Genomic DNA, 72,089 nt, shown 5'->3' with positions numbered 1-72,089 from the left:
TTATGTCCTCTGTCGCCCAGCCTCCAGTGCCTGCTCACTGTTCTTGCTGCCCTGTTTTCCCAGTATCGAGGGCCCTGCACTCTGGCCCAGATGGCTGGGGCTGGGTGTTCGGCAGTCCTGGGCTCCGTCTCCCTCCCGCTCTGCCTGCTCTTCTCCCGCCGGGAGCTGGGGGGAGGGGCGCTCGGCTCCCGCGGGCCCGGGGCTTGTATCTTACCCCCTTCGCGAGGCGCTGGGTTCTCTCAGGTGTGGATGTGGTCTGGATATTGTCCTGTGTCCTCTGGTCTTTATTCTAGGAAGGGTTGTCTTTGTTATATTTTCATAGATATATGTTGTTTTGGGAGGAGATTTCCGCTGCTCTACTCACGCCGCCATCTTCCGCCCCACCTGCACATATAATTTTATAGGAGAGGCTACAATGTGTGTTAGCATGCCCACAGGGCTTAAGGCTCCTTTTTGGGGCTTCTCATTCAAACACCGTAGCACTGTCCATAGGGAACTGACCAGCCCCATAGACTACTGGTGGCTGACTTCAGACCAGATTTAAACAAACCATTGTACCTCTCTATCATTCCTGCCCTGGTAGGGTTATATGGTACATGAAACTTCCACTTTATTCCTAATTGCTGCAGCCATGCTTTTAACATATGTCCAGTAAAGTGCATGCCTTGAACACTCTCAATCACCTGCAGACGGCCATAGTCTGCAAGGAGACTCTTTAGCCCCTTTTGGTGTTTTGCTGATCTGCGTAATTTACAGGAAAAGCAACTAACAGTCTAGTAGCTATGTTCACATAAGTCATGGCATACTGATATCTTTCTGATATGGGCAGAAGTCCAATATAGTCTATCTGCCATCTGACAAGGGCTATCAGCCCTTTATATTGTCCAATGTTGCTGCAGGACTCAGTTAAGTACCTCTTAGAGCACACAAGGCACTCCTTCTGGGATCTGCTGACTTCAAAGGTCAGTGGCAGGCCCCACCAATGGGCTACAGCCCACATTGTCTTTCGCCCCCATGTGCAACAAACACTGATATAACCATCGGAGTATATCAAAGGCAGGCTTTCCTTCTATAGCCAATGCACCGGGCCAATAAGTCTGCTTCATAATTTTCTTGGGATGCCAAATGCAAATGGCCAGTCATATGTTATACAGTAACTGTCATAGTTTGCCACAACTCTTGCTCCCAAAGGGGCCAGTAACCAGCCATCAGTTGTCATAGTACCATGTCGGTGGCTACAGGGTTAGGCCCAGAAAGATGGTCCAGTGATCAGTGCAGAAAACTATAGGGGAGGGCTCCTGGATGATATTGAGCCATACTGCCTGAAACTCAGCCCATTAGCTGCTCTTTCCCTCTCCATCCTCCATCCACATTGTCTCAGTCTTAGGAAGGAAAGCCACAGCCCTCCACTTCGGTGGCTGCCTTGGCAACAGATCAGCCCTTGGCCCCACCCCCTGATCATCTCCCAGCATCTCCTCTACCATCTCTGGTGCTGAAGGCAACGCTCTTTTCTCCCCTTCCCCCACGGCCTCCTGCAACGTAGATTCTCCTGATGTCTCCTCCCTCACTCCTGCTAACGTATCTTCCAGGAGTGGGACCTGTCTTCTCAGTAATTGTCTCTCTTTCTTAAGGACATCCTATAGGTCATCTCCCATCTCCTCCAAGAGACACTGAAGTGTTTCTTTCTCCTTGATAATCCTTTCCACTATCTTGACAAACAAATATTCCACAATCCTAGTCACCACTTGGCCACTCAGGGCCTCTAAGCTGTCTTCTGTCTCATGGAGGCATAATTCCACAGCTCCCGTGTCTCCACCCTTCCCCATTTCTGGGGAAGGGCCCACTCATCTAGGAGGTGCTTTACTCTAGACTAATTCCCCACTAGGGCCTTCCCAAGTTAAGCCACACCATCCGCTACTACTGGAGGGATGAGCGAATCATCACCCCACACTGCAGCAGCGGCCCAGATCTCCCCACCATCCACTGGTGGGTTTCCAGGTATCTCCCCACCATCTCTAGGGGCAGCCTGCTCAAACATCATACCCCTAAAGACAGATTTCAGGTTCAGAGGTCCTGCCAACTAATGCCAGATGTAACTCCACAGGGCAAATAAGAAATACAGTGGGAGAAACTCATTTATCATGTACAAGCAGTTGTCTACTCCTGCTCGCCCATGTCTCTTGTGACCCAGCTGCAAAGAAGCCAAATACCTTTCTGATCCAGGTGCCCACTCTCTCTCCATCCCGCTTGTAATCACCTGTTGATATGGGGAAGGACTCCTTCTCCCACCCCTTGGAAACACCTATTGATACGGAGATACACTAAGGCCAGGCGAGAGATTCTGGAAATATTGCAATTTTATCTGCACCAGGATAGGTAGAAAGAGATCACTTCCTCCTTCCACACACTTCCTGATAGGAGCTTCTTGGGTGTCCAGCCTCATCTCTTTGTGCTCTCCCTTTTCTGATCACACTGGAGATCAGGTATCATGCCTGGCTCTCACAGCCTCAATGATTCTGTCTTCCTGCCCCAACTCTCGCTTCATCCCCTTTAAATGGCATGGGTGATTTCTGTTCATTCTTTAGCTTTCATGTGTCATAAGACTCCAGAAAAGGGCTAATTCTTTTTTGCTATAAGCATCCATAATTATGTGTCACCTCTTCTTCAGACTCGTCATCACACCTCTAGCAAGTTGTTCAATGTGTTTTACTTCTCCAGCTTCATGCTCCATGAATGTATACTCCTCATTGTCTTTTTCATCACTTTCTCTGCATTGTACTAATAGGTGCTTCTTGACAAAATGTAATGTTCTTTATTTTGATAATGTTCTCGATCATGTGGCACAAATGACTAATTCAGAAATTTTATCTGGAAGAAAAGAAAAATGTAACACTTTTTCAAGTGTTACCAGAAAAAGATACTTTGGCAAATAAGACTTTCTTTAGAATCCTAAAGTAACATAAATTTGTGATGATTGGAGAGTAATCAGAAGAATATACAGTATTATCCTCCAAAATAGTTCTTGATAAAGATGTGTATATAACTTTTAGATTGATATTTATCAGTAAATTCATGTGCATTTAAATAGAGAAAATTATTGAATAAATCAGTAGAGAAGGCCAATTTACTTACAAGCTCAGTGTGTGCATGTGTGTGTATATATATATATATATATGTGTGTTATATATATATGTCTATATATATAAAATGATAATTTATGTCTAATGGCACAATTTAAAAATTAATAATAAAGTAATTAAATTTTGTCTTTTAGGTATTAAATAGAGGATAATGTATATATCAGTGGAATTTATAAAGCTATAATAATATCAATTTATAAAGCAGTGATAAGATCAATGCAGAATAAAGAAGAACAAAAAACAGCATTAATTTATATAGAAATATGGATTGAAAAAGAGGAAATATGATTTGGCCTATAAGGCAACATAGAAGTTTGGATGAAGGGTAAAACAGTATAGTCATGAGGCCAGTCTACAACTTTGTAAGATTCAAGATGCCTTTCCAGCTCACTGGCAATGCTGTGATTGTAGTATTGTTTAGAATTGAACTGTGTAGAACTGCTGTTAAAACTCATTCGGATACGTGTGCACACATACACTCAAACACAGAAATTAATTAACATTTTAACTCTTGTGTATTTGATTTGTTGCACATTTTATAGGATGAATTGTTCTTGAATAAAGTGATACATATCTAATGTATATAAATGACCAAATTTCATTTTGTTTTTTATAAAGTTCTTTTAATTTTGACACCCACTTGAAGTCTCAACAACTACCTTTCAAAAATACTTTAGGGAATTGAGTTTATTTAAATGGGGAAAATACTGCTAAGTAACTGTATGAAATGCTGTTGTTAATGGTCATTTATTTGTAAATATCAGGTTTCAAATCTATAATTAGCAAATGAACAAGATGTGGATTAAAAAGGCAAAATAGAAAGAGATTTATAGTCATGAAGGTCTCTGAAATTACATTATTTGGATCTGATAGAATTGATAAAGTGTAAGATTTTAAGTTACTTTTGTGTTCTACATATATTGTATCCCCAATAAAGAATTAATGTTTTATGAATACATCATCAATATTCTTATTGACACAGAATAAAAATGATCTCCAAGTCATAAATGAAGAATATTTATCACCCTATGTGGCTCACATGTTATTGACCATTGAGTGACGAACAACATACAAATAAAAAATAGTTAATTAAGATATTGTAGACAACAGAAAGTTTGGTGGTGTATTCTGTGAACCACTATATATATTCTATTTGGGATCCCATTTGGTACTAATACCACTAAGCAAATGGTTCAAGACACCCTATTCAATCAAACTGTAGAGACTGTTGCAACCAAATAGAAGATAGTTGCCAGCTAGGATATAGATACAGATCGGATGTTGGTATGGGTCCATAGAATATCAAAATGTAATTTTCAGAATAGCAAAATCATCACTCAGGCAAATATTAAATGAACATGTACTAAAGTTTTTGATGCATTTAACAAAGGAAACTCAGAAACTAGGTGTATTTATAGAAGAAGGAAAATATAGAAAAGTATATAATTGTTGAGTTAGATTACAAGGTGGATATAGTCCCACAGAATTGATATTGTTTCATTGAATGGAAATTATATGCTTCTTTACCAGGCTAAAAAAAAAACAGTTAGCAAGTGGTATTAACCAGGAGTGGGGGAAAGGAGAGGTTTGTAAAAGAGTTCGAATTTTCAGCTATAAGATGATTAAGGTCTGAGGATGTAACATAAAATGTGGAAACTCTAGTTGACAATACTGTATGGTATAATCGACATTTACACAGAGAATATAACTTAAATATTCTCACCGTTATATGTGTGTATATGTGGTGACGGATGACTCAATTTACTAGATGGGGGAATTCTTTCACAGTGTATTCATACTCAGATCACTGTGATGTACACTTTAAGTATCTTACAATTATATATGTCAATTATACATCAATAAAGCTGAAATTAAAAAAGAGTCCTAGATGCATGCACACACACACACACATACACACAAAACCAGAATCAAGTGGTATCACTAGGTCTTACCTTTAATTAATAGTAAACAAAGAGATGAACTAAATACATTTCCCGAGACAATACATAGGGAGGCAAAGCCCAGGTATGATAATGAAAGAATGCACTGACCATCTTTTTGTTTTATTTCTGAGTGTCAAACAATTTTTTCTGATAAACAAACTGACTATAGTTGAATTATGTTGTCTTTCCTGGAAAAAAAAATATTTATTCCCCAAAATAAAATGGTACACTATATTGTAGATGGTGTGAGAGAAGACATACACATATCTATCATGACGGATTGGTCTGAAGTGGAACTGAGAAGCTGAGCACGAAGCAATACACATAAGTCTCAGAGAATCATTTTGCAATTTGAAATCATGCAAATATGCATAGTCTTTGTGTTGTCCTATGATGGCACCAGCTACTCCTGTCCAAGTAGTGAAATCACTATTAATGGGGGGACAGAAAGATAAGTATTTGGGGAGCTTGGCCAAATGATTTTCTAATTTCTGGGTAAAAATCTCACATTCTGTGAATCTCTTTATCTCCATTTTGTCTAACTACAAAAGAAAAAAAGGAAGATTTAACTTGTATCTTTCTTAAGTAATTTAATATCTCAAATTGCTCTTTCTGCATTAGAATTGATGATTATAATTTTCTGATTACTTTTATTTCCTTGTTAAGATTCCATCCATTTGTTCTACACTTTGGTCCTTGTACTATTTTTTATGTTAAGTGAGTGTACTAATCATGATAATTTAGTGCCTGGGTAATTGTCCCAAAGCACACAGGATTATACTGTAAATGGTGTTTGAAAGATGATATGCTATCTGATTTTAAAAGAAACTCTATGGAAAGTAAATTTTATATAGAAAATGTCCTTAGAAGAGTACACTAGTTATATGTATTGTAGGGCTTATACTTTTTTAAAGGCCAAATATCCTGATTTTCATGGCTTTTAGTTGTAAAGGTGAGGGTAAAGTGGGAAGGCCTGAAATTCATAGGATAGTCAACAGTAAGCTGAGGAAACTACATCTGATTCGAAAGGTAATAAAACACTCAATGACTAATACAGATCACAGAATATCCTGGTGGTTCAACCTGCAGATATGATTGTAATTGCCTGATAAAATAAACAATTATACTGATGTAATATATATAGTGTGCAATTCTGTTAACTTGGCACACAGTCCCTAAAAACACTCTTTTGGTGTGTGAACTGACCATTGTGCCTTTAGCTGCTTTCATTTTTTACATATGTGACCTATAAAGAGACTGTAAAGTCATCATCATTTTTATCCTCTAGAGTATTTAGGACTTTGACTTATATGTTGAAAATGCTTATAAGTTCTATTGAACACCCTGGATATTCTGAGGAACTAAGGGTTGCTGCATTTTATATTTCAAATTAATCAGGATGTAAAGATTTGCAAGGCTTTTGGCCAAACATGGGTCAGCCACACTGAATGTTAATGAAACTTGTGTGAAAAGTATTCCCTAGCGGCTGATAATCAGGAATCTTTACCCTTTTGTGTAATTACATATCCTGTTTCTAATATCATAATTTGGCTCTGCCTGATTAGATATTTTCCATATAAGCCACTATTACTACATTTACTCACATGGAATATTTTGCTGGAGGATTTTGTTTGTTTTTAATTTCATTTATTGATTCTTCCTTCTTCCCTGAAACAAAATAACTTGGAAGACTTTTCATGGTGTATAATCCCCTCTGTGATCCACAACCTTGTCTTCTTGTTGCTTTTAATTAACTAACATGTCAATCAGATTTGCACTGCTTGTGTTTTTAGCCATTATCACTGTTTGTATAGATTTTTAGTTTAATCTGTATATATATTACATTTACTGAATTCTTTGATAAGCATGGTTTTTATGTCTATGTGAGGGTAAAGGAATGTTTAGAAAGCCTATGCTTTCCTCATGAAGCCTGTTTAAAAACATTTAAAAATCTTGAGAAGAACAATACTGCCATCTTAAGGCAAATTAACTTAACTTTTAGGAACACCACAAACTTTTGTTGTGTATTTTAGTTTTTATTCCATGTTTTTATTTTCTATCTATAATCTAACCTACTTTGAAAGAAATAACCTAATATATCACAGGTTTGGTGATGTTTGGATAATACTTGCACAACTTTTGTGAAAAATATTTTTAAAAATCAAAGTGTACGTTAACCATGTATTTATCTACAATACATGCTTTGATTTTAGAATTTCAGCTCTTCTCTCAAAATTGAAAATGATACTTTGAAGGTAAATTGGATAATATTCAAGAGGATTTTAAGCTCTGGAGTTACATTAATGATATTTGAAAATGCATGTAGCCATTCATGTGATACACAGTATTGAAACTAATATTCTGGCATCTAGAGTAGCAAATGGTAGGGATATCCACTGAAGGGTAGCAAGGATAGTCATGAGTAAGACACAATGGCTAGAAGACAGAAAACTGTTGCACTAAAAGCTAGAATGTAGAAGAAGGAAATGGGGGGGAGCATGCTACCTACCTGCTGCAGACCATTATGTGGGAGACATTTGATGTGTGATTCATGAAAAATGAGTGTACATTTGTGGTGCTCCTAAAGGCAGAATTAGGTTATTCTTAATTGGTATTCATCCTTGGCTATTACAGCCAGCTAACTTTCAGTTAAATGTTAATATTTCTTATAGTGCTTCTAACTGATCATTATTTTCAGGGAACTTTGACAATTTGAGGATATCTGATTGCTCACCCCAACTTCTGCCATTTCCTTAATATTCATATCTTCATTTGCTGTCTCCTAACTATGTGAGGACAATATAGATGTATATTCTCCTTTCTAAGTCTAATATCCATACTCCATAGTCTTAGGTCCATTCATGTTTCCTGTAATTCCTAGGAAATAAACAATTTTAACTTCTAAATCTTTCACATGCAAACATACCCACAAACATATTTTTGTTTCTCCCATGATAAATCTCTATTGTCTACACAATAAAAGTTATTGTCCTAATTCACATTTCTGATCATGTCCTGCATCGACAGAGAAACACTGGAAGGCTTCATCATTCCTGGATAACATACCCTGTGCTCTCTGTCTACCATGGCACTAAGCAGGCTGATGAGTATGTACCACTGAGTTTTACTGTCTTTATCTCAGTCCATATATAGTCTATGCTTTCTTCATAAGGCACACTCACTTTTCCCTGAACATATATTTTCCTGTTTCCCTTTTCCCTCCTCTATTTGTAATGTTACTTATACCTTAAATAACCTCTTTTCTCCTCACTAGTAGAGATCCTGGTAATCCTTCATAATTCAGCCTAATTGTCACTTCCTGTGTATAGTCATCTGACTGTGCAATAAAACCAGTTAAAATCAATTCCACTTGTTTTTTCCTCTTGCTTATTATACTTTGAATTTTCATTATATCATCTCATAATTGGTACTAGATAGTGTAACTAGCTTTAAGATAGGCAATAAGTCTTCTTCATTATACTCTACATTTTCTAATATTGAGCTCCACACACATTTTCACGGCTACAAACACTGAATTTGCAATGAAAATATATGAATTGAAACTTGGATTTTACCTCTTTATTGTCTTTGTGACTCTGTAGTTAAAAAATTACTTAATTTCTCCAATTTTTGTTTTCTCAGGTAAGGGACAAAGGCAATATTTTTCTCAATGATACTACAGGGTGGTGTTTGGAAACATGATTGATAAAATATTCACGTTATAAGTATAATATGATGTTATTAATGAACACTGACTATTTGTCTGCCTCACTCCTTCAGTACACATCTTCACTATTCCCCATTTTCACAATTACCTTCAGGAAACTGTATCGTGTACCCCTCTCCCTCTCGAGTCTTTTCCTTTCCACTAGATCTTCATCAGTCCATGTGTGTGTTGTCCCTATTCTAAATGACCTTCTCTAAGAACTCTTACCACTCTTATGAATATTGAAGAGATAAATTATTTTTCCTGAAGCACAGTTCTAATAATCCTGATTTTCTGTAAAAAAAAAATCAGTCATGCTTCCCAATTATTTATGTATTTCTCAATTAAGTATTTTTTCCATACATGCAATTATGTAATTATTTATGCAGTATAAAGACTTCAGTTTAACAGCCAAAAACTTCAAGTATGAATTAAAGTTGAATAACTATTTATGCATAACAATAATTTCCTATATTTTTACTTTATTCTTGCTATTTTCTTTCTGGAAATTTGTTTTCTGTATCTCACATATGTTCAATGCTTCATCAAAATAGATTTCCCTATATACTAATAATTCCTTTGGAAAGCAATTTTTCTCTTCTTTAAGTTTCTAGAATTCTTTATTTCTCATTACTATAAGACACTACCTGTAGTTTTATATTACAGCTGTTCATGCACACGGATAGTCTCCTTTACTAAACATACTTTTCACATCTCTACAGTGTCTAGTACCATGCTTTGTGTAAAGGAAGTACACAATCTGTTTCAAAGAATTGGAAAATGAAGTTAATTTAAAATGTGATAAACTGTATTGTGATAGAATGTATTTAGGAACTCGATATTTTCAAGTAAATGATGGAAAAATTATCTCGGAAGTATATTAAATATGAGTCCTATGTTAGATGAGAGTTTGCTCTATGTATCTAATCTATCTAAAATTAGGGACAAATAGTAACAGTTCTTGTTTGCAAAAGGATTTGAACACCTTCCCTCCCTCCCCTTCATCTCCCATCTCTTCCTCTTTCACTTTCTCCTCTTTCATCTACTTCCCTTGTTTTGTACCTTTTTCTCTTCTTCTTGTTCTGTGCTGTGTTGTTCACTGTTACATACCTAGACACCAAAACTATTCCAGGCACATGATACATAACAATAAATATTTGTTCAACGAACTCATCCCTGAAATCCATGGGTTCTTGAATGTCCCCCAAAATATAGAACTCTAAGAATGACATGATGAAATGACTGTTCTTAGAAAACTTTTCCACAAAAAGTAGATTAGACATGGGGAAACCCAGAAGCAGAAAGACATGTTTGGTAATTCTTTCAAAATCTTGGTGAAAATAATGAGGACCTGAATAAAAAGTGACTGGGCATGGGGATGAGCATTATTACAGGTAACAGACTGTAGAAACATCATTATGTGACTGATTACATGAATTAGCTGGGTGTAAAGATAAAGCCCAGGACATGTCTGTCAGGGCTCTGGCCTGAGCCACCCAGGAGATAACAGTGTTGATTCTTTTTTTTTTTACTTTGTTATCATTAATCTATAATTACATGAAGAACATTATGTTTACTAGGCTCCCCCCTTCACCAAATCGCCCTCACAAACCCCATTACAGTCACTGTCCATCAGCATAATAAGATGTGATAGAATCACTACTTGTCTTCTCTGTGTTGTACAGCCCTCCCCTTTCCCCCACCCCCCGCATTATGCATGCTAATCATAATACCCCCTTTATTCTTCCCCGCCCTTATCCCTCCCTACCCTCCCATTCTCCCCAGTCTCCCTTTCCCTTTGGTAACTATTAGTCCCTTCTTGGGTTCTGTGATTCTGCTGCTGTTTTGTTCCTTCAGTTTTTCTTTGTTCTTATACTCCACATATAAGTGAAATCATTTGGTATTTGTCTTTCTCCGCTTGGCTTATTTCACTGAGCATAATACCCTCTACCTCCATCCATGTTGTTGCAAATGGTAGGATTTGTTTTCTTCTTATGGCTGAATAATATTGTGTATATGTACCACATCTTCTATATCCATTCATCTACTGATGGACAGTTAGGTTGCTTCTATTTCTTGGCTATTGTAAATAGTGTTGCGATAAACATAGGGGTGCATCTGTCTTTTTCAAACTGGGCTGCTTCATTCTTAGGGTAAATTCCTAGAAGTGGAATTCCTGGGTCAAATGGTAAGTTTATTTTGAGCATTTTGAGGAACCTCCACCACTTTACACAATGGTTGAACTAATTTACATTCCCACCAGCAGTGTAGGAGGGTTCCCCTTTCTCCACAACCTCGCCAACATTTGTTGTTGTTTGTCTTTTGGATGGTGGCTATCCTTACTGGTGTGAGGTTGTCCCAACCCGCAGGACAGTCAACGGGGGTCGACGACCCGGAGGAGAGAATGAAGGGGCAAGGGACACAAAGAATGGACAGCAAGACAGGATGTCTGATCAAGCTGGCACAGTTTATTGTTTGCAGGCTCAATTTATACAGGTACCAAGGAAGGGGTGGGTCAGAAGGTGATTGGGCCTTAGGGGGCACCGGTGGGAAGGTGTAGAGGGGTGATTGGGCCTTGGCTGGTGCCGGCGGGAGCAGAGGACCCGGAAGAGAAGCAGGGAGTTCGCCATCTTGTGGGTGGGGGCCCTTGGGAGGGAGGTTTTAAGGGTGGGGCTTTCCCCTGGGGCAGAGGGTGTTTCTTGATTAACAAGATGTTGGCAATATTAATAGGCCAGTGGAAAGAACAGAAAAGCACATGTTGCTAGGTAACTTAACCACTAGTTCCGGCTTAGGAGTTTGCTAAATGCATTTCTTGGTAATAGGGGAAAACTTGTTTCTAACGTGTGGATGGATTCATTGTTTCCAACTTTACAGGAGAGACTTTACTCAAAGGTTGCTGTTGTCTTAAGGCTTTCGTAACTGAGCCTGCCTAAAAGCCCACGGGTTTGCTCCCAACATCTCCCCCATTTTTCTTACATTGGAACAGCCAGCCTAGCTCTGGCTGGGTCAAGGCCTGTGCCTGTCTTAGGTTGTGTGGCTGAAGGAAATCCTTACCCGTCTTGGGGCCATAGTCCTCTAATGACTATACCCTGTCTTAGGTTGGTATCCCCAATACAATCATATCTTACCCGTCATTGGCTACGAGTCTTGACTTGATTTGTTGTCAGAATTAATATTTTTCAGTGAGGATTCTGTAAAGCTGAGTACTCCAAGGGGGGGGTACAGGGGTCTGATCCTCGGTGAGTACCTGGCGTATGCGTACCTGGCATGCGAGGAGAACTCCTTTAGTCTTACAGACTGTGCTGAAGAGAAGGGAGTTGCTTGATTATGCACGAAATGTCCTTATTTTCTGAGGAGAGGAAGACACTGGACACAAACTTCTATGCAATCAGACATGTCCCTCAAGGTAGGTTTTTCGCTGCCATTACCCTTGGTACTCAGCCAGCTTACTCAAGGACTCTTAGAAGAGTCATACTGACATTTATATCTGCTGGAGGAGGGAGCTTCCTCATCATCACTATCGTGGGCAAGTTTGTGATAGTGGACTTGAATAGGCTTGCTGCCAACAAGGGTGTCTATTTGCTTCTTTACAAGGCTCGTCAAATGTTTAAGAGTCCAAGGGCCAAAAGACAAGAGCAATATTAATCCTATGAGGGGGCGTAAGAGAGAGGGTAAAAGAGTAGTAAGCCATGGAGAGGTGGAGAACCAATTTTTATACCAACTTTCACTCTGCTCTCTTTCTATTCTCCTTTTTTCTAACCCTTCTCTAACTCTTCTCATACTATCTCTAACTACTCCTGTTTTTTCAGCATAGAAACAACACTCCTCTTTCAGGGTGGCACAAAGCCCGCCCTGCTGCAGAAAGAGCAGATCTAGCCCTCTGCGATTTTGGAGAACTACTTCAGTGAGGGATGAGATCGAATCTGTCAGGTCAGAGATTCCTTTCTGCAATTCTTGGATATCTTGATCTATAGTGGCACTGAGCTCTTGATAGCGGGATTTAGAAAGAAGCAGAGAAGATATGCCTGTGCCTGCACCTACAGTCCCTAGGCCAAGCAAAACAGCGATAGTAACAGCAGTAATGGGTTCTCGGCGGGAGCGTTTAGGAAGAGAAGGGTCTGAAGATTGTTACCATATATGGAAGAACTCATCAGGCCGGTAGTAAATGAGCCTGGGTATAACTTTTATGAGAACACAAAATCCATGCTCTTGTAAAATGGGATTGTAGGCTCAGGGGGTGAGTCCATCTAAGCAGGCCCACCAGGTGTCATTGGGGGGAACTATAAATTGGGGTCCCTGTTCAATGGAGAAGATTTCCCGACAGAGGTGAGTGTACTCATGAGGGATCTTTTGAGGAGTGTTAGTTATACAAGTCCTGTTACCGACTACTTGGGCTAAGGTTAGGCCCTCCCAACTAGCGTATTCCCAACAGCAGTTGTACGTATCATTGGAGGTGGAGAAGTTGCCAGGGATTGCGGCACCTTCATAAAAAGGGGGGAAGAGTGGTAACATAACCAACATTCGGAGGTAAGCTCAGGAGTGGTGGAATTAAGACTAAGGAAGGTTTGATTTATAAGGGTGAGGACAAGGTCTTTAGAGCTCGCTAGGGCAGGCACCGGCAGTGTAGGGGAGGGTTTAAGACTGCTAGTTGTGAAGCTATGGTCAAGAGAGAGGGCAGAAGGCTTTGATGGAGGAGGGTGCTTCCCACCTAGGACTGTATTTGGGCCTATGGCGGTGGAAGGGGTGGCAGGGAACTCTTTAAGGAGTTTAATAGTAAAGGTGACGCCTTCATCATAATGTTCTTTATATAAGCGAAGACCCCAAGTATATCCTTGTGTCCAGCTTGAGGCCTTTTTCCCTGTTTCGGTGAATGTGGCTGAAAGAGGGTTGAACCAACCTCTAGTAGCACTGTATGTGTGCTCGCATTCTGGGAGGGCCTCAGGGTACTGAGGATTCTTGAATGAACACCTGTTTGCAAACGGACTGTGGGAGTAATTGGCTTTGGCTATAATGTAATCCCAGGAAGAGGATGGCTTCCAATAGGTATCTCCCGTGGTCTCACACCCCCATGAAGCACAATAAAAATCTGTTTTGCCTCCGCATTTATGTAGGAGTTCATGGGGTCGGTGTTGCCCGGGGCAGACATAAAAAGAGTATGACCTAAGAACTGACTGGCGCTCAGAATCTGAACAACCTGGCATGGCTACATGATCTTTCCAGAAGATATTGGGCGCGGAACTCTGGTCTAGAAGGTGCTCTATTCTCCAGGTGTCCCCTACTCCCAGGGCTAACTTACAAAGATCAGGTTGTAAAACACTTGGCCACCAGATGTCTGGCGAGGTTTGAGAGCGGGACCAAACAACATCTCCTCTTTCAGAAAGCACTATCCAGGTGTAGTTCCAGGGAAAGTGTCAGGATCTCACGGGTTGTGGCGCTGGCTGATGGCTCAGAGCTGTGGTCATGATCAGGAGGATGAGGACTTTTGGCGACTGCATCTGCAATGGAAAGAGAATTTGTCTCAGGTGGAGATGGAAGCTCCAGTCTGGACTGTGGTAAGTTAGTGGTTTTAACTAGCCTTTCAGGGACCCATTGAGGCTCGGAGTTTTGCTGGTCATAAATGCAAATGGACCTTCGGCCCCAGATAATAACGGGGTCGGGACCTTTCCATGCGAAAGTCAGTGGATCTCTCCATTTTACTAATGCTTGAAGTTCATTGGTTTTTGGGTGCCATAAGCGATCAGCAGCTGAGCATCCGTGGGAGTCGAGCATCAAGAAGTTAATGACAAACAAGGCATGGCTAAGTTGATTATGGGGGCTGATAGTTGTATACAGGAGGGGATTGTTCTTGAGGCGGGAGAGCGTGTTTTTAAGAGTTTGATGAGCTCGCTCTACAATTCCTTGTCCTTGGGGATTATATGGGATGCCTGTGATATGTTTTTCTGGAAGTCAGAACAGAAGCACTGAAATTTAGCTCCTGTGTAACCTGGCCCATTGTCGGTTTTTATGATCTTTGGCTTGCCTAGCACTGTAAAACAGTGCAAGGTGTGGGTAATGACATCTTTAGAAGCCTCTCCGGTAAGGGGCGACACAAAGATAAAACCACTAAAGGTATCTATAGTAACATGGAGGTATTTCATCTTTTTAAAGGGGGTGAAATGAGTGACACCCATTTGCCAAATTTCATTCGGGATTAGTCCCTGAGGGTTCACTCCTAAATGAGGAACAGGAAGATGTGGAGCACAGTCATTACATCTTTTGACAATTTCTCAGGCTTGCCCTCTGGTAATTTTGAACATGTGCCGCAGAGTATTTGCTGAAAGGTGGTGGAGGGAGTGAGCATGCTGAGCTTGAGTTAGGGGTGCACTGCTGAAAGCTGGCGCTATTAAGGGAAGAGTATGGGTGGCCTGGTCAGCAAGGGCATTGCCTGCCAAAAGAGGGCCAGGGAGTCCTGTGTGAGCCCGCAAATGGCCAATAAAAAAGGGGTTGGAGTGTCGGACTATGAGACCAATTTGTCTAAACAGATCAGCGGCGTTGGAGGAAGGTTTAATAAAGGGAGTGGTTTCTAGGAGAGGTACTGAGTGGGCTATGTAAGAGCTATCTGTATAGAGATTGAAAGGGGTATTAGAGAGCAATTGGAACACTTGTAGGACTGCATAAAGTTCAACAAGTTGGGCGGATGAAAAGGGAGTGGGCAGGGAGATGGGGGTTTTATCTTGAATAACATATGCTGCCCGCCCTATTGCTGAGCCATCTGTGAAGACGAGGAGGGCTTCTCGCAAAGGAGAGGGGGAGGTAACTTTGGGAAAAACTAGGGGATGTAGTCTGCTAAACTGGATTAAAGGGTCAGTGGGATAATGATTATCTATGGTCCCAGCAAAGGAGGCACAAGCGATACCCCAGTCATCATTGGTTTGTAGCAACCGATCTACTGCTCTGTAGTATATGGAACTACAAGAATATCAGGATCTTTACCAAAATACTGTCTGCTTAGTTTTCTTCCTTTGATGATAATAGAGGCAGCTAGGAAAAAGTAAGGTGTTAGGACTTTTACAGGTTTGTTGGAGAGGTAGACCCAAAGAAGAGGCTTGCCTCGTTGTTCAGGGGTCTTGGTAGACTGCCAAAAAACTCCTACTGGAGCATGGGTGGTGGCACAAATGATAAGATATAAAGGAGAGGAGTAGTCAGTCTGAAAGGAGGTTTGTAGAGAGATAGCTTGATTTATCTGTTCTGTAGCAGCAACGGCTAGGGGCGTTAGGGTGCGGGGGGAGAGGCGATGCGAGTCGCCTACTAGTAAATTGTTTGAGTTAAACTTTCAGGGGGAAGTTTCAGGTATGGCCTTAAAAACTGTAGGTTGCCTAGCAATTTTTGAAAGTCATGCAGCGTTTTGAGGGAAGAAGTGTGGAGCTCTATTTTGGGTGTGAAAATTCGGTGAGCTCGGAGGCTATAGCCTAGGTAAGTATAGGGTTCGGAAAACTGAATTTTATTGGGAGCAATTTTTAAATGGGAGGCTTCTAGGGTTTCTAGAAGGTGTTGAAAATAGGCAATGCCTTGGGCTTCATCGGGGGAAGCAATAAGGATGTCATCCATATAATGAAGTTAGTAAATATGAGGCCATTGTCTCCTAACGGGGTCTAGAATTCGGGCTACGAGTTTTTGGGCTAAGGTAGGGCTATTCGCCATACCTTGGGGAAGAACACGCCATTGATACCTAGGCATTGGTCTGTTAAAGTTGATTTGAGGAAGGCTAAAGGCAAAATGGATACAATCATCTGGGTGGAGAGGAATAGTAAAAAAACAATCTTGCAAGTCTATAACAATCTTATAATAGTTTATGGGTATAGCAGCAGGGGATGGGAGGCCGGGCTGCAAGGCACCCATAGGGACCATAACTTTATTAATGGTTCAGAGGTCTTGTAGGAGCCTCCATTTGCCTGATTTGTTTGCAATGACGAAAATGGGGGTATTCCAAGGAGAATTGGAAGTTCAATATGGCCTGCTACCAGCTGCTCCTGTATAAGCTGCGTGGCTGCATGTAGTTTTTCTGCATTCAGAGGCCACTGATCAACCCAGACAGGCTCGGTTGTTTTCCATGTTATTTTATCAGCATACAGCTGGGGTACAGGTATGATTGTGGCCTCTAGGAGAAAGGGAATCCCAGTCCCTTTCTCTGAGTATTTGATGCGATGGTCACAGGAGTTCTAATACCTTGTGCATTCTTTCCTACTTGGCCAGGCAAGTAGCCTTGTGTCAGCATTTGCTTGGTCACTAGCTCGTTCGGGCTACACATAATAATATTCATTTGAGAGAGAATGTCTTGTCCCCACAAATTGACTGGAAGCTTATGAATTACAAAAGGAATAACTGTCCCTGAATTCCCTTCTTGATCTGACCAATGAAGGGACTGGGAACTAACTTGAGGATTTTGAGACTGTCCGATTCCTTATAGGTGGGTGGTGAAGTTTGTAAGGGTCCAGGAAGGGGGCCACTGCTCTTTGGCAATAACAGTGGCATCTGCTCCTGAGTCTAGGAGGCCTTGAAAGGCTTTCCCATTTAAGGACAGAGTTAGCATGGGGCTGGCACGCATGATTTGTTGAGTCCAATAGACATCTGTGGTGCCTATGTCATTCGTTTCACGGTGCTCTTTGAGGCACTTATTGGAGGAAGGGATAAGGGGTAGGAGAAGTTGGGCAAGGGTATATTCTGCTGGAATATATAGAGGGCCCCTAAGAGTGGAGGCTAGGATCTGAATTTCTCCTTTGAAATCTGGATCAATTACTCCAGGGTGTATTTGAAGCCCTTTTAGGGAGGCTGAAGCACGTCCCAGAATTAAGCCAAAGGTGTTAGGGGGGAGGGGCCCTCGGATGCCTGTCTGTAGAAGCTTTGTCCCTTCTTCTGGAGTCAATATTGTACTGGTGGTGGAACAGAGGTCCAATCCTGGACTGTTTTTTTTAGCTCTCCAGAGGTCTGAAATTGATTTTGGGTTACTGTCGAGGGGATGAACCCAATTGCCCCAGGGTTCATCTTCTGCAGGGGGGCCAGCAGCTGCCCCCTGAAAGGGTTTCCCTGGTTCCTAAAAGGGAGGGGCAGACCTTGTATATCGGTTTTTGACTGGCATTCTCTGGTCCAGTGATATCCTTTTTGACATCTGGGACAAGGGGTGGAGGGGGGGAATGGATTAGTTGGTTTAGGGGTGTTGCCAGAATCACTAGGAAGGGGCAGATTAAGGCCAGAACTGGGAGGCCGAGGGTTTCGAGGCTGTGGGCAATCTTTAGCAAAATGACCAGGCTGCTTGCAATTAAAGCAAGTTTTTTGTGTTGAGCCAATGCCTGCCCTTTGCAAGGCAACTCCAATAGCCAGTCTAATGGCATGACTAGTTCCGGTGCCTGCGCAGAGGCGCACAAAGTCGGACACTGACTCTTTGCGATGATGCCAAAGCAGGTCCTGACAGACCAAATTAGCATTCTCAAAAGCCAGCTGTTTAATAAAGGGGTTGTCGGGCTCTTGGATTCCGAACATGCGCTCAGCTGCCTCTGTAAGGTGGCTGATGAAAGAGCTATAGGGCTCGTCTGCTTCTTGCTGTATCTTAGTAAAGTAAGTAGCAGCTCCTTTAGGGGGTAACTTTTTCCAAGCTCTGAGGCCAGCTTGTCTGACTTGAGCCAGGAGGCCTGTGGGAAAGCGTGCTTGGACTGCTAGAGTGTTATAAGGAGCTTCACCTAACATTCTTTTTGCTTTCCAGTCTCGGGAACTGGGTCAGGTAAGATTTTTACTTTCAATTTTTTTAGCGAATTCAGCAAGCTTGGCTTTCCAAAGAACAAAGTCTCCCCCACTTAAGGCTGCGCGAGCAAGCTGATGGAATTCATTTGGGGTAAGCCAATCATTAGTGATAGATTCTAGCAGAGCTAGAGTAAACGGGGCGGTAGGCCCACAATTGGAAACAGCTGACTTGAGCTTTTCTAGAGCTCGGATATCTAGGGGTGAAAAGGATGTTACTGGAGGCTTGTCGTTATGACACGGGCCTCTTTTGGCTCGGTCTTCAGGGCCATCGTCTAAATAGTCATCTTTATTGTCACGCCATGAGTCTCTCTGGGTTCTATCAACAAGAGTAGTACTCACGGGACCTTCTTCTTTCATATCAGGATCAGTGCTCTCTTCTTCAGGGTTATCGGGGTCAAATAATCTAGAGGAGGGGCTCCAGGGAATAGAAACTCCACTCCGTAGGGAGACAGGAAAAGTCAGGACAGGGTTGGGCGATTTTTTGTTTTGTGAAAAAGTGATTTCGAGGGAGGGGAAATACTTTTAGAGGAAGAATTTGGGGTGTGGGTTAAATGGGTTAGTTTGGAGAGCTCTTGATCTAGGTCGCGAATGGCTTGTAGGAGTTGGAGTTGTTCTTTTCTATTTTTGACCATCTGCCTGAGGACTGAGAGGTCATTTGCAGCATGTAAACGCTCATGGGAGAGAGAGGAGAAGGCTGGAAACACTTGGTCAAGAACAGGGGAGTGATAAGGTGGTGGGGGGATGAAGGGGGGTAAGGTTACTGCTTGTGGGTGAAGCGCAGAGGCAAGGGCAATGGTAGGGGCTTTAGGTGGCCAGTCAGGATTATTATAACGCGCTGCCTCTTCCTCCAAAGTGGCTTCATCAGCGGGATTAAGGGGCTCATCAGGATTTAAGTCGATGAGACTAGGGTAAATATTTGGGGGAGGGATAACAGGGAGAGGACGGGAGTCAGTGGAATTATCAGGGGAGGAAACCTTTTCCGTCAGTGATGGGGAAAGAGACTCAACCGTCGGTAAAGGTGGGAGTCTGTCTGATATTTGGGAGGGGTTTGCAGCAGAATCTGAAGGATATGTTTTGAGAGAAGGGGAGGCTGGCCGAGAAGCTTCAGAAGGGGGACGAGAGTGGAATCTCAAGGTTTTTTCTCCCTCAATGACAACTTTCTGTAAATCAGGCCACTCGCGATGAACGTGCAGGACATCATTAATGAGATTCCAATAGCTAAATGCCGACACACGTGCTTTTTCTGGACCAAAAACTCTGTAATAGTCTTGAAGGCAATCGCCTACTCGTTGCCATTTCTCTTCACTAATGGTTCCTTCTTGAGGGAACCAGGGACAAACATCTTCAATAAAGACTAAAAAACGTTTCAAATCTTTTTTCTTAACCCTTGTTCCTCGTGTCCTGAGGGACTCTTTGAGTCCGGCTATAAATAAATCTTCCTGCAAGGATGCTTGCCCCATGACTTACCTTCCTAAATGCTTCGCCGATTGAGTATACACGAGTCTGTCTCACGCCGGGTTCAGAACGTGGCGACTCTGGCGAGGGTCTAGCTGCAGACACCTCCTTTCATGGGTGGGGGTGGGGGTGGGGGTGGGGGTGAGGGTGGGCCGTGGGCCCACCCACCCACCCTCCTGGGGGTGACGTTCTCGCTTCTCCAGTCTGTCGCGCCTCATATTGGGCACCAGTTGTCCTGACCCGCAGGACTGTCAATGGGGGTTGACGACCCGGAGGAGAGAATGAAGGGGCAAGGGACACAAAGAATGGACAGCAAGACAGGATGTCTGATCAAGCTGGCACAGTTTATTGTTTGCAGGCTCAATTTATACAGGTACCAAGGAAGGGGTGGGTTAGAAGGTGATTGGGCCTTAGGGGGCGCCGGTGGGAAGGTGTAGAGGGGTGATTGGGCCTTGGCTGGCGCCGGCGGGAGCAGAGGACCCGGAAGAGAAGCAGGGAGTTCACCATCTTGTGGGTGGGGGCCCTTGGGAGGGAGGTTTTAAGGGTGGGGTTTTCCCCTGGGGCAGAGGGTGTTTCTTGATTAACAAGATGTTGGCAATATTAATAGGCCAGTGGAAAGAACAGAAAAGCACATGTTGCTAGGTAACTTAACCACTAGTTCCGGCTTAGGAGTTTGCTAAATGCATTTCTTGGTAATAGGGGAAAACTTGTTTCTAACGTGTGGATGGATTCATTGTTTCCAACTTTACAGGAGAGACTTTACTCAAAGGTTGCTGTTGACTTAAGGCTTTCATAACTGAGCCTGCCTAAAGGCCCACAGGTTTGCTCCCAACATGAGGTGATACCTCATTGTGGTTTTAATTTGCATTTCTCTGGTAAGTAGCGATGTGGAGCATCTTTTCATGTGACTGTTGGCCATCTGAATTTCTTCTTTGGAGAACTGTCTGTTCAGCTCCTCTGCCCATTTTTTAATTGGATTATTTGCTTTTTGTTTGTTGAGGTACATGAGCTCTTTATATATTTTGGATGTCAACCCTTTATCGGGTCTGTCATTTGTGAATGAATATATTCTCCCATACTGCAGGATGCCTTTTTGTTCTATTGATGGTGTCCTTTGCTGTACAGAAGCTTTTCAGCTTGATGTAGTTCCACTTGTTCATTTTTGCTTTTGATTCCCTTGCCCGGGGAGATATGTTCATGAAGAAAGTTGCTCATGTTTATGTCCAAGAGATTTTTGCCTATGTTTTTTTCTAAGAGTTTTTATGGTTTCATGACTTACATTCAGGTCTTTTATCCATTCCGAATTTACTTTTGTATATGGGGTTAGACAGTGATCCAGTTTAATTCTCTTACATGTAGCTGTCCAGTTTTGCCAGCACCATCTGTTAAAGAGACTGTCATTTCTGCATTGTATGTCCATGGCTCCTTTATCATATATTAATTGACCATAGATGTTTGGGTTAATGTCTGGAGTCTCTAATAACAATGTTGATTCTTAAGCATTGAGAAAGAGGAACTGCTGCATCAATAGATGATGAATCTAGGTTGGGACATATTTGAATGTAAAACTTTCATAGTGACCCAATGCCACTTTGAAGGCAGACTTATATTGGTATGTGGAGTGGCTTCAGAGGCTTACCAGGAAATTTTAGAATCTCTGCCCTGCTAAGTAATGATGATAATTTAGTAATTTATAGTTAACAAACTTCTCATAGTCCAACTGATTTTTCAGTAAACAAAGTAAATGAAATAAGCTTCATAATGTTTCAGTTACTTTGGAGTTGTAATGCTTTTCTGTCCTTGAAGAAGACCTTTTTATCATGGTATGTAAAATGCATTCTAAATGTTTGGAAAGAGTAGGTTGTATTTGTAGTTTTTTTTGTGTGTATATTTTATGGTAGAAATCATGCCTTTGATTTATTAGCACTCATTAAGATGTCTTATATTGAAAATATGTAATTTTTAAGTTTGATACCAAAGCTAAATAGCATCTACAGGAAGATTTTGAAGGTATGATACTTCAAAAGTTTTTTTCCTTCCATATATTAAACAAAGGACAATTTTTTTCTAGTATCCTAGAAAATGAACTAAAGTAACTCAACAACCTAGTCAGATGTATAGTCTTATTCAGAGATAGAAAGTATGGCTCAATAAACAAAATGTTTAATAGATCAAGGCCAAGGCCTTCAAAAAACCATCATGGGAGAGAGAAAATATTTTTTAAGCACCTCATTGAAGGTAGTATCGAAGTTACAATGAACTATGTGACTACATTTTTTAATTGAAGTGTAGCTGACATGTAATATTTTCTTTGGACAGTAAATTCTATCCACAGTTGACATATAATAATATTTCAGGCATATAATATAATGATTCAACATTTATGTACATTATGAAGTGACAGTTACATAAGTCTAGCTACATTCTATCACCAAAGCTGTTACAGTATTATTGACTGTATCCCCTATTCTGTACATTACATCTTCGTGACTTTTTTATTTTATAGCTAGAAGTTTGAACTTTTAATCCCATTCAGCTAATTTAACCATCCCCTCACCTTTCACCCTCTCTCCTCTATCTTGAAAATTTCAAGAATAAAAGAATGCCTTTGAGTCTGTAAACAGTATTTGTTAAATGTAACCTAGAAAATGCCTTGAGTGTCAATTTTATTTTGGCCAAAATATTAGATATTTACATGTTTAAATTTTACGTGATAGACTTCTTTTGTTTCTGTTGTCACTCTGAGATTCAAGAAATCAGGACACAGATCTTTATTATTGCCACTGGATAATATTCTCCTTTTGCCAAGATAACTTCCAAATTTTAAAAATTGAAATTTGGTAGAATTAATATTCTATTTTACTAAAACCTGGTGTTAAATGGTATATACATCAGAGGTATGAAGGTGCTTAGATTAAGTGTTTAAGAGAATAGTGTGATTCTAATCAGTAAAAGTTTATCATAAATAATCTCAAAACAAGTCAGATTCATGATGACTCTCTGACACTTCATGCTGAAGCATTTAGAAAGCAAAATTCTTAGATCTCTTTAGTTCTCAGTAGGACCCATGGTAGGGATTATGGGATTATCTTAACTCAGCAATATTTTGTCAGCACCATTTCATTTCTTCTTCAGTGGAAGACATCTCAATTACCCTATGGCTCCAAGCCAGGCATTTAGAGAAGAACTTTTCATAAAGGATAGGTCTTATTTTCACAAAAACCTTCAATCTAAAGTATAATAATCAAGCCTATATTTTATTTATTCTCCAAGTTATTACTTTCAGTTTGTGGACAAAAATATACCAACATAAGATTTTGGGGTCTGAGTTTATGTTGATGATTGTACATCAGTAACATTGACAACTGGTCTATGCTGTCATAGTACCAGGGTATTGTTAGAGGGATCCCTCACTTGTATTAAAGCCCATGCTTAAGGACAGGCTTGAAAGACAATAAAATGTCTCATAGTAATCTGCAGAGTCCACAAAATGAATGGCTGCTAATATATTCCTAGGGATAAACACATACTTGAGGTTTAATACTGATATGCTTGAAAAATAGCAGAAAGAATAAATTAATCTCAGCATACAATTAATGGTACATCAGCAAAGACCTAGGAGTATATAATGATTTCTCTTTTCCTTTGTTAAAACGGATTTTGTGCCTGTTAAAATAACTCCACTGTAACACCACAGCTATAAAAACATTGACCTTTGGACCACATATTTTAAATATGATAAGAAAAAGGCACCCATGAGATCCTCTGTTTAAAAAAGTATTTTATTCTGGTAGAGGCTTCAAGAAATAAATTAGAGGCTAGTTTGGTCACTAAATTAAAGATAACATTCTCTGGACAGTAAATTCTATCCACAGCTATAATCCATTAAACTTCTCTAGCAGTTCGAATATTATAAATGGAATTTATAATCATTCCAGCAGGCTCACCTGCTGGATGAAGATCAGTTCCAAATCATTCAAAATTATATCCTCACGTGGGGAGTAGGAGCACAGAAGGAACACTTTGCTGTGTATTTGATTTTTCGGGAGTCAGAACTAACTACTGGAAAACATTGTTTAAAACATATCATATAGGACACAGTAGTGGAATGTTGGTAACTATGTCAATTGATGAGAATTTATACTCAAAATAGCATTGCCATAATTCTCATTATCTTTTCCATTCTAATCCATTGCTTGCAAATCTGTCTGAGTGCTATAGCTGAATCTAGACAGGAATATTTTTAGTGTATTCAGTTTCTGAATTCAGAATTTAATTCAGGCTATCTAAAGATATTTCCTCACACATCCTATACTGCTGCTTGTCTTTTTGTATACATGTGCCTACATTGAATGCACCACTGCCGGAAACAATCAAGGGCAACTTTAGTTCATAGATGACACTCATATAAGCATTTAAAATCTAAGGTAACTGAATGAATAATTGTTACTTCCAGAAACTGCCATTGATCTGAATCTCAGCAATTAATAGCAACATTTGAAACCCATGTCTTATAAGCAAATATGAGCATTGACTCTATTCAGTGGATCTTTTTTCAGGACAGTCTGGGGATAATTTAGCTTTATTTTTGGTCACTAGATCCACCTCTTGATCTGTAATATCTTCACAGCCACATACATTTCCACATGTAATATAGCTGTAAGATGAAATTGGGGAGGTCATTATCAAGGTAATTGTTTATTTTTATTTCTGGGGAAAACAGTGAAGTTTGGTGTATTTGTGAAAAGAGCATTAAGAAATAATACTAAAAATCAGTTAGCCCATTTATCTACATTTGGGCAGGCTGCCACCTCAAAGGAATCAGGTAACTCTGTTTTTCCATGATGAAATTTAAGTGGTTTTATTTTAAAATAATAGTATATACCAGTACTTCTGAGCTACAATTAACTGATAGAGAATTTAATTTCAAAGAGGAATGTTTGTCATGTTTGTGCTTTTAAAGAAGACATTGTAGGTCATTTGTTAGGTTACAATAAAAGAACTCTAACATTCTACAGATTAAATTTTGACATAACTTTATTCATAATTTTGTATTTTTCCTCAAATATTCCATCTGTAAAATAGATTTTCATTTGGGCCAAAAATGTGTTGTAAAGTTTTCTGTAACTATGGTTTATTCTTAATAATCTGGATAGAATTCCTTATGATGATCTTTTACAGTATTTTCATAATTAAATGAAAACCCTTAGATGGACCCACTTACATCTGTTCTCAAATCCTGGATACAGTAAATCATTAAAAATAGCCAGGTTTTTGGACAAATTTTGTCTGAATCTGCATTCTTCTGCTCAATTATTACTTCTGCCTCTGAAGTCCTTGAAACTAGGTAAACTGCTTCTTTGGAGAAAAATGTATTTATATAAAAGCAAAATGTTTCTTGTCCTTCTCATATTTTCTTCTTTTTAAAATATGCTTTTTTAAAAATTTCATTCCTTTGGACTGTAACATGGAAGACCCATGGTCTGGAACTTATCTCTCCTTAACCCTATGACTCTTCCATCATAGGGTTAAGACCAATGTTGTCAGGTGTGGTTGCTACAACATTGATGAGTCGAATTATATTTTGCTTTTCCTAAAAGTATGACTTTTACCAAACAGTTCCTTGTTATCTTGACACAATCAAGCCACAAAATTCTATTCACTATTTCTGTATAAAAATAGGGAAAGCCTTGTCTTCTCTCTCTAAATATCAATCCATAGTACTCAAGCTATTTGGGATTATTCTGTTTTGTGCTACTAATCAGAGGGAGTGCATAGCTTTAAAATCATGTTCTGGGACTTTAGGCTGACATAACATAATGATACTGAATCTTGATGGATTGGTATCATGTAAAATCTTGCACTGCAAAAAGTCTTGCCAAAATTGCAATATAAATATCATGCCATTATGATGTATGAATTTATCCTCAGGGAAAACACAGTTACCTACCTAGAATTTCATTTCCATTCTAGTTGATAGAGAATTGTATTTCTTTATTATAATCTTATTAGTTTTTGTGCTTATATTTATCTAACACAGTGATATAAAATATCTTATTGAAAAGTGGCTATTTTAAATTTATCAAGGGTTAATGAATTTGTATGACTGTTTTGATAGTATTATTCTGTTAAAATTATTAAAAAATAAATTGATTATGAATAAGTAGAGCTTTAAAAACTAAACCACATTATAGGAAGTATAAGAACAAGTCTAATTTCAGCTTTAATCTTCAAATCAAGATATTTTCCCACTAAAGTTTAGTTGAGGAAAGGGAATACAAATTCTCTCTCCATATTTGGCCTTGAATTTGTAGGTAGAAATTACACTTTTCTATTGCTATCTGTTGAAAATGTTAATACATTATAAATTAGAAATGTTAGTCATTTTGAAATATTTAGAAGTTTTTTAATTAGGGGGAAAATTATAAAGTGGTTAATAAGACTATGGAAAATAACAACATTAAAATTCCCATTGTCTTCTCTTTCTCAAATAAGAAGTGCTGAATTCTGAATTGTGTAGTATTCTTTAGTCAGCCTTTTTAAAGGCCATTTCAGCAAATGAATAAATATTGTTTAATATGTTGTATGTTGTAGATATTTCTCTAAAATTAAATGTCAGGGTACCACTATTGTGTGGTTCCTTAATTGGTTTCTGTAATTTACAAATTTTTTAATCAAGCTCAGTTTCTTTAAAAATCTGTGCTTTCGTTAAGGAGAGGGTGGTTAACACCAATAAAATGATAATCATTGAATGTCTTTGTATTAATTACTTTTTATGAATTCTTGGTTTCTAATTAAAGTTAGCTACCACCATTAAAAACTGAGTAAGAAGAATGATAAAAAAGAATCATTGGAAGTCTATGTTTAAATAGAGGAGATTTCTCCAACCTAAAAACTTTAAATATAAGAATACAGCTCCAGTAATACTTTACAGGTGAATCTAGGGAAATGCATACTGTTCAGAAGAACTTGTTCATGCATATTACCCACATAAAAAATATTTTCCCGATCAAATTTGTTTGTATTAAAATAGGTAAAACCACAAAGGAGAAAGTTGTTAATCAAAAATACTTTCTCTACATTCTGGAATATATATGCCTTCAGAATGATCTCAGTTTAAAAAATAAGGGGAAAAATATTAACTAGAGATTTAGAAAATGTGTTTTAGGACTGGAGAAGAATTTCTTAGCATATGAAAATATTCAGTGATATAGTGATAAAGTGACTAAAATGTAATAAATCCTGTGGCAGCAGTTCTTATTGCCTGTTTATTGATAGAGTGAATAATAATTTAAGAGATTTAGCAGAAGTTACAACTAACAGATGAAACTCATTATAGTAGTAAATGATTAGCTTTGCTTTCAAATTAATTAAACTAATCCAGGTTTATTCTGATAATAAGGTACTTACACTTGCTAGCTAGTGACATAACTTAGTAGGAAAAAAATGGGATGTTTTCTGTAGCATCTATGACATAGCCTGTAATTTGTACAAACTCATCAGAAGTCACTCCAATGAATATCTTTCATCCTTTATATCTCCCTAGAAATGGGTCTCTAATAGTTATCTACCCTTGAACACATTATAAGCACCACAGTTTCAGGAAGCTATGTTAAATTAAAATACATATTTTACCAATTGTTTCCTGGATATAGTGGCCATAATGATTTCATTATTATGTATTCCTTAACACTGTAACTTGCATAATTTGAACTTATTTTCCTGCAATGTCTATTTTAACTCACTTTATAAAGTTTGTGAGCTACTAAGGAGCTTAATATGAATAAATTAGACAAATACATGGAGAAAAACGCTTAATCTACAATAATAAGGAATCAAGGCTGTTTTATAAGATTGCTAAGCAAATTATGGTATTAATTTTACAATAAAATAGAGAAGAAAAGCACTGAGTCTTTTTCCCCAGTTTTATTGAGATATAATTGACATATAATATTTTGTAAGTTTTAGGTCTACAACATCCTTATTTGATACACACATCACAAAATTATTATTACCATGTGGTAAGTTAACACATCTCTCAACTCACATAATTTTAATTTTTTGTGTGTGTGTGGTGAGAACATTTAATATCTACTCTCTTATCAGGTTCAAGTATATAACACAGTATCGTTAATTATAGTGCCATGCTGTATATTAGATCAGCAGAACTGACTCAACTTATACCTGGAAGTTTGTGTACTTTGACCAACATCCCCCCATTTCCATCCTACCACCCCAGCAACCACCATTCTATTCTTCTTCTGAGTTTTTGAGCCTGATTTTAAGAATGAATATTTGTGTCAATAAGAAAGGGTTTCAGAAAAAACAAACATTCAAGCATACACAATATACAATAGAAGTATACATGACAATTACGCTGTCTATACAAGCAAAGTAAGTGCATGGATTAAAGGAATGATTGGAAGACACTGAATAGTCAAATAATATGAAAATAACACAGGTCGAAACTACCCTTAAGATAGTATGTTCTTTAACTTATTTTTTTAGCTTAGTGATTTCAGCAATTTTAATTTAATTCATCACTATCCACATGCCAATTATATATGCTAATTATTAAGCAGGAAGGTATCATAAACTGTTTATGATCCTACTTTACTTGAGGATCAGTGTCAAGACAGTTTTCTTCTTAATAACAACCAAACAGAAATCTTTCTTCTTAAAAAATCGTTTCTTCACTGTTTATTTATAAAACTGAACTTATAAAAAAAGTGTTATGAGTTAGGGTAGTCTAGGTTTTGTTGTCTAACAAAGTGCTCTGGGATCTCATAAGTTTAGCAAAATAAGCTGATTTCTTACTCACACTGCAAGTTGAGTGACAGTAGGGGAGTTCCCTGACTTGCAGTCCCAGGCTGAAGACGGCTATCTGTTAAAAGGTGATCCCTAAATAACCAAGACAGGGAAAAAGGAAATAAGGTAAACTTATCTGGTTCTTAACACTTGTGCTCAAAAGTTATATATTTTGTTCCCACTCGCATTTTGTTAGCCAAGTAAGATCAGATGACCTGAAAGAACTTCCACACGGGGCCACGGAGTACACCTGGGCCATATATGTCTAAGGCAGGCAGCTGGAACTATATGATGACTAGTACTGGTGGATTCATAATTGTAACAGAAACGTATGGAGTGTAAGACACTGAAAATGAACTGAGAATGTCTCCAATGATTAGAGTATTAAGCTTTGCCACTTCATGCTGTTCCAATGTTACTACCACATACCAGAGCATTTAAACCTGGAACTCCAGAGATAGAGCTTGGATGTTGATAATTTTGTAACATCACCACAGGCTTCTAATGTACATCTCAGGATAGGAAAAAAAACCCACAGCTGTAAAAATATTCCTCTATAACACCTTTGTCTTAGTCTAATGCATCATTTAAACAATTATTGTATGCCTACTTTGCGAAAGCATGGTACTGCCATTAACTGTTGTTCATAAATGAGTTTTGAAAGGAAATGAATATATGTTTTAAGTACAATGCTAAGTTGCAGGTACAGTTTATTTAATAAGCTGTATAATCATAGTATAATAACCATTTTATTAGTTTTTCAAAAGATATAAAAGTATTAGGAAGACATAAGACTTATTTTGTATTGCTGAACACTGAAATTCCTTCTCAGTAAAGTAATGCATTATAATTATAGCATATTAATAAATCTTTATTTCTTTTTTATTAATACAAGATAATTATAGCAATAGTTTTGGAAACTTCTTATGATCTATGACTTGCATGTCTTTACATTTCATGAACTGGCAGGTCAATTAGACTTTTTTTGTATTGTCAATAATTAGACCATTTTTGTCTTTTTTCATATTGTCTGTATTTTAGATCTGGCCTTAGTTTTCAAGCTAAGTTTATCTTAATTAACTTTCTAATAACAAATTCTGGTTAAATGAGCCAAATGCAAATGCCTGCTTCAGCCCCAAATTGTCATTACGTCAATATGGAAATGTTCTGCTTTCCACCGAGAGTATCTGAGACAACAGTAACCAGAAAATAACGGAATGAATAATGGTATAACACTTTCCAAGATCATATTTATAACTAATAATTTATAGATTCAAAAGAATATTGACACAATTATTATTTTAACTTTTCCAATTCTATCCCTGTACTGATTTAAATAATCCCTAATCAGCTAGTTGTACTTTTTCTTACCAAATCACTTTTCTCCAAATACTAAGGTCTTTCCCATTGTTTTATAAAAATAAACCCTCAGTTGAACACTTTACTTCTTGTTAATATGCTGTGGGTTGAGTTTGTTCTTGGTTCTTGTCTGCACCAAAACAAAGAATTAAAAGTCAGAGTCACAATAGGGAAGCAGAGTGAAATTTTTATTTGAATATACTCCAAGGGAGGAGTAGCCTAGAGTAAAAGCAGACAAAGGCCCCAGATCTTTCAGAGAAGGGCCTATTTATTATATCCAAGCTGGGAGGGGCCTCTGATTAACAGTGTAAGGTTATTTGATTGACAGTTCTAGTTAGACACCCACTCCTCTTGGTGTGCAAGTCTTTTCCTATAATGCACACAGAAAAGCCTGATGTGGGAGGGAGGGTACAGAGGTCAGGGCAGGGCAGGGAGTGCAAAACCACAATTTTATTTTAATGAGATTATGATGAGGTGTGGTTTAGGAAGTTCTCAGTTTTGTTAGATTGCAACTGGTTTGGCCTGGTCCTGATAGGCAAGGAACTTATTTCCCTGCAAAGCCTTTGTCTTCCAAGTGGGACTCCTTAAATAGGCGCTTTTTTCCTTGAATCTTATCTCCCCCTTCTCCAGCTGCTCATATCTATCTTTCTACTTAACAATTATATTATTATTAATTAAACTATCTTTCTTTTAAAAGTCACCTACAGAAACACATTTTGGAATTGGTTTCAGTAGATGAATTTTTCTATCAAGGTTAAATAAAAATTTTAAATATTTAGGCAAAAAAACCACTAAAGTAGATGCTTGGTGGCAAAAGACTCACAAAGATTCATTACTGCCTTTACATTATTTAAAATGTATATAAAAGTGTTTCCATTTGGAAGATAAGTTGTGTATAAATAATATGTAATAAGTTAAGAAATACATTTCAAATATTTTCAAATTTTCAAGCAGTTATTTAAAACTAAACATACTAGAACTATTCTTTTTATGCTGCAAGTATATTGTTTAAAAGAGGTCAATATTCATGTAAAAAAAAATTATTTCTAGGAACCAGTTTTTGACAAGTAACAAATTTTGGGCTCTCAAAATGGGATTGTAAATATATTACTTAATGGATGTTTAACAACCTAACTTACATCCATGAGTTGAGGAACAATATGCTTCCATGTCTAAAGGGTCATTCCTACTGGGAACTCATTCCTCGGAATATTAACATAGTGATGCTATAGTACTATGCTAAGTAGTTGCCTAAACAAAGATCAGGGTTACAGAATTAGTTTGACTCCTCACTGGGAGTGTGGTTTTGGGGAAAATATTAAGCCACTCAATCTCTCAATACCCTTAACAGTGAGCACTGGGTAACCATGCAAACATTTGAAGATTGTTAGAAAATTTGATTAGACAATGTATGAAAGCCTGTTAATACTGTGCCTGTCAATGAGTAAATGAAATGTAGATTTAGTTGCTGTTATTATTATTTCTACCATTCTATCCCTTTTGCATTTTGTCATAGAAAAATATCTCTTTCAGAAGAGGGTAATTTTCTTTGTTAAGAAAATAAGCAGAGATGTTTTATTTTTAAAAGGACACATGCATGGGAAAGGAGGTAGATATCAATAACGTTAAGAGCTCACTGCTAGTTTAGAAATACAAAAATAACACCTAAGAAGTAATCTAATTAATATTTATTATTTTATTGACATTGGAAAAGAATGCTCTATTTTGGAGAGTGATTTTTTAAAACACTGGAAAAGTCGGAGTACTTTATTTTAGATTTATTACTTCTTATATAGCACAAATTGTTCCTTCAATATCATGAAAATCTATGATGCACATGTTTTAAGCAGTGGCAGACTTTGGGCAGTTTACTTAACCTTATTTCACTTATTTTCCTTATCTGCAAGTAGAGATAATGTTCCTATGCCACAGGATTATTTTGACGATGAGATAAGCCTTGTATAAATCAGTAGCATATTGTCTGGCTCATAATGAAAACTCAGTAATTACTATCCTTGTAACTGTTCAATGAAAATACTCTATTTAATTTCACACTCTTCCTTTGTAAAGGGTGCAGTTTAAAATGTTTTACAGAATGTTTCAACTGCTCATAACAATCAGTGGCATGAATTCCAGTTGGGTAAGTTCCATTTGAACAAGCTTTCTTCTACTGAGATTTGAAAAGTATACATGACCTGTAAGTGTTATCAGAAGCAGTAACACTGTTTGACAAATGACCTAATCACTCCATTCTAGATCAACACATTTTTCTTGTTGTAATAAAATGCCTCTTCTAAGAGTGCATATTTTAATGTCCAAGATGTATTTTAAAATCCAGGATTTTAACTTCCCTGAATTTCTACAAGTTTTTAGCTACTTTACAGTATAGCTTTGTCCTGAAAAACTGAAATGTTCCACAAGGTAAATGCTCACCCTATTTTGCTGCATGCCACACAAAAGTGACTTTCAAGGTTCAGAGAATGACTATTCTTTGGCTCCTTTGTGACAATTGTCAGTTTTTGAAAATGTGCAAACCTTCCTTCTCATTGAAAGGAAACATGGAACATTCAATACCAGAGGTCACACGACATTAGGAGTCTATTTAAAAACACAGCCGTATTTCCCCTGGTATCTGTCACTGTGCCAATTTAGGTGGAAAGCTATACTGTACTACAACTCAAAATGCCCAGAAGTTTTATTAACCATATTGCAGATTTTTTACAAAGCTAATTTCAAAGAAGTAAACTACAACTTCACTGTTTTAAGTTATCATTTCCAGTAAGGCCATACCCTTGCATGTGCTCATGATTCTCTTTCATTAGTCTATTCCTCACTCTTTTTAAACTTAAAAGTTACTTCCTTTGGTAAGCCATTCTTGAATGCTCGACTTGAATTCTGCTACTTTTCTGTTATACCTCTAATATTAAGCTGAGTAAGCTAATAGCTATGCTACACAATTTTTTATTGGGCATGTTTGAAATATTCTAATAATATTAAGAAAATCTTGTGTTATGCAAAAAATTTGAAATAATGCATGTCTCTCCAGAATGTTCTGAATTATGCATACATTCAAAGCTATGGACTACATGACTTGTAAACTACATTTAAACTATTAGCAAATGGCAGTCCCTCTTTAGCTAGTAAAGAAAAACAGCAACAATGTGTGAACCAAGCTGTTATTTACATGGTTCTAATAGTTTAATGTGCATTACAATTATGATTTAAACTAATTTAATATGGTGTTAAATTGACTCCCAATTTTTCAATAAGTGGGAGTGTTAGTACTTTAAAATCTAAACTTCAAGATCGAAGAACATGTAATTAAATGCTATAAAAAAAGCCTAAAATTAAATTCCATGCTGTGCTGCTAAGTTAGGAGCAAGGACTCTGAGATATTTTGGTGGAAAACTGAGAAATAAAAAGTAAAGTGAACATGCTTATAAAATTAAGCTTGCAAATATTCTGTGGATGGACAAATAAAGGAACATAATACCAAGATGGAGGCTTCTAATAATGTGTCACTAACCTAGTGTATTGTGTTTATAAGGTAGAAAATATGCCTGATAATTTAAGGGGGGAGGTGACAATAAAATGAAACACTCTATACAAGGTGTTTATTGTGTTTTAAAACTGTTTGGAAAGGCAAAATATTGCTATAGACCATAATGAATGCATACTTTACATTTACCCTTATGGGAATATTAGTCCTGAATGGCAATGAACGTTTACAGAGCATCTCCTAGATACTTGCTTATGGATTTGCCTACCCTGGCTGGAGAAAACTCCCTGAATTCAGAGATCGTATATTATTCATCTTTATTTCACTGGACAAGCAAGGCAACGTCCAGTAATAAGCACTCAGCAATGAATGAGTAAATGAGTGACTGAATTAGGTAAATTTCTGCCTTTTAAGTAGGAAAAGGCTTAACAATAATCAACTTGTTTACTCAGAATTCAACTTCTTATACTGTAATAGAATAAATAACTGAAAAATAAAAATCATACTCATGATCATATTAGTATTCTCTTGAACTATCTGTTTAAGGATGGGATATGGTTAAAAAATTATTGTTACACATAGTGAAATCTCATGATATTCAAGTGAAAACTGGAAAAATTTCAAATGATATGAAGATTATTGGACATTAAATGAAAACAGCAAGAAATAAAATTTGTAGTAGAGCCCAATTACATAACCATCATACCTCTTTAAAATAAGTAGAATTAATATTACAAAAATGGTTTTACTGAATTTCTTCAATGTTAAAATAAATACTGGAATAGTATTTTATGTTGCTAAATTTATTTGTATGTTAAGTTTGTTGTGAAGCAACCAGTTAAGTTTTGTGCTAAAGCTTCTAAGTTTTGGTGCTGTGTTTACTAGGACAAGAAGATTAAAGCAACAGCAGTTACAGTGACCAAAATTAGCATGTTTTGCCTGGGACATGAAACTGGCAATGATGACTTCAGTAACAGATACTTTTGAAATATGATAGGATTAAAAAGAGATTATTTTAATGAACTCTACTTAGTCTGTGTAAGACTAACAAAAATTACAGTAGTGATTTAAAAATCCTAGTTTAATGGTTAATGATCAGTTCCTACTTAGGGGTTTTATGTCTACAGTCATTGCTATTAGAGGTTTTAAAAAATAATAAGCTAGTTTCTTGAGGTCTTAAGAAATAGTGTGCGGCAACAAACTATTGATGAGGAAGCTGAATGAAAATTTGTTTAAAAACTCTAAAACCTGGACCATGTACTCACAAAAACAATAAAACAAGCACAGTCAAATCAATTTTAATAATTTGTATTTCCTGAATCAAGTTGCTGAACTGTTGAGAATATAACTCCCTTGACATAATCTGCTATATTTATTTTTAGCTGCCATATCAACCTAGGCTGAATAAAGTAATTAATATAAATTTGCTTTTATTTCTACTGTATGTAAAACATTACCTAGAGTGTTGAAGCAGATAAAAGGAGAGCAGTGGTTTTTTACAGTGTTTAGGCTCTTTTTAACATAATAAAAAAGGTAGTTTGTTTTGACAGCTGGAGGGCCTGAGTGTGGTTCCTAGTGTTGATACTTGCTGTGTATCGTCAGGCAAACCATTTACCCCTCTGAGCTGTAGTACACTTACCTAAAAACGGCGGATAGTAACTCATCCCACATTGGGTGTTTGTGGAGATAATAACTGTAAAATGCTTCAACTATTGAGCATCATGCCTGACATATAGTGCCTTAATAAAGGCTAATTGTTATAGTATTTTAGTAATGGGAGGAAGAGATAAGTTTTATATAAATGTATATTTATATAACAAATCTATAAATAAGTTTTATATAAATATATATTTATATAATATACAAAACTGCCAAAGCAGGAATATATCCAGTGATGATAAAAGTAGCCAGTTTCTTGGATCAGATCCCAATCTGTGTTGGCTTTCCATCTGCGCAGCAAGTTTTCCAAACTGAGTGGTGTGCTTTAGGTAACATGTTCTGAACGTGTGAACCTCTACATCTTGGGCAGCTCAATAGGATTAGATCAAGGTAGGAATAGATGATTGGCTAGAGCTGTCATGCTCATATTAACATTGTCATTTTATGAGTATCTCATCATGTAAAAAATTTTAGGTCTGTCAGAAGTGACAGTGACAGAAATTTGGTGTGAAGTGTTAAAAGGTATGTCTTGAAGATAGACAATTACAGGGGCATTTTATGGAAAGGTGGTCAAAAGATTATGAAGAAACCACTCATCTTTATTGATATTATATCCTGGAATGTTTTGTAGGATTTTTATAGCATTACTTAGACTGGAATATGATGATAGTGTGGAGATACTCAGACGGAATGGGCCACTTTAAATTCCATCTAAGGGACAGAAAAGCAGTGGAATATCCTTCTGGCCCTCAAGACTTAAGAGGTTCTAATCTCCTGTTTGTTAGATTTTCTATCTACGTAATATCCACCAAAATAATATACATAAATAGAAATATTTTATAAATGTGTATAAATAACAATATTGAAACATTTTTACAAAATGTGAAAATCTTGAATTATTATCCAACACTATACAAATAACTTAGTAGTTCTGAATGGAAACATAAACCCATAAACATTGCTTAGATCCATTTCTTTATGAATTGAAATCTTTCTCTTAAGATTATACATTTCTTTAAAGTTCACGCATTGATTCTCAGTATAAGTACTGCATTACCATTTGAATAAAGGAGGTCAAATATACCTCTGCAAAAGGCTGTGTAACTTGACTAATAGGGACCTTCATGGTGTATTTTCTGAATTTTCTATTGGATATGTTTAGAGAAAAATAGAAAACCAATTAGCTTTATGTTACATTTTAGATTTTTAATTTGTTTTTGAAAAATGAGGAAACCCTAGAAAGTTGGTACCCAAGGCACATTGTCTCATCTTATAATCCTACAGCATAAAGCAATGCTGGAGATTCATTGTAAAAGCATATTTTTTCTAGGTTAGAGTTTAAATTTACCTCCTTTATAAAATCATTATGTACATTTTTGCACTGGGTCAGAGTTGGCTTTTCTTTTCTTTTCTTGCATACTTATCCCCATTATATTTATTTTTGTCCTATACTTTTAAATAATTTCTTAGTTTGATCTTTCCAGCAATTTCTAGATTTGATTCAGAGCTGGACAGTGAGACTTTCTTTATACAACAATCATAATTTTAAAAATCCTTCAGAGAATTTGGTTTTCATGCATTGACTGTATGTGTCAAAATCATTTGAGACGTATTTTCTCAACAAATCTCAACAATCCTGCAAAAGATGCACTCTCCTATTTTTCATTTAGTCTTGTCTTGGTTGTTACTTATATTAATACTCTTAACCTCCTATTAATATTTTCTTTCTTCCAACTACTCTCAATTTAACTTCAGTTAGCATTAGTAAGTGTTCATAAGCCAATAATTATAAGTCATTTTAAGATATTTAAAACTGTCCAAATTTGCTTGGCAAATCTGTGAAGTCTGTATTTGGATGCCCACAAAGCCCACACACTGTACATACGTAGAGTTTATTATCAATACTTGAAGTTGCATGCTGTGAGTATACATGTGTTTCCCCATCAGCACCTCAGCAAAAGATTTTCTGGCAAGAAATATCTCCCTGTATGACACTGCCAAACTGAAACTACTTGACATAGACTGCTGGGAAGTTATTGTTAACAGTTGTCTATCAGTTCACTTTAGATGTGTATTTTGTTAAAAACTATATGTGATTTGGAGACCTTGCCAAGGCCCAAATCCCTTGATGAAAGATGTTTTAGGATCAACATTTTAAACTAATTTTCAAAAAATCTAATATCCAAATAAATCTTGAGATGATTAAACAAATTTGACTTTTTTTATACTTCACTGAAACCTTCACATAAATTTAAATTATTTTATTTTAAATATTTGAATTAAATATTCTAAGTAATTATTTTAAATTAAAAATTTTTTTTAAATATTTAAAATAAATAATTTTAATTATTTAAATGTAGCCCATTAGGTTGCTGTAGTCTTGCTATAACTAAAAATGAATGAAGACCTTTTAAAATATATTTTACTCTAGACCAGATGGAGAATTCAATTTTCATCATCCTTTTATTAGATTTCAAATTTTAAGGTGAAAAAATGATCTACTGCCTGCTAACTTGTCAACTTTATTCTGTTTGGCTAATTAGCTGGACAAATGTATATTAATACCCAATTGTCACAGAATGCTGAACTTAACATCATCTTTTACTTGTCAGGCACAGGACATTTAAAGAAAAAAATGTATAAAACTAGGATAACAGTTCTTGGATTTATAAGATATTCTCTTTCTCACTAATAGGTCAGACTTACTGATGCATTTGGCATTGTTGATAACTGGCACAAACCGTAATACCACTAACTTTTGTTGTTAATTTCTATTGTCTGAGCTGGGAGGGACAGGTGTTTGTGTGAATGTGTGTACATGAAACACCAGAGAAAGAAAAATTCATGAGGTAAATCTGTCCTTTGCTAGGATCTTAATGGCAAATGTATAACCATTGCATTGTTAAAGTACTGAGTGATTCTAAAAAAACACTTAAACTCCTTAGGTGGTTGTGGTTATTAAAAAGATCTCATGTAATATATTTAGAACAATAGCTGACCTACAGTAAATACTCCATAAGTTAAGTTAGGTATTTTTAAATATGTGTGTATATATGTATGATTAATGGCACAAGACTGAATTGTTCACATGCTTTCCTCTTTTTGATGAGCAATATATAAAATAGCTACTTATTCTATTTCTGCTCTTAATGCCTAAAGTATTTATTGCCATTCCTCTCAGGCCATCTTCTCTTGGGAATAATTTCAATTTTCTTTCAAGTCATCACAAAGTTCCCATATATTCTGGAGAAAGAAAATGCCAATCTTCACTCTAGAGGAGGCTAACAGGTTGAACATTAGTCTCCCAGACTTAGATTTAGGGAGATGATATGAAAGAAAATTTTCTACTTCCATCTCATATTTGATGTGGCTTCACAACTTGGTCTGTCTCAAGACGTTTGTGAAATATGGACTAAAATTCTGCATCTACCTAATAAAAATAAAGAAAGAAAACGTAATAATAAAAAGTGGAAAGAGGAGAATAGGTAATAAAAAAAAAGTAATGTTCTTATCCAGGCTCATCTTCTATTTTGGTTACAACTGTATACACTGACTACAAACAGTCAATTATATATTATTATAAAGATTCATGTTAATTACTATGGATTTTATAGTACATAGAAATCTTCTTCAAGGTTACAAAAGAATGTTGCCCCAAATATGTATGTTTCACAATGATCAAGCAAGTGTATCAAAATTATTTAAGTTAAATGCAGAACATCAATATTTCATGTCATCATGGAAGTATAAAATGTCTTGGAAGTGCTCTTTCTTTTGCATTCTCTATGAAAGAAAAAAGGGGAGAGGACTAATGTAAAGAATTATGCCTAGAAATGCTACAATCAACCAAAATATGTTTGTTAATGTACTTCAGAATCAAACCAAACTGAGGCATTGTAGATATTAGTAAATAATTATATAAATTTACTTTCCCACTTTTCATGGGAAATAAAATTCTTATAATTTAAATGTAAATCCAATAAACTATGAATGAAATGAGAAAAAAAACCCAACTGAGTAAATCGTTATTTTTCTTGGTTTAAGAAAGATTATTTTACATCATTATGGGTGTGAAGAAATAGCCTCCATTAATAGCACATATATGCATGACTGTGTCAATTGAATTGAGTTTTGCTATTGCTTGCGTATTAGTAAGTTTGTTATACATTCAAAAATATAACTTTTTAAGACCCACATGCCAGAACCCTGAAACTGAGTTTATGATCAAAACATTTTCATGAACATAAAAATTTACAAGTAAAATCAGCAATATATTAACCATATATATTAAATTATATTAAATAACTTTTATGTATATCCTAAAATCAACTCAGATGCTCATATTTATATAAATAAAATAACATACAGTTCTATTGAAAGTTGGTAAACAATAATTTGCAATTTTTTGTGACAATATTCCTATGTTCAATTCAATTTCAGTATTGTGTTTTCTTCTCTATGTTTGCCAGAGATGTTTAATGATAAAGTGAGTATATATATACACATACATATGTATAATATTTTTGGGTATAATATATACATTACATATATATACATATTTTTGTTTATATATATATGCTTGATTATAGCCATGAATCATTTTCAGTAATAGATTCATTGCTAACAACTACAAAGATAAAATAATCATTTTTATTCGATGGTTAGTGTGTCAGTCATTATATATTTCCCTTGCATCCATTACCTTTTTTTATATTTCAGAAATCTATGATATAGTTAATATTTTTAAATCTTAATACACGTGAGGGAAATGAGGCTTAGAAAGATTGGTAGCTTAACTGAAGTCACCAATCTAATGAGTAACATAAAAAAGAATGAAGCTCTTTTTATCAGTCCAAACTCCAAAGAACATCATGGTATCTAAAATTATATGTATATAAATTTTTTCCGTGTATGTTTTATAGAAATAGAAAGTTGAGTAGGTACAGAAAGCTTCCTTGAGGTAAATATTCAAAAATGCTAAATTCTTGAAAATCTAACCAAACTGTTCTAAACTACCTTACATCCGTACTTACTTTTAGAAAAAGTACTTACTATTACTCCTATTTTCTATAAGTATTCATCTTTATAAACCTGATGAACAAAAGGGGAAGATAATTTAGAATGTGCAAAACAAAATTAATTACTTCAACAGCATCCAATTGCACATCAAATTTGAGTTGACAGAGCTGTTAAAGACCCGGCTGCCTTTCCATCTGAAGCCATTATTTTCAAGAGATGTACATAGATGTATTATAAATGCTCACTTCATGTTGAAATTTAACATGTCGCAGCTCTAAAATAAGCTTGTTTTTTTAAATAAATTGAAAATATAGGTATTTTACACTTACTATGTCACTTTAATTATATTTTCAAAAATAGAAAGCAACTGCATATTTCATAAGATGCATTAATTTCAAGTTTGTAACTCTGAAATAATAAATATTCCCATATGTATCCACATGAAAGGGAAAGAGGAATACTGAATAAAAGGTACTAAAACTCAGAGGTAAATCTAAAAATTATGATCATATGCTAAAAATGCAGCCATGTGCCTTTGTATTATTATACATTCACAAAAATGTAGTGAATGCATACAAAAATTGTTCATCACTTAGTTGGAGTGAAAAATTAGCTGAACATGTTTCTTGGCCTCAAGTGTTAAATGGGGAAAGCAAATAATAATAACACATAAACAATTATTTGGAATCTGCTATGTTTAAGCTATAGGAGCATCACCAAAATAAACACACATAAAAAAAAGGAACCATTAACTGAAAATAGAGGGAGTGTGTGAGTATCGGTTTTGCATGACTTTCAGAGAAAGGCAAGCAAGGATGTCATAGAACCTCTTTTCCATAATAGAGATGCACATCCTGGGTTTTGTATTGATGATGAAATAAATACACAAGCGAACTGTAGGTTTGAAACAAATGTAGAAAGGCAACTACAAATAATCAGAATAAAGAGGAAAGGGTTGATACAATAGTTTAAAGAAAAAGAAAATAAAGTACAACTAACATTTATAAAGCTAGTGAGAGGGATAATGTATACATAATAATTGATGCACAGGAGGAATTTAAAACATTTATTACTTATTCACTCACTATTTGCAAACTAAAACCTTATGAATTTAATCACCTAATAATAAATTTCTTCTAGGAAATCTTTAGACCAGGCACATAGCCTCTTTGCAATACTTTTGCAATTCCTAGAGTTCTATCGTTACACACATTATACCATATGCAGAAGGTAAACCTACAAAAGATTCTAGACATAGAAAACATATTAGTATGATTTGTATTTAAGGCACTTGGTTGGTGATAAACTCAGTTATCACATTGAAAAATGTTTTCATAAAGCCTTACTGAAAATATAATTTAAAATAATATTTAAAGAGGAGTGATTACTTTCCTACTTGCTCAGAAAAATTCATAAAATGTTAAAAAAACAGGTTAAAATGTAGTCTAAACTCTGCTAATCTTTTTTTTAAGGAAAAAAATGGCAACACCTTTTTTCTAAACCTGTCTCCTATGCACATTTTATTTTTATAGTGACAGTTAAACTGCACATTTCATAACCTTCATCCAAACAAGTTTCCCTTTTCCCCTTTCACACCACCCACTGATAAATAAATACAGCCTTCTACAATAGTTTAATAAGATAATTGAGCTCTGTTTCACTGGGCACCACAGCCATTTGAACACTTGTGTCACCAGAATGGACTATTAAAGATTCTGTCAGAATGGATTAAGTACTGCATTGCATTTCCAGAAGTACATTCCTCTTGCTTGGAGGAGTAAATGAAGTCGACTCATGAAATTAGAAAAGGGTTCTCTGCACACAAGCTGCTCTTTATGATATTTCGGATGTTTTTGGTAGTGCTTTGGCATTGATAATTCAAATGAAATGTACTTCTTTCTCTTTCCAAAGAATCTTATTGGTCTTCTTATAGAATATATCCTGTTGTTCTGCATTGTTATTATTAAATTGTATCTGCTTCGATGCATTTTATTTACCACTATCTAATCATATCTGAAAATGAGCATGGTGAAGCTTGCATAAATGCTGAAAATAAAACATGAAACCTTTACAACAGACTGCCTTTGCAACATGTTTGACAAAACCCACAAAAGCAAAAGGAACATAATACAGTTTCTGATCAATGAGAAAAGCTCTTAAGTAATCATATCACGCATCAGAGCCTGCTAATGTTTTAAAAAAGGAAAATCCTCACATGAGAATAATTTAAACCTCTTCCCAGGAAGTAATTTTCTTTTACAAACTACCATCAAAAGCACTGCAAAACTATGCACTGCATTAAAAAAGTTATATTTATCTTTCATTCCAATTATTTATTAAGCAAACTTAATAGAAGGTTTTCAGTAAATAATTATCTACTCTCCTGTGGATTTCTTTAACACTAATAATCTAAAACAATCCATGATATTCACATCATATATTGTATAAATAAGATTTTAACTCTAGAAGTCACTTTTTGTCCTGCCAGTTAACATGTACCAAAAGGGTACTTTGAAATTGTTTATTGTTTTATACTGTGCCCAATTTTATAGATTTTAAGCCATTACGCTGAAAAAAAATCTTTCAAATTTTGAATTTTCTGATGAAGACCTGGCCTTAAATTAACATGAAGTAAAAAAAAAAAATAGCTTCAAGATAAAGTAAAAAACATTAATCAGCATCATCTCAAAATTATGATAATGAATCTACAAATTACAACAGTATAAAATTTTCACACAGGTATGTGCACAAGTTTTGGACCCTGTCCTGTTTTTTCTGATAATGGGCTTTTCCTGTCTCCAAAGAATCTGTCCCCTATGGGGCTTTGAACTAGTGACTCTTATCTGTAGAAGCAGCAGATCTATCTTTTGTGTATGTTTCTAATTCAGTATCACAACGGACTCCTTTTCTGGCATTTTAGAAGAGCAGCTGATTAAAAGGAACTATAGTGATTTATTTAACAATTTGGTATTGAGTCTGGAGCACTGCAGATGGTAGTGTGAATGAAACAAAGGTGTGCTTTTGTCTCCCACAAGTTTATAATCTAGTGATGGTGTAAGAGTTACTAAACAAAGCATCAAATGCTAGGTGCTGTGTGGGTTTTCACTGATAATAAGTGACATACATTTTAGAGGAAAGAGCAAAGCAAACTGTGATCACTGTAAAGAGTGTTCAGGGAATTGTCACAGGGACTTGAAAAATAAATGCTAAACGGAATTTTTGTGGGTGCGAATTACAAAAGGGGGATGGTATTCAATTCAGAGATAGTAGCATAATTGCTTTGACTTAAATAATTGATAGTTTGACAGGTTAGTGACCTAATACTAAACCAGAATTCTATAGCAGGAAGGTACTTGTGTCCTTAAAGAAGAAATTGAATTCTAGATGTCTCACACGACCTCAGAAAGCTAGTTAGTACTTTGTAAGCTAGTTAGTGACCTCTGATGGACCTAACTTATGTGGTCAAAACCATGTCCAATAAATACATTGCCTCCAGGCCAAAAGATCAAATTACTATGTTTTTGTTAAAATTTAACTTTAACATCTGTTAGCCAAATAAACATTTTCTGTTAAATGACTTGGTTTTTTTTTTTTAATGCCTTTCCATTGCACTCCAAAATGGATTCATTTTCTGGAAATATCCATAGATAGCAGCAAATGAAAAGAGATAAAATTAATCTATGAAAGAAATAGGTGCTGAGTATGGAGCTAAATAAATAAATAAATGGGACATAAAGCTTTTTATAATATCCCCTTATGTTCTCTTAAAATCCATAAAATTATGTAGTCATATAACTGCTCTCTCATTTCTGTTTCTGGCAATTACTGTCTGTTCCTTTTCTCCTCATCACTCTATTAGAGATTTATCAATGTAATGATTTACTTAAAAAAACAGATTTTGGGTCTTTGGCTCTGTGTGAAGTTCAGTAATTGTTTGATGCATTTTGGGTAAATCTTTCAATGGCACTGGATAATTTTCTTTAACCTGTGTTCTCACTGATCCTCAGCTGAAGACTGATTTTCACTTTACTTTGAGGATATATTTAGAATAATTTGATTTAAAATTATGGTTAAGGATGATATAATTCAAATTGACAACTAATGAAGGGAACCTTGGAGAATGGCAGGCATTCTCTGCAACAGCCTAATGTGTTGCATTATAAATCCTTATAATTGTTGATGGGGAGAGGCTTGACAATAGATTAATACATCATAAACAGAGAACACGTCAAGGGATTTCAAATATAAGAGCCAACATAATAAGTTACAAGGTAAATCGCTACAAATTACAGATGTTGATCTATGATGAGTTTGTATTATGTACCAGAATGAGTGGCATCTTTGATTGTTCAACAATGGAAAATGCATCTCTAACACAATTCTTTTGTGTCTTTCTAGGGCACCATAAAATATTTTGGAACAAGATAATTTTTCTTTGAGTTCCATTCAGATCCAAAGAGTTGAATAAGAACTACACAAAGTATGGTAGTTCTTGTAGAAAGAGAATAGGTACTCAAAACCAAGAAAAACAAATATGAATGTGAAGCCATAAAATGCAAAAATTAAAGTATTTACAATATTTCATTATTTTTAAATTTGCAAGAATAATTTCATCAATTAGAGTATTTCCCAAATGATTCCATATACATAAAATTCTGAAATGATTTACAGGGTATATATTTGAGTGAGAGTGTTTAGTTTACCAAGGTCCAGATCTATGGACCCTCTAGAACTGTGACTGACATACAGCATATTTATGCTGCATCTACTGTGTCAAAATGCATACTAAATCCCATTAAATGTTCTGAGTTAATAGTTTCTTCATTCTTATCAGATGGTAAAGCTGGCTCATTCTCGAAAGTACAGTATCTTGTGAATTAATTGCAACAATATTTTTTAAAAAGAATTAGCCCAAAATACTTTAGTGTCCCAAAGCAAGGTAAACATCAATGTGAATCAGAAAGAAAGCAGAATTGTTAAGCAGCAGGCAGGAGTGAAGTTATTTGCTAGATTTTGGCCCAGTAAAGACCTTTGCCCACTGGAATCCAACTTCTCTGCAATAGTAGGTGGTAAAAGTACACCATGAAAAGCCCAAAAAAGCAAGCTAACTCCTTGAATGCAGAGACACATGGGCATACCACCAGTCTAAGTAAGCCCCCGAAATGAGACAAAACTAAACAAAACTGCTTGTCCCTCCCTGAGTCTGCAACCACTCTCAGGAGATGAACCACGATTTCCACAGACTTAGTACACAGGACAGGACTCCTCCAGTGCCACAGAAGTTCCATTTCTTCCCTGATAGTCTCCAGAAGGAGATACAAAAGGCAACTATTAAAAAGATGAGCACAAGGTATGACAGAATGTGGAAAAGTAAAATGAAAGTTCCCTGTTCAAAATGTGCTGCAAAATTTTAACTGTGATAAATATGTATAAACAAATATTTACCATCTTAATCATTTCTAAGTGTTCAGTTCAATGCATTGAGGTATGTTCACCCTGTTGTACAACCATCACCACCATCTGTATACAGAATTATTTTCCTCTTGCAAAACCAACATGCTTTACTAAAAAAATTACTCTACATTCCTTTTGCCTCCTGTCTCTGGAGACCACCATTCTTGTAACTCATGAGGTTCTAACCTATGAGTGCAACTAATAGTATTTGTTCTTTTGTGACTAGCTGATTTCATTTAGCTTAAATGTCCTCAAGGAGCACAATGTTGAAGTATATATCAGAATTTCCTCCTTTTCTAGGATTGAATAGTATTACATTGTATACATATACCACATTTTGTTACCCATTTCATTTTTCAGTGAACATTTGGTTTGCTTCCATTTGTTGGCTCTTTTGAAGAATGCTGCTTTGAAAATGGATATACAGATATATTTTCAAGTTTCTGCTTCCAATTCTTTAGGTATATCCCAGGAGTGGAATTGCTGGATTATATACTAGTGATATTTATACATATTTTTAGTAACCACTATACTGTCTTTGACAGCAGCTGTATCATTTTACCTTCCCATCAATGGGGAGCAAGGATTCTAATTTGTCCACATCCTTATCAACCAACAGTCATTTTCTGTTTTTTTGATAGTAGCCATCCTAATGGATGTGAAGCGGTATGTCTTTGTGGTTTGGATTTTCATTTCCTTAAAGATTAGTGACTTCGAGCAGCTTTACATGTGCTTATTAGCTATGTGTATATCTTCTGTGTCAAAACGTCTATTCAGGTTCTTGCCCATTTTTAAATCAGGTTGTGTTTTTTGTTGATTTTTAGGAGTTCGCTATTTAGTCAGGATATTGACCTCTTTTCACGTACAGAGTTTGCAAATGTTTTCTAACATTCTGTGGGTGGGCCTTACCATTCTGTTCTTTTTCTTCCCCCAGCTTTATTGAGATAGAATTGATATATAACATTGTGTAAGTTTAAGATGTACAAGGTATTAATTTAATATACTTATACTTTGAAAAATGATTACCACAGCATTAGCTAACAACTCCATCACTTAACATAATCATTATTTCTTTTTTATGGTGAGATCATTTAAGATTTATTCTCTGAGCAACTTCCAAGTATACAGTACAGTATTAAATATAGTTGCCACATGTATAGTAGGTCCTATAACTTATTCATAACTGGAAGTTTGTACTTTTTGACCAACATTTCACTCACCCCACAGCCCCTGGGAATAACCACTTGACTTTCTGCATCTGTGAGTTCTTTTTTAAATTCTATGCGTAAGTAATATTCATACAGTATTTGACTTATTTCCCTTATCATAATGCCCTCAATGTTTATCCATGTTGTTGCAAATGACAGGATTTCCTTTTTTTTCAAGGCTGAATGATATTTCATTGTATGCATACACCACATTTTCTTCATCCATTCATACATCAGTTGATATTTAGATTGCTTCCATTGGTTATTGTGAATAATGCTGCAATGAAAATGGGAAGGCAGAAATCAGTTTGAGATTCTGATTTCAATTATTTTTTATATATATACACAGAAGTAGGATTTCCACATAATATAATAGTTCTGTTTTTAATTTTCTGAGAATCTCTATCCTGTTTTCCATAGTGGTTATACCAGTTTACATTCCTTCCCACAGGGCACAAGGATTCCCTTTGCTCCACATCCTTGCCAACACTTGCTATTATTTGTGTTTTGATCATAGCATTTCCTATTTGGATACCTTTTATATCTTCTTGTTTAATTGCTCTGGTTAGTACTTCCTGTACTATGTTGAAGAGAATTGGTGATTGTGGGCATCTTTGCCTTGTTCCCAGACCTTAGAGGAAAATCTTTTAGAATTTCACCATTGAGTATAATGTTAGGTTTGGGCTTTTCACTTATGGTCTTTATTGTGTTGAAATTCCTTCTGAATCTAATTTGTTGAGCATTTTTATCATGAAAAGGGTATTGAATTTGTCAAATGCTCTTTGCCATCTGTTGAGATGATTATGTAATTTTTACCTTTCATTCTGTTAATGTGGTGTAACAAATTGATTGCTTTGTGTATATTGAACCACCCTTGCATCCCAGGAATAAATTCCACCTGATGATGGATATGAACCTTTTAATGTGCTTTGTTAATATGGTTTGTTGAATGTGGTTTGTTAATATGTTGTTTAGGACTTTTGTGTTTATGTTCAACAGGGATATTGGCCTGTAATTTTCTTTTCTTATGGTGTCTTTGCATGGCTTTAATATCAAGGTGAGGCTGGCCTCATGAAATAAATTCAGAAGTGTTCCTTCCTCTTCTATTTTATTTTGGAAGATTTAAAAAAGAATTAGCATTAATTCTTTTTGTGTTTGGTAGAATTCACCAGTGAAGCCATTCGGTCCTGCACTTTTCTTTATTGGGAATTTTTTGATGAATGTTTTAATATCCTTATTTATTATTAGTCTATTTAAACTTTCTTTTTTTTCTCCCAGCTTTGCTTGCCTTTAAGTGTGGCCATTCAGCTGATTATCACCAAGGAAATATAAACAGAAAGGACATGTGTCTTTCTAGGGCAGGGCTTTTAAGAAAAGATGCACTGTTTTCATATTATCCTTATCTTCCTGTCAACTTAATGCAGATAATTGTAAAGCCCAGTGGATATCAGGCAAGACGAATAAACCTTGAGAGGCTTCAAATCTTGATTCAATTTTAGTAGGTTTTATGTTTCTAGAAAGTTATCCATATTCTATGTTGTCCTATTTTTTGGTTTATAATTGTATATATTTGTGCTTTCTGGTCTTTTTTATGTGGCACTGCATATAATGTCTATTTTTTCCCTGATTTTTATTTATTTTAGTCTTTTCTCTTTTGTTCTTAGGTAGTCCAGCTGAGGGTTTGCCAGTTGTGTTCATCTTTGCAAAAATCCAACTACTAGTTTCATTTTTTTTTTCTAATTTTCAGTTCTGTTTGATTTATTTCTCCCGTAATGTTTTTTTCCTTCTACTAAATTTTGGCTTTGATTTTTAACTTAAATTTTTTCTATTTCTTTGACATATAAACAGATTATTTGAGATTTTTTTTAACTGAAATATATTTGATAATGTAACATTGTATATGTTAAGGTGTATGTGTTGATTCAATACATTTATATACTGTAATATGATTGCCATTGTAGTATTAGTTTCTACCTCTATCATGTTATATACTTATCATTTCCTTTTTGTGGTAGGAACAATTAAGATCTAGTCTTTTAGCAAGTTTGATGTTTATAATATATTGTTGTCTATATTCACTATACTGTGCATTAGATCTCTAGGACTTGTTAATCACTAGCTGTAAACTTGTGATCTTTCTTCTTTTTAAATGTAGATATTTGTCACTATAAATTTCCCTCTTAGTACTGCTTTTGCTGTATCCCGTAAGTTGTAGTATGTTGCATTTTTATTTTTATTTTTCAAGATATTTTTCTAATTTCCTTTTTTATTTCTTTTTGACCTCATGATTATTCAAGAGTGTACATTTAATCCTCATATATTTGAGAATTTTTCCATACTGTTTATATTATTGATTTCTACTTCCATTCCACTATGGTTGGAAGAGATACTTGGGATGATTTCAGCTTTTAAAAATTTCTTAAGATATGTTGTGACCTAGCATGTGATCTATCCCGGATAATGTTCCATGTGCACTTGAGAATAATGCTTATTTTGCTGTTGTTGGATGGAATGTTTTCTATAGGTCTGTTAGGTCTATTTGGTCTATAGTATTGTTCAAGCCTGCTATTTCCTTATTGATTTTCTGTCTGGATATTCAACTCATTATTGAAAGTGGCATATTGAAGTATCCTAATATTATTGCATTGCTGTCAATTTCTCTCTTCAGGTCTGTTGACATTTTCTTTTATATATTTAGGTGCCCTGATATTGGGCACATACATATTTGTGGGAACCAGCTACCAGGGTCTGTAGATCAGTTGTTGAAATCCAGATGTCAGTTGCTACAAATCCCTAACCCTTTTCTTAGCTGTCGCCCAGAACATATAGTTATGCCAATTCCCTCAGTGTTGTGGGTGAGGCAGAAGCAGGCCTCTTGAGCAGTGCCTTAAAAGCTGAGGTAGCAGATATTTATGTGGCTCTCTTTCCCATGTGGGAGAAATTGAAGCCTATGAGGTCTCTCCCAGTGTTGAGCTATGCCAGAGTAGGGCAGGAATGTCACTGGCAAAATGAACTCTTGTTCTTACTCTTTTCAATTCGTCTGTTCTCAGATTTTGTGTTCCACCAGAGCACCCAAGCCTCTCAAATAGTCTCTATAGCTTGCATAAAGGTGTTTTTGTCTTTGGATAATTGTTAAATTGGTGTTTCTAGGGGCTACAAATGCTGGTACCTTGTATTCTGCCATCCTGCTGACATCACTCCAAAGTCTTTACATTTTTAATGTCTTAGTATATCTGTGGTTTGAGAGTTTTAAGGTCTGCAAATACAAGTGAGAAAAAGGGAAAAAAAATAGGATGGTGGTGAAGAAATGCACCTATTGGACTATGCAACTACTCTTATCCTAATGTTTTTCCAACTTGCTACATTTACTACTGATTGTATTTGAATGAAGCAGAGAGAGTTTATTAACTAATTGTTTGTCTTTATATTAAATGTCTCTTCCAAAAATGTATTTACTTAGTTAATTGTGGTTGTGTTACAAAGTGTTTGAATTTATGTCTCAAATATACAGAGAATATATTTTCTTAAGTGGAATTCTCACACCTGGGAACATTCTTTCATCATTCTCTATGGAAAAGAAAAAACAAAATTAGAACAAACACTTCTTTCAAGAGCAATATCCACATTCTTTGCCAGCAAGGATACAATCATTTAAGTGACTTTATTCTTTGTCTTCTAATAGCCTTGCCTGGTGAGAGAATGTATTGAACAAAACCTCTCTTTATATTATTCATCCAATTTAAATGCATATCTTGTGCACATTCAATTCTGACAGTTTTTGAAGAAATATGGTTCGATGCCAAGATAATTAACTTCAAATTTGAAGTTATATAGCACAAGTGATGAACTTATCCCTGACATAATAGAAACTTTGGGTAATAAAATTATACTATTTTATAAATTTTTATGTTGACTCCCATTTCTTCTCTCTGTGAGGTTCTAACAAATACTTTGATTTTGATGGTCTTCAGTTTTATTATGAATATGTCTCCATTCATAATTTCTTGGGCAGTGGCTGGTTGCAATGGGCAAAAACATCCACCATAGAGTCTATATTCATTAAGTATATAATGAACACTGCTCTTCAATAATGATATGAGTTAGGAGGGCAATATGAAGTTTGAAGCAGTATTAAGTATACAAAATAAGAGGTATGAAAAAGAGAACAGGCTTGTTTAGTGATTCTTTGGTAGCAGTCTTGATTTATAGTCTCCCAATCCCTCACTGACCTACAAAAGCCTTCAAATGTTCACAGTCCCCTCTTCCCTAAGGATACTTGATTATAATTAATAGCTATAATCTAGGAAAAAGTTCCAAGTAATACAAAACTGATGAGACTATTTGGTGACCTAATTGTGCTATTCTAAATAGAGTACAATTACTCACCCTAAATAAGGAGAATAAACTAATTTTCCTTCCTAAACTACATGTTCCTGAATTCAAAAGTGACACACACACACGCATCACTAGCTGACCAATTTTATTAAACAGGTGGATAATTAAGGTCTTAATGGCTACATCTTCATGCTGCTATTTTTATATTTGGCCAGCAATTTCTCACAGGCAAAAAGAAAAGTTTGGTGAGAACAGAGCTTGGATGGGGATGTGTTGGGGACACTAAAAGTTGGATATTGTGGTTTTGATGACCATTTTCTCAAAAAGTAAGGCATGGAGAATAAGGATGAAAGAGCTGTAGAAAATTAAATATTGGAGTTGGCCACATTTCCTGATTTTATGATTACTAAGAGGTTTTTACATAAGAATTTGTTGAAAGCAAGCTAGACATTGGGAACTGATTCTTTTATTTACTCAACAAATAATAATTGGTGCCTTTATGCTTGAGACAGGAACAATTATAGATGCACTGAGAGAAAGAATAGTCAACTAGACAAAACTCTCTGCTCAGAGACCAATTTTTGTGATGGTGAAAGGTGATGCAATTATTAATAAACATATAAGCCAAAATATAATAATTGCAGATATTGTTCAATACTGTTAAGAAACAAAACAGTGTAATTGAATTTAGAAGGTGATTAGAAGTACAGGCAAATGATTATTTATATGAGATAATCCAAGAAGTCTTTTCTATGTGGAGAGCATGAAGTTCAGATGTGAATAACACAAAGGATCTTCCAGGCAAAAGAAATAACCAGTGCAAAGGTCCCAAGACAGAAATGAATGTGGTGAATCTTTAAATAGGTAATAGCCTGTTTAATAAGACTATGGCACCATTTTCATTGAACTCTAATACAATAAATATCAAAGTAAGTATAAGACATATCTGTATTTTCAAAGGAAATTCCTAAGGACCTGTTTCACTAATCATGAATTTCATTACCCACTGTAAGAATTTTTATGAGTCAGAGAGGGTAGACAAAAATATTCCTTTAGGGAAAAAAGATGCTGAGGCAATAGGTCTCAGACCCCACTGGGGAAAGTGTAAGAGAGTATAACCTTCAAATAACTTTCTGAAACGGGCTATAAGCAGACTGTTAGGTGAAACTAGGAGAAATAAGTAGTTATTTGGTTTCCCTGTGAGGTTTGTTTTTTCATCATACTGATTACCAATAGAAAGAAAGTCAGTTTGTCAAGGGCACAGAGAATTAGGTAGAGGTAAAAAATGGTCGAGAAGTGGCATGTCCAGGTTAGGCAGGACCTTCTAAAAGCATGAATTACATTCTGAATTTCTATGAAAAATAGAGATGAGATTAAAAGTTATTTTTGGCTGCTGTGTGGAAAATGGACACTAGTTGGCCAAGAGTGAAAGCTTGAATTTTATTAAGAGGTCGATGCAGTAGTGCTAACTAATGATGGCATTCGGGGAACAGAGAAGAGCCTTTCCTGAGAGCTTGTGACCCAGTGTGCTGTTGCTAAAAACAGTAACAGTGGAGAGATGTGGCCACTGGACAAAAGACAGTTTCAAGGACAGTCTCTGAATACTCTGCAGGATAACAATGTGTTAATGTATTATATAACTCATCCCCAAGGATTAATTTTTTTTAAAAAGCTAAAGACTGCAGTATTTATTTTAAAAATAAAGGAGAAATAGTTTTCATAATGATGTTTAACACATGACCATATATGCATTAGATGACAATTGTTGAAAATGCCTGTTAACCAATAATTTATTAGAAGCAAAACTTTAAAACATTTTGAAAAGCTGGAGAAATGAATTAATTTTGACAGAAGTATGAAAAGCTCATTCACAAGGTTAGAAAAAATAACTGGTAACTGGGCTAAAGAAAAGGTCTTTTTAAAAAGGCAAAAATGACTAATTATTAGGCACACTGGCCTAACTTCATTAGTATTAAAAAATGAATAAAAAACAGTGAAATATTATTTTTATTTATTAAATATATCAAATAAAATATTTTTTTAAATAAATATATCAAAAATTTTTTTTTATCAAAATGGAAGTGTTATATCAATTTATTTTCCTGCATTGTATGTGAAAGTTAAAGTTGCTAAAATGTTAATGGATGGCATATGACAACATTTAGCAAGAGTTAGACAAAGTTCAAAACATCTGTTCCACTTATGGATGGACCCAATATAGGGTATAACCAAAGGAAATAATCAATGGAAATTACAGATCTTCAAAGTAAATAATAAAATCTTAAAGTGGTTTGACTCAAGGAGGTGGCAATAAAGATCACATATTTTATATATATTAAAATATGTCTATAAATTTCCCAAAGTATCTACCAACAACGTATAGGAAGACTATAATAAAAATAGTGTTATTTAAGTATTTAAAACAGACACAAGCTTGGGAAATACCGGGATCCTACTTAGGTAATTTAAATAGTGTGTCTCTGAATTACCTTATCTCTAAAATGGAAATGAGTACACACAAAATTTCTTACAGCTAGCAGTACTCTTTAATAATATTTTAAATAATGTGTCAGTCACAAAATTATTTAACCACACAAGGTGTTTATTAACCATACCTTTGTGTTTAAATAATTATATATGGTTTAAGAAAAGCAGATATACTATTCATATAATAATGTAAATTAAAGCTGTCAGAAAATGTGTAGTGTCAAGGGAGAACATCTGTGATGACTTAGAAATATATGAAAGCAAGACGATTTTAATCCTACTATGATTCTGTTTTGAAAAAAAGCATGTATACATGATAAGAACCAAAATATTAAAAGTGAAATTATATGGGTGGTTGGACAATGGCTAATACATTTTTCTTTTATTTTTATCAAGTTGATTTTATACATCTTCTCTAATGTTCATGTCAATATTATGTTAAGAAAATTGGTGATATTTTATGTCAAATGCTAATAATAATAATACCCACCTTTAAAGTTGATTTTGAGAATTGAGATAATTCAAGTAATATCCAGGTGATCAATAAATATCATTACCCCTTATTTGGAAGCTTACTTCCTGCAGTTCTAAAGAAACAGAAAAGAGTGAATTACTCTTAAGGCTATGCAACTTCAAAATTCTGTAACTTGTTTTAAAGACAGCACAAGTGTAAACTGAATCTGAAAAGCTAGGCCGAGTGAAGTTCAACTGTAATGTACAGGGACTAATATTCTAATTAAGATACAAGTAACATGATTGAAGCCAACTATGAATTATAAACAAACGTTAGCTTGCTCTGTTGTCTAACGTGAATCTAATTTGTCATTTATGAGGTGAGCATGTTTGATATAATGTTACCTCATATTTTACCTTGATTGTTTAAGAAGAAAATACTAGAAAAGGGGACCTTCTGAAATTCTCAACACATCTAATTTTTTGCTTAATAAAACTCTTCAAAATTGACAAAGCATGTGATATTTTTGTGCTGTGACTTTGGTACACTATTTGCTTTGATAGGTACTACATGCTTCTACCAAGCAAATTTAATGTCTTCAATTTTTTTTTTCTGTGCAGAGTGAAGGCTTTGCATGGTAATTATTGTTGACTAATTGAGTTACAGTATAGACAAACATGGCAATAAAATCAGGCAAGCATTTCATCTGGATCTTTTAGAGAGATGCAAAGTTGCATGAGAAATTGTCATATATCAAATTTTCACCTAAACACTCAAGTAATAGTTCAGATCAAATGTCAATATGCATGATATAATTCCTCCTTCTTAAAACTATTTAAATAACAAATTCAAAAACCAATAATTGTGGCAATAAAAACAAAGTATCTAAACATTAAAAATACAGTGAAAAAGGAAAAGCTGGTTATAGGTCTTTATTCCAGAGAAATTACTCAGAATTTCACTTAACTTTCTTAATTGCTGTATCTTTTTTGGGAATTTTGTTGTTTATGAAATATGAAAAAATACGGATTTTAAAAAATTTCACAAGTGGCATAATTGCATTTACTTTAAAATGCATACTTTTTAATATTTTATAGTTAATTGGTAGAGTTCAAATCATTGCACTATAAGAAATAGGAGCCATGCAGAAGCAGTTGGGGAAACAGGAATATTTTATAAAAATATGTATTTTATAGATGAAGAAAAAGTAAATTAGGGTAATGGTAACACTCTTACTAATTAAGAGAATGTTATTCAAGGACATATATTCTTTTTAAAAATGTAGCCAGAAATTGGAATAATATTAATAGCATTGACATTTCAACTAGTACTTACATATTAGGCTGGTAGAAAGTAAAAACAAAAAGTTGCTTGACTCATCCCATCCATGCCTTATCTATCTTGATTGCGCAGTCTACAAATAACACTTGGTCAGTTTAGGTAAGAGGGTGGGTGGGGGATGGGATATCCTAAAATTTGCCAAATAGTTTATTGTAGTATATTGATTAGCACTGAAAGCAGTTTTTGGCTAGTTGTTTTAGTCTTCACATATTTTAAAATAATATTCCTAATGTTGACATACAGTGGCATATCCATAATGAATCTTACATGTAAAGTTTGATTAAATTTTGGCTGAAATCATAATTTACATAAAGCGACATTTTTATAAACAGTAAGTTCAATGCCATACTTTGGGTCTAATCTTTGCTGTTGTTTTATTCTCTTCTTCCCTTTTATTGGATTCATAAATATTTCATAAATATAGCTAATTAAATTAGAAATTACATTTTATGTATTGCATAGCTATGCTGTTTTGTTTACCAAGATGAAAATTAAAATTCGGAGCTCGCAATTATGGTGCTGGTAGTCCCTTGAGTTTCCCTGACCTTAATATTTCTTTGAAGAAGAAAGCATGTTTGTTCAAACTCAAATAGTTTCTTTTAGAAACCTTGACTGATAAATCAGAAACAGAAGACATTTAAGCAATATTAACTATACATTTTACTTGCCTTATATGCAGATAAGTTGACATTACACATGCAAAGTTATCTAATATGTCTATTTTAACTCCATATACTTTTCCATTACTATCTAAGCAAGAAGAAATACACTAGTTACTATTCCATTAACTTGCTAATATCTGAGTATTAGGTATGATGAATCCCAGAGAGTAGAGCTTATTAAATGCTATTTATGTCATACCTCCCCAACCCATAAATTTAATTGATGCTAATTATTTTCCTTACTTATGAATACAATAAAGAATTATATCACTTTCTGATATATTTCAATCTGTTTATTAAATATTACACAGCTTAACTTATTTATTCAGATTTATAATTTATATAAATAAAAACTCTTCACAATTTCTTCCTTCAACACAGTGGATCACCCCCGGGCTATGCCAGTCTCATTTGGGAAATGTTACAGTAAACAAAGAAAAACTACATATTTTTATTTTGGGTCCAAATGGCTAAAAATTGTCTGAACTATATTTTATACATAGTTGGTAGTAACTTAAATAATGTATTGAAAGGGAAAGTTCCTGAAAGCAATTTGGAGGAATGTTGTAAGAGAAAAGCAAAAGAAAAGAAGTCTCCCTTATAGGAAAATAACATTTTTATGTTTTCAATTTTTTATCTTGATAAAATGCACAGTATAGAATTTACCATTACATATACCATTAAATATATTCATATTGCTGTGTAAGTATCATCACCATCCATCTCCTGAACCTTTTCATCTTGTGGAGGTAAGACTCTTCACCCGTTAAACACAATGCCTCATTCCTCCCACTCCCCTCACCCCTGGATCCACCATTCTGCCTCCTGTCTTTGTGATTTTGACTACTTTAGGTACTTCATATAAGTGGAATCATATCGTATTTGTGTTTTGGTGACTGACTTACCCCACTTAGCATAATGTCTTCAAGATTTATCCATGTCCGAATATGTCAGAATTTCTTTCTTTTTTTGAAAGCTTAAACTGTCCCACCGTATATATTTACCTCATTTTCTTCATCCGGTCATCTGTCCAAGGACACCTGACTTGGTTCCATTTTATGGCTATTATAAATAATGCTGCTGTGAACTGGGGAATGCAAACGTCTCCTTGAGACCTTGCTCTCAATTATTTTGAGTATACACTGAAGTAGAACTGCGGGACCATATGACAATTCTAGCAAATGTGATGTTTTGTCCTGTTTTAACTGAATTATAGTTAACATACAATATTATGGTAGTTTCAGGTGTACAACATACTGCTTTGCTAATAATATACATTGTGAAATGTTTACCACTATTAGCATAGTTACCATCTGTCACCATACAAAGTTATTACCGTATTATTGAATATATTCCCTACGATGTGCTTTTCATCCCCAAGAGTTATATATTTTATAGCTGGAAGTTTGTATTGCTTAATCCCCTTCGTCTATTCATCTGCCCATTCCCCCTCCTTTTCCCCTCTGGCAAACACCAGTTTGTTCTTTATATATGAGTCTGTTTCTGGTTTTTTTTGTTTGTTCATTTGTTTTGTTTCTAGATTCCACATATAAATTAATTCATATGGTATTTGTCTTTTTCTGCCTGATTTATTTCAGTTAGCATAATACTGTCTATGCTCATCCATGTTGCTGCAAAAGGCAAAGTTTCATTCTTTGTTAATGTAATTGAATGCTCCATTGTATATATATACCACATCTTCTTTATGCATTCAGCTGTCAACAGACACTTGGAATGCTCTTGGCTATTGTTGAGTGCTGCAATAAATAAGGTTGCACATACCTTTTTAAATTAGGGTTTTGTCCCCTTTGGATAACACCCAGAAGTGGAATTACTGTATTGTATGGTAGTTGTGTCTTTAATTATTTTGAGGAACCTCCATACTGTATTCCATAGTAGATGCACTGATTTACATTCCCACAAATAGTGCACAAGGGTTCCCTTTTCTCCACATCCTCACCAACATTTCTTATTTCTAAATTTTTTTATACTAGTCATTCTGACTGGTGTGAGGTGAAAACTCATTAAGGTTTTGATTTGCATTTCCCTGATGATTAGTTATGTTTAGCATCTTTTCATGTGTCTATTGGCCCTCTGTGTGTCTTCTTTGGAAAAATGTTTATTCAGGTCCTCTTTTTTTTTCTTTTTGTAGATAATTATTTTTTTATTGAAGGGTAGTTGACAAAACAGTATTACATTACCTTAGTTTCAGGTGTACAACACAGTGATTCAACATTTATATACATGATAATTCTAGGTACCAGCTATCACCATACCAAGTTGTTACAATATTTTGACTATATTCCTTATGCTATGCACTGCATCCTGGTTACATATTTATTTTACAATTGGAAGTGTGTATTTTTTGTTGTTGTTGTTGTGAGTGCATCTCTCATATTTATTAATCAAATGGTCGTTAACAACAATAAAATTCTGTATAGGGGAGTCAATGCTCAATGCACAATCATTAATCCACCCCAAGCCTAATTTTCGTCAGTCTCCAATCTTCTGAAGCATAACGAACAAGTTCTTACATGGAGAACAAATTCTTACGTAGTGAATAAGTTACATGGTGAACAGTACAAGGGTAGTCATCACAGAAACTTTCGGTTTTGCTCATGCATTATAAACTATAAACAGTCAGTTCAAATATGAATACACATTTGATTTTTATACTTGATTTATATGTGGATACCACATTTCTCTCTTTATTATTATTATTTTTAATAAAATGCTGAAGTGGTAGGTAGATACAAGATAAAGGTAGAAAACATAGTTTAGTGTTGTAAGAGAGCAAATGTAGATGATCAGGTGTGTGCCTGTAGACTATGTGTTAATCCAAGCTAGACAAGGGCAATGAAACATCCACGGATGCAGAAGATTTCTCTCAGAACAGGGGGGTGAGGTTCTAAGCCTCACCTCTGTTGATCCCCAATTTCTCACCTGATGGCCCCCCTGCAACTGTGCCTGTCTTAGGTTGTTCCTCCCTTGAGGAATCTTACCCGTCTCTGGCTAACCAGTCATCTTCCGGGGCCATACAGGGAAATGTGAAGTTGGTAAGTGAGAGAGAAGCCTTATTGTTTAAAAAGGTTAGCTTTTTACTTCTTTGCATATATAGGCCCTGTGGCTTCTATGCCCATCATTTGTCTTGAGGTATCTTTACCACTTGGAAGAATTATGATACTCGGTAAATTTGATATGAGGCACGAATTCTATTTAAGGGTTGTAATTAGGAAGGAAGAAGAAAAGCTATAGAAGTAGCAGGTGGAAGAAAACATGGGAAGATTGATTATTTCTTTGACGTATCTTCTTGTAGAGTAACTTCAGTATGTATAGGTTTTAAACTACTAATTAAGTTGAGCACACACATTAACATAATAGGAGTATAGTTATATAACCAAAGCATAGCTGTAGTTACCAGCCATCTCCAGTGAAATCAAGAAAACCAGTTAGGCACCTTAGGCATTTGTGGAAACTTATCTATAATATGGTGGATATTGCCCAACTGAGCTTGAACAGTCTGAGAGAAATCAGACAAATTAAAACAACCTATTCCTGGGAACTGTTCATATCCCATATGTTCTTTTAACAGTAAATAGTCTGTAGTTGTAAGATTTTGGAGCTCTACAATATGCACTACACCTATTTCTTGTTTGATTACCAACAGTATAGATCCAGTCAAATTTGTTGTTTTACTATATGCACAGGCCAGCTTAGATATCTCCTTCTTCATTCCCATGGCAAGTCCAGGAGCTGGTGGGATGAGTGCATCTACAGCTGTAGCAGCGCATGGATCTTTGTTGGGGTTTTTTGATGATCATCTTCTGGCATGAGTTTTCCAGAGAGTGCTGATGTTGGAAGTTCTTTTTCATATCATATCTTAGGTCATTTTCAGGGTAGCCCAATTAGGCTTTGATTCTCTGTATAAACGCAAACAGACCCTTTGCTACACTTTTATATGCCCTTTATACCCTTGTGTAGAACTCATTGGAGGTTACCACACAGGAACTGCCTTTTTTTTTTTTTGTTATCATTAATCTACACTTACATGACGAATATTATGTTTACTACACTCTCCCCTATACCAGGACCCCCTATAAACCTCCTTACAGTCACTGTCCATCAGCATAGCAAAATGTTGTAGAATCACTACTTGCCTTCTCTGTGTTGTACAGCCCTCCCTTTTCTCCTACCCCCCCATGCATGCTAATCTTAATACCCCCCTACTTCTCCCCCCGCTTATCCCTCCCTACCCACCCATCCTCCCCAGTCCCTTTCCTTTTGGTACCTGTTAGTACATTCTTGAGTTCTGTGATTCTGCTGCTGTTTTGTTCCTTCAGTTTTTCCTTTGTTCTTATATTCCACAGATAAGTGAAATCATTTGGTATTTCTCTTTCTCCGCTTGGCTTGTTTCACTGAGCATAATACCCTCCAGCTCCATCCATGTTGCTGCAAATGGTTGGATTTGCCCTTTTCTTATGGCTGAGTAGTATTCCATTGTGTATATGTACCACTTCTTCTTTATCCATTCATCTATCGATGGACATTTAGGTTGCTTCCAGTTCTTGGCTATTGTAAATAGTGCTGCGATAAACATAGGGGTGCATTGGTCTTTCTCATACTTGATTGCTGCATTCTTAGGGTAAATTCCTAGGAGTGGAATTCCTGGGTCAAGTGGTAAGTCTCTTTTGAGCATTTTGATGTAACTCCATACTGCTTTCCACAATGGTTGAACTAATTTACATTCCCACCAGCAGTGTAGGAGGGTTCCCCTTTCTCCACAGCCTCGCCAACATTTGTTGTTGTTTGTCTTTTGGATGGCAGCCATCCTTACTGGTGTGAGGTGATACCTCATTGACGTTTTAATTTGCATTTCTCTGATAATTAGCGATGTGGAGCATCTTTTCATGTGTCTATTGGCCATCTGTATTTCTGCTTGGGAGAACTGTCTGTTCAGTTCCTCTGCCCATTTTTTAATTGGGTTATTTGTTTTTTGCTTGTTGAGGCGTGTGAGATCTTTATATATTCTGGACGTCAAGCCTTTATCGGATGTGTCATTTTCAAATATATTCTCCCATACTGTAGGGTTGCTTTTTGTTCTATTGATGGTGTCTTTTGCTGTACAGAAGCTTTTCAACTTAATATAGTCCCACTTGCTCATTTTTGCTGTTGTTTTCCTTGCCCAGGGAGATATGTTCAAGAAGAAGTCGCTCATGTTTATGTCTAAAAGGTTTTTGCCTATGTTTTCTTCCAAGAGTTTAATGGTTTCATGACTTACATTCAGGTCTTTAATCCATTTTGAGTTTACTTTTGTATATGGGGTTAGACAATGGTCCACTTTCATTCTCCTACATGTAGCTGTCCAGATTTGACAACACCATCTGTTGAAGAGACTGTCAATTAGCCATTGTATGTCCATGGCTCCTTTATCAAATATTAATTGACCATATATGTCTGGGTTAATATCTGGATTCTCTAGTGTGTTCCATTGGTCTGTGGCTCTGTTATTGTGCCAGTACCAAATTGTCTCGTTTACTATGGCTTTATAGTAGAGCTTGAAGTTGGGGAGTTAGACCCCCCCTACTTTGTTTTTCTTTCTCAGGATTGCTTTTGCTATTCGGGGTTTTTGGTGTTTCCATATGAATTTTTGAATTATTTGTTCCAGTTCATTAAAGATTGTTGCTGGTAGTTTCATAGGGATTGCATCAAATCTGTATATTGCTTTGGGCAGGATGGCCATTTTGACGATATTAATTCTTCCTAGCCACGAGCATGGGATGAGTTTCCATCTGTTAGTGTTCCCTTTAATTTCTCTTAAGAGTGACTTGTAGTTTTCAGAGTATAAGTCTTTCACTTCTTTGGTTAGGTTTATTCCTAGGTATTTTTTTTTGATGCAATTGTGAATGGAGTTGTTTTCCTGATTTCTCTTTCTGTTGGTTCATTTTTAGTGTATAGGAAAGCCACAGATTTCCGTGTGTTGATTTTGTATCCTGCAACTTTGCTGTATTCCGATATCAGTTCTAGTAGTTTTGGGGTGGAGTCTTTAGGGTTTTTTATGTACAGTATCATGTCATCTGCAAATAGTGACAGTTTAACTTCTTCTTTACCAATCTGGATTCCTTGTATTTTTTTGTTTTGTCTGATTGCCGTGGCTAGGACCTCCAGTACTATGTTAAATAACTGTGGGGCGAGTGGGCATCCCTGTCTAGTTCCCGATCTCAGAGGAAATGCTTCCAGCTTCTTGCTGTTCAATATAATGTTGGCTGTGGTTTTATCATAGATGGCCTTTATTATGTTGAGGTACTTACCCTCTATACGCATTTTGTTGAGAGTGTTTATCATGAATGGATGTTGAAATTTGTCAAATTCTTTTTCAGCATCTATGGAGATGATCATGTGGTTTTTGTCTTTCTTTTTGTTGATGTGGTGGATGATGTTGATGGACTTTTGAATGTTGTACCATCCTTGCATCCCTGGGATGAATCCCACTTGGTCATGGTGTATGATCCTTTTGATGTATTTTTGAATTCAGTTTGCTAATATTTTTTTGAGTATTTTTACATCTACGTTCATCAGGGATATTGGTCTGTAGTTTTCTTTTTTGGTGGGGTCTTTGCCTGGTTTTGGTATTAGGGTGATGTTAGCTTCATAGAATGAGTTTGGGAGTATCCCCTCTTCTTCTATTTTTGGAAAACTTTAAGGAGAATGGGTATTATGTCTTCCATGTATGTCTGATAAAATTCTGAGGTAAATCCATCTGTCCCAGGGGTTTTGTTCTTTGGTAGTTTTTTGATTACCAATTCAATTTCATTGCTGGTAATTGGTCTGTTTAGATTTTCTGTTTCTTTCTGGGTCAGTCTTGGAAGGTTGTATTTTTCTAGGAAGTTGTCCATTTCTCCTAAGTTTCCCAGCTTGTTAACATATAGGTTTTCATAGTATTCTCTAATAATTCTTTGTATTTCTGTGGGGTCCGTCGTGATTTTTCCTTTCTCATTTCTGATACTGTTGATTTGTGTTGACTCTTTTTTCCTCTTACTAAGTTTGGCTAGAGGCTTATCTATTTTGTTTATTTTCTCGAAGAACCAGCTCTTGGTTTCATTGATTTTTGCTATTGTTTTATTCTTCTCAATTTTATTTATTTCTTGTGTGATCTTTATTATGTCCCTCCTTGTGCTGACCTTAGGCCACAGTTGTTCTTCTTTTTCCAATTTCGATAATTGTGACATTAGACCATTCATTTGGGATTGTTCTTCCTTTTTAAAATATGCCTGGATTGCTATATACTTTCCTCTTAAGACTGCTTTTGCTGTGTCCCACAGAAGTTGGGGCTCAGTGTTGTTGTTGTCATTTGTTTCCATATATTGCTGGATCTCCATTTTGATTTGGTCATTGATCCATCGATTATTTAGGAGCATGTTGTTAAGCCTCCATGTGTTTGTGATCCTTTTTGCTTTCTTTTTACAGTTTATTTCTAGTTTATGCCTTTGTGGTCTGAAAAGTTGGTTGGTAGGATTTCAATCTTTTGGAATTTACTGAGGTTTTTTTTGTGGCCTTGTATGTGGTCTATTCTGGAGAATGTTCCATGTGCACTTGAGAAGAATGTATATCCTGTTGCTTTTGGATGTAGAGTTCTATAGATGTCTATTAGGTCCATCTGCTCTACTGTGTTGTTCAGTGCTTCCGTGTCCTTACTTATTTTCTGCCCGGTGGAGCTATCCTTTGGGGTGAGTGGTGTGTTGAAGTCTCCTAGAATGAATGCATTGCAGTCTATTTCCCCCTTTAGTTCTGTTAGTATTTGTTTCACATATGCTGGTGCTCCTGTGTTGGGTGCGTATATATTTGAATGGTTATATCCTCTTGTTTGACTGAGCCCTTTATCATTATGTAGTGTCCTTCTTTATCTCTTGTTACTTTCTTTGTTTTGAAGTCTATTTTGTCTGACATTAGAACTGCAACCCCTGCTTTCTTCTCACTGTTGTTTGCCTGAAATATGTTTTTCCATCCCTTGACTTTTAGTCTGTACATGTCTTTGGGTTTGAGGTGAGTTTCTTGTAAGCAGCATATAGATGGGTCTTGCTTTTTATCCATTCTATTACTCTATGTCTTTTGATTGGTGCATTCAGTCCATTAACATTTAGGGTGACTATTGAAAGATATGTACTTATTGCCATTGCAGGCTTTAAATTCATGGTTACCTAACGTTCAAGGTTAGATTCTTTAGTATCTTACTGCCTAACTTAGCTCACTTATTGAGCTGTTATATACACTGTCTGGAGATTCTTTTCTTCTCTCCCTTTTTATTTCTCCTCTTCAATTCTTCATATGTTGAGTGTTCTGTTCTGTGCTCTTTCTAGGAGTGCTCCCATCTAGAGCAGTCCCTGTAAGATGTCCTGTAGAGGTGGTTTGTGGGAAGCAAATTCCCTCAGCTTTTGTTTGTCTGGGAATTGTTTAATCCCACCATCATATTTGAATGATATTCGTGCTGGATACAGTGTCCTTGGTTGAAGGCTCTTCTGTTTCATTGCATTTAATATATCATGCCATTCTCTTCTGGCCTGTAGGGTTTCTGTCGAGAAGTCTGATGTTAGCCTGATGGGTTTTCCTTTATAGGTGACCTTTTTCTCTTTAGCAGCCTTTAAAACTCTTTCCTTGTCCTTGATCTTTGCCATTTTAATTATTATGTGTCTTCGTGTTGCCCTTCTTGGATCCTTTCTGTTGGGGGTTCTTTGTGTTTCCGTGGTCTGTTCGATTATTTCCTCCCCCAGTTTGGGGAAGTTTTCAGCAATTATTTCTTCCAAGATACTTTCCATCCCTTTTCCTATCTCTTCTTCTTCTGGGACCCCTATAATACGGATATTGCTCCTTTTAGATTGGTCACACAGTTCTCTTAATATTGTTTCATTCCTGTAGATCCTTTTATCTCTCTCTATGTCAGCTTCTATGTGTTCCTGTTCTCTGGTTTCAATTCCCTCAATGGCCTCTTGCATCCTATCCATTCTGCTTATAAACCCTTCCATAGTTTTTTTCATTTCTGTGATCTCCTTTCTGGCGTCTGTGATCTCCCTCCGGACTTTATCCCTTATCTCTTGTGTATTTCTCTGCATCTCTGTCAGCATGTTTAAGATTCTTATTTTGAATTCTTTGTCAGAAACACTGTTTAGGGCTGTCTCCTTCTCTTGTCTTGTCTCTGTGATCTTTGTCTGCCTGTAGCTTTGCCTTTTCATGGTGATAGGAATAGTTTGCAGAGCTGGGACGAGTGACGGCTGGAAGGACTTCCTTTCTTGTTGGTTTGTGGCCCTCCTCTCCTGGGAGAACAGCGACCTCTAGTGGCTTGTGCTGGGCAGCTGCGCGCAGACAGGGTTTCTGCTTCCTGCCGGGCTGCTATGGAGTTAATCTCCGCTGTTGCTTTGGGCGTGGCCTGGCTCGGGCCTCTGCTCCAACGTGGTGGAGTCGCGTTGGAGGGGGAGCAGCCTGGAGACTATTTATCGCCGTAAGGGGCCTCTGAGCTCCCTGCAGCCCAGGGGATTAGGGTGCCCAGAGATCCACGGATTCTCTACCTCTGGATTAAGTGTCCCTCCCTGCCCCTTTAAGACTTCCAAAAACACCCACCAAAACAAAACAACGACCACACACAAAAAAATTTTAAATTAAAAAAAATAAAAAAATAAAAATTAAATTAAAAAATGGCCGTTCTTTTTTCTTTATTCTCCAGCGCCAGCCTCAGGCATCTGCTCACTGGTCTTGCTTCCCTGTTTCCCTTGTATTGGGGTCCCTATCCCTTTAAGACTTCCAAAACGTGCTCGCCAAAACACAAAAAAAAAAAAAAGAAAAAAATGTCCGCTCGCTTTTCTTATGTCCTCCGATGCCAGGCCTCCGGTACCCACTCACTGTTCTTGCTGCCCTGTTTCCCTAGTTTCCAGGGCCCCCCACACACATACTGTGTCTGTGCTCTGGCCTGAATAGTGAGGGCTGGGTGTTCAACAGTTCTGGGCTCCGTCTCCCTCCCGCTCTGCCTACTCTTCTCCCGCTGGTAGCTGGGGGGAGGGGCACTCGGGTCCCGCCGGGCTGGGGCTTGTATCTCACCCCCTTTACGAGGCGCTGGGTTCTCGCAGGTGTGAATGTGGTCTGGATGTTGTCCTGTGTCCTCTGGTCTTTATTCTAGGAATAGTTGTCTTTGTTATATTTTCTTAGATATATGTGGTTTTGGGAGGAGATTTCCGCTGCTCTACTCACGCCGCCATCTTGGCTCCCAATGTCCTCTGTTTTTTTAATTGGATTGTTTGTTATTTTTTGGTGTTGAGTTCTATGAGTTCTTTACACATTTTGGATATTAACCATTTACAGATCATCTGTAAATATCTTTTTCCTTTCAGTAGGTGGATTTGTGTTTCATTTATGTTTTGTTTCACTGTGCAAAAGATGTTTAGTTTGATATAATCTCAACTTTGTTTCCCTTGCCTGAGAACAAAGATACAGAAAAAAATTGCTAAGACCAATATTCAAGAGATTACTGCCTATGCTTTCTTATAGAAGTCTTCTAGTCTCAGGTCATACATTTAGGTCTTTAAACCATTTTGAGTTTATTTCTGTATATGGTGTGAGACAGTGGTTCAATTTCATTCTTTTGCATGTAGTTCTCCAATTTTCCCAACACTATATTGAAGAGACTGTCTTTTCTCTATTGTATATTCTTGCCGCCTTTGTCATTTATTAATTAACTATATAAGTGTGGTTTATTTCTGGGCCCTCTATTCTGTCCCATTGATATATGTATCTGTTTTTGTGTGAGCACTATACTGTTTAGATTACTGTAGCTTTGTAATATAATTTGAAATCAGGGAACATGATACCTCCAGCTTTTTCTTTCTCCAGATTGGTTGGCTATTCTGAGTCTTCTGTGGCACTGTACAAATTTTAGGACTATGTATTCTATTTCTTCCTTCAGCTCACTTTGGGTTTTGTTTTTCTTTTTCTTTCAGGTATAATGTTAGATTATTTGGAATTTTTCTTTTTTCTTGAGGGAGGCCTGTTTCACTAAAAGTTCCCCTCTTAGACTGCTTTTGCTGTGTCCATAGAATTTGAAACATTATGTTTCCATTTTCATTTGTCCCAAGGTATTTTGAATTTCCTCTTTGATTTCCTTGTTGACCCACTGGTTGCTAGTAGCATGATATTTGGCCTCCATGTATTTGTGTTTTTCCAGTTTTTCTTTTGTAATTGATTTCCAGTTTCATACCATTGTAGTCAGAAAAGATGCTTGATATGATTTCAATCTTCTTATTTACTGAAATTTTTTTTATGGCCTAACATGATCTATCCTGAAGAATATTCCATATTCACTTTAATACAATGTACATTCTTCTGATTTTGGATGGAATGTTCTATATGTTATCTATTAAGTCCATCAGTTCTAATACATCATTTAAAAGCAGTGTTTCCTTATTGATTTTCTGTCTGGTTAATTTATCCATTGATGTAAGTGGGGTGTTAAATTCCTTCACTAATTATAATATTCTCAAGTTTCCCTTTATGTCTGTTAATATTTGCTGCGTATACTTAGGTGCTCCTCTATTGGGTGTGTAGATATTTACAACTGTTGAATCTTGCTAGATTCAGCCTCTTATCATTATAAAATGTCCTTCTTTGTCTTTTGTTAAATTCTTTGTTTTAAAGTCTATTTTGTCAGATACAATTACTTCTACTTCAGTTTTCCTTTTTTTATTTCAATTTGTGTGGAATATCTTTTTCCATCCCTTCACTTTCAGTCTGTGTCTGTCTTTGGGTCTGAAGTCAGTGTCTTGCAGGCAGCATATAGACGGGTCTTGATTTTCTTTATTACCATTCAGTTAACCAATGTCTCTTGATTGGAGCCTTTAGTCTATTTAAATTTGAATGGATTATTGATAGGCATGTACTCATTGCCATTTTGTTCATTGTTTCTGCTTGTATTTGTAGGTCTTCTCTGATCTTTTCTTCTTTTGCTCTCTTCTGATTTGATGACTTTCTTCACTGTTATGGTTGTATTCTTTTCTCTCTATTTTTTGTGCATCTATTATAGGTTATTGGTTTGTGATTATTGAGGTTCATATATAACATCATGTGTATGTAGATGGCATCCTGTGTATCCCTGCAGCACAATCCCCTGTGGTTACCAGAACCAGGTCCCTTGTGTAGGTGGCATGACTGCCCCACTGTGACTAGGCTGAGATTGCTGCAGGTGCACTGGTGGACAGGGTGACCCCAGCATGCTGGCTAAGTGTGGCTGCAAATGCTGTGGATATGCTGCTTGGCAGGGTTGGTGCCCCTTCCCTAAGGCAGGAACCTTGTTCGAGAGGTGCTGCTCCTGGCCCAGCCTGTCCACTAGGTCTGGCATTTTGGGAGATGCTTTTAGAGGGGTGCCTTCCAGGGGAGGTGGGGTGCATCCACAGGGCAGTGCTAGCTCAGGGTGAATGGTGCTAGCAACATAGGTAGAGAGTGTCAGAACAAGCTATCTTTCACAAGCTTCTAGCCAGCTACGCTGAAGGAAGGCAAGAAAGATGGTGCCTGCCAGCACTTCCATTTTGGGAGAAAGCCCCTGCAGATCCCTGCTGTTCTGCATACACCCTAAAATTAGTAAATCTTCACATATAATGAGGTGCTTTTCAAACTGCTGCTACTCTGCTGGGCCTTGGACTGAGTAATATAGTGCCCTAGCCCTTTAAGAGTGGAATCTGTTTCCTGTAACCCATGGGATTTCCCAGAGCTCAGCCCTGCTGATTTTCTAAGCCACACGTTCTGGGGGCCTGTCATCTTGGTGCAGGTCCCCTTGGCCAGAGGTGCCCTAAGTGGGGCTTGATGACGTTTCTCCTTTGAGATGACCTCTGTGCGTGCCATATCCCTTCTGCTTGAGTCATCATGCCAGGGGTTTGGCTGCTGACTGTGACTCCTACCCTTCTCGATGTGGCTTTTTCTTTATGACTTCGGCTGTGGAAGAGCTGTTCTTCTAGTCTTGAAGTTGTTTTCGGAGTGAGTTGTGCTGTATGTAGTCGGTGTGTTCATGAGAAGAGGTGAGATTAATATCCTTTTACTCAGCCATTGCCACCACACCCTGGTGAAATAACATTTAAGAAAAGAATATTGAGTTACTTTTTTCCTTTGGGACTTGTAATAAAATAGATTAATAAAGAAAACAATATTTACTTTTTCAAGGACAGAAAATACTGGTGAGATAAAACATATAGTTTTTCACTTTTACATCAATGTAAAAAATGGCTTAAAAATCCCCTTATTTTCAGAAATCTTAGGCTTGGTCTTTTATTCACTTTTTATTCATTTGTTGACCAATTAATTTCACAGACTTTAGTTAGGTGCCTATTATTTTCTAGGTTATATAGTAAATGTAGGCAAGGAGCAAAAAATAGATGGGTACCTGCTCTCATAGGTCTTAGCATGTAGTAGAGGAGACAGACATTAATTATATTATTACACATTCACAATTAAAATTGCGTTATGTGACCTAAAGAAAAGATAAATGATTCTATGGTTTTATGTAAAAAGTAAAAGTAACCTAGTCAGGTAAGTAAGAGTAGAAAAAAATTTCACTCTAGGAAGGTAAACCATGAACTCTTATAAGATAGAATGTGAGCAAAGATTATTTTCTGCCAATGGATGAACAAGTAAAGAAGTTTCTTGTTAGGATGAAATGAGATACATATTATGAACAGAAAGAAAGCCAAGAGGATGGTAACTGACTGGGAGAAACCATGGTGTGGGAGGGGTTGCGGAGGTAAGTAGGACCCAGGGCAGATAATGGAGGATTTAGTAAGGCATGTGAGGTTGCTTTGGTTTAATGCAAAGAACAAGGAGCTATCAAATTGAGACAACTGGAGAGAGTTATATTCATTGGGGGCCATTGTAATGGTCCAAGTGAGACATGATGATAGCTTTGACCAGAGCGCTATAGGCATAGATGAAGTGTGGATTATTTGAAATTTATGGAGCAAATTCAACAGGACCTTGTCCTGGATTATATATTAGAGGTGAGGAAGAGAGAAAAGTCAAAAATGTTTTCTACGTGTCTGGCTTGAGAAGTTGGATGGCTATTAGTATCATTCTTTGAGACATAATACCCTGAACGTGGAAAGTGATGTGGGTGATACAGTGAGGGCTTAAGTGTGTGTGTACTCTTGTTTGGAAAAAGTGACTTTAAGCATTAGGCATGTTGAATATGAGGTCATTTTAGCATGTCCAAGAGGAGAAATAGAGTGGGCAGAGAGAGAGGAGTCTGGAGCTCAGACTTGTGCAGGAACTATGAAATTGGTTGTTAATTATCATACAGATAGATGGTAATTATAACTCCTGGTGTGGAGAGATTGTCTTGCCCATTAAGAAGGCCTAACATAAGGGCTAGGTACGAGCAGACCAAGCACTGAGGTATGGCAGGTAGTAAAGAGTGAGTCACAGAGCAGACATGAACAGAGTGGGCAGGTAGCCATGAGGAAATCTAGGAGAGCATAGTCTCATGGACACTGACAGAAGGTGGTGTTTCAAAAAGGAAAGTTTTGTGATTAGTGTCAGATTCTGATAGGGATAAAAAATAAGGTCAGGACTGAGACATATCCACTGGGTTTGGGAGTGTTGGATACAGAAAACACTATTTCAGGAAGTGCCATCATCCTACGCACTATCATCTGGCTTCAGTCAACAATGAAAACTAGAAAGCAATGCAATAGTGTATCACAATTTTAAGAGAAAAAGCCTATCAAATGAGAGAATAAGATACCAAGTAAAATTTAATAATAAATATGACTTCAATGGAAAAAAAACTAATGGAAGACTCAGAAGATTTGCCTTTCAGGTAGTATTTCAGAGAATGCACCAAATCAAAAAGCAATATATGTATTCAATAAACTAATGACATGGTTTCTAAGAAAAAGCTAATGAAATATTTGGATTGTCTCTCAAAAAAAAAGAATAGGAAAAAAAGAAAAATGTTTGGATATTAGAGGAAAATGTATATACACAGAAAGCGATAAACATAAGAGGAAAACAAAACCTGAAAAAGCTATGTTGAAAATGTGAAACAAACTATAAAATTGTTCTGATTTGAGGAATTCATAGAATAAAGACAGTGAATATCTTTAACCTTATATAAATTATCATGCATTTAGCAGGACATCAACAGATATTATCCAAAGTAGTCAATCAATACATAAAATTAACAAACATATCATTTAGATAAATGAAGGGAACTAAACCACAAGGATAAGTTAAGGATAATTGTCTCTGGGGACTGGGACTGGGTTGTAGACTACCGCATTATATTGAGCTTGCCTGTTTTATTTTGTTTTTTAACCATGTTACATTATTTTGATTAGGAATCAATAAAAATAATAAAAACATGAGCATTACTTCAGGAAACAACACAGCTTCTAATCCCTAATGCTAAGAATCACTCTTTCTCTTTGCCTTGGCTTACTACTTGAACAAATTGTTTACAGTAAATATTCTAATTAAAATTGTACTATGAAGCGGAAGAGTGTGTTGGTTAGACATCGTCTGTGCCCAGCTCTTCTCTAGCTCACGTCCATCTCCACACTCACCTAGTGTGTGAGACAGCAGAGAAGGCTCAGGATTTTCTTTGGCTTGTAGGAGAAATTTTGGCTTCTCTAACTCCAACTTTTTTTAAGGAATCTTTAGCAAGGCACTTAACATCTTTAGCTTTGCCTGTAAAATGAGATGATAATAACTACTCTGCAGCATTATTGGGAATATGAAATTATATATAAATTTAAAGCACCTGGTTAC

This window comes from Manis pentadactyla, chromosome 17, assembly GCF_030020395.1.
Source record: "Manis pentadactyla isolate mManPen7 chromosome 17, mManPen7.hap1, whole genome shotgun sequence".
Classification (NCBI taxonomy): Eukaryota; Metazoa; Chordata; class Mammalia; order Pholidota; family Manidae; genus Manis; species Manis pentadactyla.
The sequence above is the reverse complement of the archived record's forward strand: the minus strand, read 5'-3'. Positions refer to the sequence as shown.